The 51,355-nt window shown below is 44.1% G+C and overlaps 3 protein-coding genes and 3 pseudogenes across 19 annotated transcripts; 2 read left to right on the top strand and 4 right to left on the bottom strand.

Moving 5' to 3' along the window:
• Positions 1-242: 242 nt before the first annotated feature.
• Positions 243-10,731, bottom strand: KCNE3 (potassium voltage-gated channel subfamily E regulatory subunit 3). Of its 12 annotated transcripts, XM_023209420.1 has the most exons (6): positions 10,567-10,689; positions 9,167-9,255; positions 7,618-7,672; positions 7,442-7,505; positions 6,310-6,345; positions 5,176-5,317 (listed from the first exon to the last, which is right to left on the bottom strand). In XM_023209420.1, the coding sequence occupies exons 2-6, from the start codon at positions 9,206-9,208 to the stop codon at positions 5,284-5,286; spliced, it is 231 nt and encodes a 76-aa protein (XP_023065188.1). In that variant the 5' UTR covers positions 9,209-9,255; positions 10,567-10,689; the 3' UTR covers positions 5,176-5,283. The 12 variants fall into 12 exon arrangements, 9 of the variants coding, with proteins under 9 accessions (XP_023065184.1, XP_023065183.1, XP_023065187.1 ...); XM_023209416.1 differs by lacking the exons at positions 7,618-7,672; positions 9,167-9,255 and adding an exon at positions 243-864 and having other exon boundaries at positions 5,173-5,317; positions 10,567-10,707; XM_023209415.1 differs by lacking the exons at positions 7,618-7,672; positions 9,167-9,255 and adding an exon at positions 243-864 and having other exon boundaries at positions 5,173-6,046; positions 10,567-10,707.
• A 14,637-nt stretch (positions 10,732-25,368) lies between these two features.
• Positions 25,369-25,667, top strand: LOC111540849 (annotated as a pseudogene).
• A 2,171-nt stretch (positions 25,668-27,838) lies between these two features.
• Positions 27,839-30,477, bottom strand: LOC111540848 (annotated as a pseudogene). Its single transcript, XR_002731104.2, has 2 exons — positions 30,429-30,477; positions 27,839-29,271 (listed from the first exon to the last, which is right to left on the bottom strand). The product of XR_002731104.2 is annotated as a probable ribosome biogenesis protein RLP24 pseudogene (transcript).
• Positions 30,478-33,434: 2,957 nt separating this feature from the next.
• On the bottom strand, positions 33,435-36,408 carry LIPT2 (lipoyl(octanoyl) transferase 2). 2 transcript variants are annotated; one of them, XM_023209405.2, is made up of 2 exons: positions 35,919-36,408; positions 33,435-35,035 (listed from the first exon to the last, which is right to left on the bottom strand). In XM_023209405.2, the coding sequence occupies exons 1-2, from the start codon at positions 36,382-36,384 to the stop codon at positions 34,806-34,808; spliced, it is 696 nt and encodes a 231-aa protein (XP_023065173.1). In that variant the 5' UTR covers positions 36,385-36,408; the 3' UTR covers positions 33,435-34,805. The 2 variants fall into 2 exon arrangements, with proteins under 2 accessions (XP_023065173.1, XP_023065174.1); XM_023209406.1 differs by having other exon boundaries at positions 34,916-35,037; positions 35,883-36,408.
• On the top strand, positions 36,066-41,237 carry LOC111540845. 3 transcript variants are annotated; one of them, XM_023209403.2, is made up of 3 exons: positions 36,268-36,487; positions 36,595-36,651; positions 39,065-41,237. In XM_023209403.2, the coding sequence occupies exon 3, from the start codon at positions 39,449-39,451 to the stop codon at positions 40,502-40,504; it is 1,056 nt and encodes a 351-aa protein (XP_023065171.1). In that variant the 5' UTR covers positions 36,268-36,487; positions 36,595-36,651; positions 39,065-39,448; the 3' UTR covers positions 40,505-41,237. The 3 variants fall into 3 exon arrangements, with proteins under 3 accessions (XP_023065170.1, XP_023065171.1, XP_023065172.1); XM_023209402.1 differs by having other exon boundaries at positions 36,066-36,651; positions 39,065-40,938; XM_023209404.2 differs by lacking the exon at positions 36,595-36,651.
• Positions 41,238-44,467: 3,230 nt separating this feature from the next.
• On the bottom strand, positions 44,468-45,570 carry LOC111540844 (annotated as a pseudogene). The gene has a single exon (XR_002731103.3). The product of XR_002731103.3 is annotated as a protein arginine N-methyltransferase 1 pseudogene (transcript).
• Between the last annotated feature and the right edge of the window lie 5,785 nt (positions 45,571-51,355).

Genomic DNA, 51,355 nt, shown 5'->3' on the forward strand with positions numbered 1-51,355 from the left:
AATGGGCGGCACAGCACTTGCCCTGCTTTCTTTATGGGAGTGCGAGTGGGAGTGGGGGCGGGGTGGTGGTGATAAATCATATCTGTGATATGGGATAATCATCACTGCTTCTCATGGCTTTTGAAGATAACACATAAAAAATGTGTCCCCAGAGCATTTTCCTGTGCCGTTTCCCTCTGCTACAACTTCTTCTCCTTTCTCCAACCTTCAGGCCCCCAGTACTCCAGCCACTGAACCAGTTATTGGTCATTATCTGTTGCTACTTTTGTATGTTTGTACATGGACTCCCACTGTTTATAAAGTCTGTCTTTTCCTGGGAAAAAATCCTTATGCACAAGGCTTCGGTCTACCAGCCCCTCTTCTCCCACCCCAGTGACGACCTCCCTTAGCCCTGTTTCTTGTTGATCTTACAGATAGGGACACTGAGACCTGATGCAGTCCACAGCAGAGTTCTGGAGGCCCAGACGCAATCCCCAGGTGTCTTGGTCTTCCACCATCCCAGCCCTCTCGTGTTAGATCATAGACACACGGTTCTTGATATACACATGATAGGGGTCACTACGCTTGTCCACTTTGCGGGAGCGGGTGTATCCCAGGATGAGGCTGCCCACGGTGACAGCAAATAGAAACATGACAAAGAGAATGTACATGTAGGAGTTGTCATCACGGCCAGGTAGGCTGGCCCGTCGCTCTTCAGTCTGGTTGTCTGGCCCCAGCCCTGGCCCTGGCCGGCAGAGCAAATTGCTGTGAAGAGTGGCATTTAAAGCCTTCAGCACGGCATGTAGGCTCTCATACCAAGTCTCAGTTCCATTGGTAGTCTCCATAGCAACAGGGATTGAGGTGGGGGAAGACTCAGTAGAAGCTCTGGTGGCAAGAGAAAAGAGAGAAGGGATGACTCTGTCACCTGCAGCTCAAATGACCTCCTCCCTTCAGATCCCAGTAAAATCCTAGCATCATGGCTGATATGGTTTGGCTGTGTCCTCACCCAAATCTCATCTGGAATCATAGCTCCTATAATCCCCATGTGTCATGGGAGGGACCCAGTAGGAAGTAACTGAATCATGGGTGTAGGTTTTTCCCATGCTGTTCTCATGACAGTAAATAAGTCTCATGAGATCTGATGGTTTTATAAAGGGCAGTTCCCCTGCACCTGCTCTCTTGCCTGCCACTACGTAAGATGTGCCTTTGCTCCTCCTTTGCCTTCTGCCGTGATTGTGAGGCCTCCCCAGCCATGTGGAACTGTGAGTCCATTAAACCTCTTTTTCTTTATAAACTGCCCAGGCTCGGGTATTTCTTCATGGCAGTATGAAAATGGACTAATACATTAGCTTATTCTGGTTACTTGATTATATGTTTGTCTTTTCCACTAGACCACATACTAAATAATAAAGGCAGGGCCTATATTTGTTTTACTCACTGCTATATGCGATCACTTATGACAGCACTCAATAAGTACTCAATAAATAATTGTAGAATAAAGCCTTCCCCGACCATCAGAACCCATATTAATCTCTCCTTTCTTTGGATTCTATAAATCACTGAATTTTAGGTTAGAAGGACCTTAAGGATTATTTAATGTAACTCTTGCCATTTTATACACAGGGAAACTGAGGCCTTGAGAGAATGAGTGGCTTGTCCATGATCACAGAATATCGGAGGTAGAGCCAAGACAGAAAGCCCTGCTCCATGTGGCTAGCTTAGAGCTGCTTCTACTTCCAAGCTAGCTCTCAGCAGGACTGTGTGGCACCATAAGAAGACATTCATCACAACTCTCCTTCAGCACAGTTATCTTTATAGACTCTACAGACAGGTTGGGCACAGTGGCTCACGCCTGTAATCCCAGCACTTTGGGAGGCTGAGGCGGGTGGATCACTTGAGGTCAGGAGTTGGAGACCAGCCTTACCAACATGGTGAAACCCCGTCTGTACTAAAAATACAAAAATTAGCTGGGCGTGGTAGTGAGCACTTGTAATCCCAGCTACTTGGGAGGCTGAGGCAGGAGAATCGCTTGGACCCAGAAGGTGGAGGTTGCAGTGAGCCAAGATAGAGCTGCTGTATTCCAGCTTGGGCCACAGAATGTGACTTTGTCTCAAAAGAAAAAAAAAAAAAAAAAAAAAAGACACCTTTTTGGAAGGTGGACACCTTTTTGGAAGATGCCTGGAGATGGTTTAAATTTCATCCTACCTGGAGGCCAGAAGCTGGATCATTTGACCTCTCAAGCATCCTGTGTCCCAAAGACTAGATATTCCTAGCTATTTGCAGAAATTCTGTTGGAAAGGAGGTGGTCAGGGAAATGGGAACAGGTTGGTAATCACTGCAGGCATTGGAGAAGAGAAGAACAGCTTGGGCCTGAGGGCGGGAGAGTGAAAGGAGTTCTCAGTCTGGCTTGGGGTTTACCTGCCCACAAAAAGAAGACACAAGCACGCCAACTATCTTGTCTCCTGAAATAAAGTCATTATGTACCTAGCATATATAAGTGATTATAAATGTTCCTTTTCCTTCTTCTCAGAGATCCTTAGTCTATAATATAGAAATAACTTTTTTTTTTTTTTGAGACGGAGTCTCACTCGTCGCCCAGGCTGGAGTGCAGTAGCGCGATCTCAGCTCACTGCAAGCTCCGCCTCCTAGGTTCACACCATTCTCCTGCCTCAGCCTCCCGAGTAGCTGGGGCTACAGGCACCCGCCACCATGCCTGGCTAATTTTTTTTGTATTTTTAGTAGAGATGTGGTTTCACCGTGTTAGCCAGGATGGTCTTGATCTCCTGACCTCGTGATCTGCCCACCTCAGCTTCTCAAAGTGCTGGGATTACAGGCGTGAGCCACTGCGCCCAGTCAGAAAGAACATCTTAAAACAGACTTGCATCCTTGTCTCTGAAAAACCATGTGTCATTCCCTGTAAACAAGGCCCCACACTCACTTCCTTTAGGGAAGCCTCCATTCAGTGCTCCCCACCCCTCAGCCACACTACACCACCTTTATCATCACAGCCTTCCCTTCCCCCCAGCACTTAACATATAAGGCAATATGTGGCTATCCTCTTGTTTTTGATAAGGATATCATCAGGCCACATGCGCCTGGTCAGCAGGGCTATGTCTCTTCCTCCAATCTGGAGGACTACCCTGAGACTGGGTGTTCTCCTTTCCCAGGGCACTACCCTGCGACTGGCTGGGTATTCCCCTTTTCTAGGGGACTGCCCTAAGACTGAATGGGTGTTATCCTTCTCTCAATAGTTTCTAGTAAAGATGTCCACTTTAAGGAATTCTCTATGGGCCAAGCATTCAGTCCTCCATCATATGGGCAGAACTGTTAACAAACTAAAGTTAACTAATGTGACTATTAACCATAAGATCTCTTCCCTGGAAAAGATGATCATTCTGACCATGATAAATATTCATCAATGGCCCTATGAACGCAATTAGCCAGGACTGGGCAGCATTTTATGCAAGGCCTTTGGGGCCCTCTGCCATCTAGTACTTGTGCTGTCCTGTCTGGATGGAGGAGGGGAGAAGAACAAGAGCTCACTGAGTTAAGATCCAGGAGATATACATTCTCATCTACTACCCCATGTGTCAGGCAAAAGATCTGTGGCTGCTTCTTTCCTCATGTCTACCAATAGCAAGTAGGAGCAGCATGAGGAAATAAATAACTCAAAAAATCATCCAGATAGTTATCACCAATATGGGCCAGGCCCTGTGATGGGAGCTTGGGGTGGCTCAGATCCAGTGCCTTCACCCAGATCCAGAGGCTCTGATACAATGCAGGGGACAAGCCAGGAGCTACTAAGGCTGAAAGGAATAAGTAATGGATACTGATCAGGGCTCAGAGAGTGTCTACATTGATGGAGGCATTTGAGTTGGACCTTGAAGGGTTTTTAAGAGGCAGAGAAGACAAAGGAAGGCAACATGAGCAAAGGCGCAACAAAGTGTGTACATGTTTAGAAGAATGGAAAGTAGCATAAAGAGGTTGAAGTGTAAGATGTGTAGAAGAATAGCATAGGATGTGGGACAGGAGAGATAGGAGCCAGATCATGGGGAGCCTTGAGTGCCACACTGTAGAGTTGAAACTTTATTCTGTAGCTAGGGAAGATAAAATGGTCAGATCTGTGCCTGGAAAGGATACTCTGGCTGTCATGTGGACTGGAGGGAGCTGGAATTGAGGCAGTGAGCCCAGTTACAAGAGTCTTGAAATAGTTTAGTGCAACTGAGTCACGAGTTGGAGCAGAGAGGATAACAAAGTGGGGAAGTGGGGGTAGAGACAGATGTGAGACCTGAGGAGGAAATGGCTAAGTAAGTGTTGAAGGAGGAAGGGGCCTCAGGCAATTTCACAGGTAGACAACAAACAAACAGTGTAGGTGTCTGGAGGAGCCTACTCTGAAGGAAATAAGTTCCTTTCCCTGGTTGGGCTTCGGTTTCCTCATCTACCAAAAGAGATGACCATAGAGTTGTTGTATGGTAGGTATAGAGTTTCAGTTTTGCAAGCTGAAAAGGTTCTGGAGATGTGCTGCACAACAAGGTGAATCTAGTTAACTACTGAGTGTACACTCAAGAATGACTAAGATGGTACATTTTTATGTTTGTGTGTGTTTTAAGCACAATTTAAAAAAATAGGCCAGGTGTGGTGGCTCACTCCTTTAATCCCAGTACTTTGGGAGGCTGAGGCGGGTGGGTCACCTGAGGTCAGGAGTTCGAGACCAGCCTAGCCAACATGGAGAAACCCCATCTCTACTAAAAATACAAAAATTAGCCAGGAACACGCCTGTATTTCCAGCTGCTCAGGAGGCTGAGGCAGGAGAACCGCTTGAACTTGGGAGGCGGAGGTTGCAGTGAGCCAAGATCATGCCACTGCACTCCAGCTGGGGCAGCAGAGCAAGACCTCTGTCTCAAAAAAAGAAAAATGATCATCCTTGGCCTCCTCCTTCAAGGCTTGCTATGAGTATACACTTGTATGATACAGAAGAGGATTAAAACCTTTTTATTTTCAAGAAGCAAATATGTACACGTAGGTTTAAAAAAAAAGAATGGACGCAGCACATACTGTGAAGGTGAAGGCTCCTAGTCGTCCCGAGCTCCAATCTCAGGGCAGGGCAGTTACCATTCAGTTTTCTTAGGTATCATCGGAAAGAGGTTTTAACTGGCGGGGAAAAGGAGGGAAATATCAATCTGGAAGACTCACCAGCTGGCAAATCCGCTGGCTCTCAGTCAGTTTCAGGAGTCTCTTTGTGGACACACTAAGGCTCCTCAACCCCCAAGCCTCTTCAGGATGTCTCTGGACACATCTGAGATCTCAGTATTGACTTCGGAGCTGGGAAAGCCCAGAGCTAGAAAGCAGGAGAGAAGGCAGAAAAGGAAGGAACCAGGGTGGATTGCCCAAGGCCAGGCCCCAAGGATTGTGCAATAGTCCTGATGTGGGCTCTGACCCCCTCCCACGGCCCCTCCCCTTCCTGTAGCAGCTGGGTCAGGCCAGCCTAGGGTTGCAGTTAAAGGAACTGTGCAGTGACCAAAGAGCCTCTGATTGCTGTCCCCCAACTCCAGACTTAGTGTCTTCATTAGGTGACTTCATGAGAAACCTGTTTAACATGTGGACTCCCACTCAGGGACCAGCTGATGGTGCAGCCTAAAACATTCCCTTTCCTAAGGGTTACCTTAGCAAGGGCCTTTTAGAATCCCAAGGGAATAGACATGAGTGGGAGAATGCCAGCTGGCAGCTGCGTTGATATTTTACATAGGAACAAATGATGTGTTACCACCCAATCTATTCAGATAGACAGGATATGAACACGGTCACAGAATGGACACTATCTGTAGCAGAGCTTTGTTGTGAAAATTAAAGAACATCATGTAGTGCTTGGCACTAGACACTGCACAGATGGCGGTGGTTGTATTTTGTAGAGCAGAGGCTGGAAGGGCCTTCAAAGCCCATCTAGGCTATATGCCCTTACTTTACAGTGAAGGAAATGGAAACCCAGGGGGTTGTCCCGGCTCAGCTACTCCTTGTGTGACTTTGGACATAAGACTTCCCTTTTCTGTGCCTCAGCTTCTGTCTGCATCTGTAAAATGAACGGGTCCCAGTTGGTTCTAACGTCCTGTGATGATTTGAATCATGAAACCAAGCTGTGAAACCATGGGAAGTTAGGCTGATGGGAGAAGCATTTTGGGGGATTTCTAGAGCTTCTCAAATCCCAAGATAGAGAAGGCTGTGGACCTTTTCCTCACAAGTTAAGATGCTTCTGAGCCCTGGGACTGACTTACATCTAATATCTCAGCCGAGCCAAACTGAGGGATTTACTCATTTTTCCTCTTCACAGCTCACCTGCCAGGATGATCCAGCCTGAGGAGGAGATAGACTCTGCAGAAAGTGGGAGAAGGGGACAGTGTGGAGGTCAGCGGGGGCTTTGAGGCAGTGTTCCATGAGGGGAATAAAGATTCATGAGACCTTTCACACCTCAGGGCCTCTCTGGATAGACTAGGATGTTTGTGATTCTGACAGGAGGAGGAAAGAGGCCATAGTTCCATACCTCTAGGTGCTGGGTTTGTGTGGGAGGGAGGGCCTGGGTGCAAGGGCCTCCTGTCTGAATTAGGAGAGGCAGAAAGCTGATGAAGGCACAGGTTGGTTCTCTATGGGGCTCTGGGACTGCCTCTGGGGCTCAAGATGGGGACTGGCAGTCAGGAACAGGGGAGTTTTGCCACTGTTTCTGAGTTCCTTGGCTTCCCTGTCCAGGAGAGTCCCCGATTACCAAGATCCTTGGATGGGGAAGACAGAGCTCCTGCCCTGGAGAGGTCTTGCCTTGAAATAGAAGATAGGCCAGCGAGGAAAGAAGGTGAGCAGATGGCCAAGCTGACAGGGACTTTAAGGATCTTCTAGAATCTAGATTCCAGGCCAACCCTCCATTTCGTAGTTGAGGGAACTCAGGCTCAGAAGGGAGAAGTGACTAGTCCAAAATGACATGGCCCATAAATGGTAGCACTCAGACAAGAACCCAGGTCGTTTGGGGGTACTGTTCAGGTGCTCTTTCCACTACAAATGGCAGTGTTTCCTCACATCTAAGCTTCACATCACACCAGACACAGCCTCCTAGTGTCATGGGGCATCATCTCCTCTACCTTTGTTACTATGGCCTTTTCGTGCACCACAGATTCTCACCAATCTTAGTCAAGGACCCAGTGAGATGGAGCTTGGTAAGCTTCAGAGGAGGAGGTAGCCTTCCTTTATGCTCTCATCTCCCATGCACTCCGCTGCTCCAGACCTACTCCTGATTCCCTAGATGAGCCAGGTTCACTCTCTGTTCCTGCTATTTCCCACACATTAGCAGGTTCTCACAAAATGCACTTGCCTTGCACTTGTCCAACCCCTACTTGGGGAATAAAGCTGTGATCTGAGGGATGAACTGGGGATCTTAGCGGGGTTTTCGTTCAGGTTGCTCTGGGGAAAAGTGAAACTCTACCCTTGGGTCTTTCTTTCCCATTGCTCCATTTCAGCTCCTCTTTCCGAATGAGCGTCTTCAGTGTCTGGAAATGAAGTACAGAGAGGCAGGTAGAAAAAGTCACATAAAGCAGGTAGGTGATCCAAAGACAGCTCCTGGGGTGTACAGTTTTGCCACTGTCCCCTCAGTGGTCTTACCATTCCTGTGGGCTGGAGAGCTGGTGGAGTGGGAGAGGAGTTGAAGGAGTAGCCCCTAGCATCCAGTTGGAAGGACAAAGGAATAGAATCTGAGCTGGAAGAGATCTTCATGATCATGTTGTTGGTGCAACCCCCTCATTCAACCAGTGGGAAAATAGACCCTCCTCCCCAAGGCAGTCACCTGCTTAAAGTCTCACAGCCCAGTAGTGGCAGAGTTGGAGCCAGAAACCAAGTATCTTGACTTCCCCTCCACAGACCTTTCCACTATAAGTTCCCTTCTGCCAGTAGGGCAGACTTTAAACTCTTCTGATTACCACTGAAGCACCTTGAAATGTGACTCTGACACTGGCCTCACCTCCCCACAGCTCTTCTCGGTGACCTGCACCCATGACACTGAACTACAGGCCACTCTCCAAATACTCCTTGCACTTGCACATCTCTTGCCTTTGTTCATGCTGTTTTCTTAAACAAGAATGCCCTTCTTCTTTTTACCTGCCCAGCAAACTCCTACTCATCCTTCAAGACCCAGCTCCAATTAATCTCTGTAGACCTTCTCCTGGGACACCTCCTTCCTCACTCCCTAGCCAGTTAGTCTCTCCCTCTTGTTTTTTTTCCCAAAAGTGCTTTGCACAAAGCCTTATTAGAGCACTATGCTGTATTGAAATTGTGTGTGTGTGTGTGTGTGTGTGTGTGTGTGTGTGTGTAACTGTGCTTTGAGGTAAGAGGGCAGGGTCCTGTGCCTCATACATTTCTTTATTTCCCAGCCCTGATACCTAGCAGGCATTCAAGAATAAATGAATCAATGCCTCTTCTCTAAGAACATTCCTCTGTTCTGGCACACACATATACATTCATGAAAACAGCTTACAATATTTAAAAAGCAACCTCCAGGGAAGGGCAAAACAGATTTCATTTGGTCTGGGGAAGGGATGGCTCAAAGAAAAGAAGTCATCTCAGTCAGGTGGGGTGAGTCACAGGAGGAGGAATTCTAAGCTTTCTTGGGAAGCCCAGATGCTCCCTGCACCTGGACCCCATTTAATCCAAAGGGCAAACATTCTTGGCCTCAAAACACCAGCAATGGCTTTGCAACCCTCTTCCCTGTGTACCTACCCAGGGTGTGGCTACATACACCCACCCACTGCACACACACACACAGTCCAACTCCCTGGTCCTTCGGCCTGTGATCTTGCCGTTCAAGTGTTCCTTTCATGATTCTAATCTTGGCTGTATGCTTGGCTCTGTGTCCTTGAGCACTGCATTTACTTCCTCTGAACCTCATCTATAAGATGGGGATAATGATCCCTGCCCTGCCTAACTCACATGAGAACTGGAGGAGACAAGAGATGGGAAAGTTTTAGAAATTGCAAACATACAAGAAAATTATCAGGCAGCCTGGTCACATTGTTTCCTCTTCTGTCTCCATATCTTTCCTTTCCCCCCATATTATCAAGAACAGCCATCTCTATGTCTCCTTTCCCACCCCAGCTCTCCTAGTCTCAGAAGCAACCAGGAGGTTCTTATTATTCTTCTTGATTCCCAGGAAGCTCACCTTCTCCAGAAGCCTTCCTTGTTTCCCACCCTCTCTGATCATCCCTGCAGTCCTTTATCATTGAGGGGTACCATTCTGTAGTCCTGTAGCTGGTGAAGAACACATCAGAGGGGGAATCAGGAGACCTGGACTCCTGCCCCTACTATGCCAACACGTCTAGTCATGCATTTTGGTTGAGTATCACTCTAGGCCTCATTTTCCTCATCAATAAGATGGAGTTTCTTGTCTTTCTTCCCTCTCAGAAGGTATTTTGACCACTCGCACATTAAACTTATGGATGTGCTTTGAGAGGTATGGAGTGAGTGAGGGTTACTCCCTTTGAGAGGGATGGAGAAGATGATGGTTATCATCTCAAGGAGTCAAGAAAATCTGAAAGCAGTTTCCAGGCCCCCAGCATGGGTCCCCTCCATCAGGAACAGACAAAGTGGATGGATGCAAGGAAATAAGGAGGCGCTCACACGTTTACAATATGCCTTTGTTGGTGAAGTGGAGAGAGCCCTGGGCTAGGACTGAGGAAACTTCAGTTCTAATTCTGTTTGGTCTCTGTTGTAACCTTAGGTAAATCATCTCCCCTAGGGTATCAGTTTCCTTATATGCAAATTAGTGGGGAGTCCGGAGAGGATTTTAGGAGGGGATACTTCGGTGGGCTTTCATGCAAGGACTAAACTCACTTATTTTCGAGATAAGAGACTCCCAGGTCCAATCCCCCTTTCTCCTTCTGTCCCATGAGGTATGCAGGCAACAGGAGCAGGAGGCCCATTTTACAAATGGTGACCCAAGAAAAGCCAGCGCAAGGCGCAGAGCTGAGGGGTGACTGCTCGGGTTTACACAGCCTGTAAACTAGAACTCAAGTCTCCCGACTCCCAGCCTCGACCTATGTTACTGGCAGCAGAAGATGATTTGGGGAGTCCCCAGCGTTCCCGGGACTAGGTGAGACAGGGTGAGGGACACAGTGTGGTAGAGGGAATGGGCAAGTCAGCTCCGCAGAGCCAGTGGCCCCGGCCAGATAAGACTGTGCTGGGTCCTGAAGTGTCGTTTCTGCGCGTGCACTGGCTGCCAGCCGCAGGTGTTCGCTTGCACTCCTGTGGGTGTGGAGGAACTTTTCTTGCCGCCGTCTTGAGGGCTGGGAGTAACGGCGCAAGTCCCCACTGTTTCCAGACGGGGTGCGCAGAGCCCAGCTCCCTACTCCCACATGCTGCTCCGCGATCACTGGGCTCGGGAGGATCGGGGAGCACCCTGGAGGACTTGCTCGGTATTTGCAGCGCCCACCCCTGCCCCACTCCCCGTCGGTTCCACAGTCTCACGGAGAGCGAGCCGTGACCCTTGGAAGGGAGGCGGGAAGGCCCCTCACTTGCACCCCAGGCTGTAGCTCAGCCTTCCCAGCTCAGTGGGTGCCTTACCTGCCTCTCAGCAAGGCTCTGGGGCGCCCGTTTGCTCGCTGGCCTCTGACCGAGGGTGACCCAGGCACTGCGACCCTGTGCATTCCACCGGCCCCGTTCCACTCCGCGGGTGCCCGGCACCGCCCAGCGCGCTCTCTGGCTCTGGGCTCCCACCCGCGCTCCCGCGCTCCCTTTTCCCTCCCCTAGGCGTCCCCTCCCCCGGCCCCGCCCGGGCCCCAGCACACCCACTTCTCCCAGGGCTGGCCTTGAGTGCCTCCGCCCAGCTCCTTGGCCTCCCCCGGCTGTGGGCTACGACCCTTCCGTCCCCTGCAGCGCCTGCTTCCTGGACCAGAGACCGAAAGCCTCTCGCTCCGCTGGGCCTCAGCAAGCCCAACATGAGGCCGATCTCCAGGAGCCGACTTTGCTGCGGTGTGGCTGTGTGGTGGTGGGCGAGTCGCTGCCCCTCACCGGGACTTGGCCTCGCTGTAAAGTTGCTATAGTTCCACCATGCATTCTTCATAGGCTTATGGTTGGGGTCAGATGAGACCTTTGAGTCCAAAGTATTAAAACCAAAGGGTCAACAGCAAATTAATATGATTCTTACACAAACTTTTCTACATAGGATGCAGAGGCTCAGTTGGAGAAGGGATTTGCCCAGGTGGCAGAGCCCAGACCCAAAATCTGCTACACACCCCTCTCTCTCTGAGTAGCACCAGCAGGTGTTTCCTCCATCAAGCCTCAAAACTTCCTGACAGTGCCTGACCAACTTGTGTTCAGCCACACCTTACTCATCTCTGTCCCACAACAGTTTATTTTCCACCACCATGCCCTCACTCAAACTGTTGTTTCCTCGCTGGTGACATTGCAGGCTTCAGAGAACTGGGGCAGCCGGGGAATAAAAGCCAGGAGGCTAGTGGCAGAGGAAGGAACAGTTCCAGAGAATTTCTCCCAGGGACCCTGTGGAGCACCCTTTTACCAGCTCACTGCCTCAGAATAATTAATAACAGCCTCAGGCCAGCTCTCTCACTCCCTTGCAAAGGTCTGCTCCAGGATATCTGAGGCACATACTCTCAATTACAGAATCTCAGAATATATCGAAGGCATATTGTACCCACCTTGTTTTGACCCAACTATTCCTTTTTCTCAGTCTGGAGATCGCCTCTTAGAAAAGTCATCCTTATCACCTAAGCTTGCAATCTCATTTTTCCTTTTTCTTTCTATTGTTTTCTTTTCTTTTCTTTTTTCTTTTCTTTTCTTTTCTTTTTTGAGACAGGATCTCACTGTGTCACCCAGACTGGAGTACAGTGGAGTGATTATGGCTCACAGCAGCCTTGAACTCCTGGGCTCAGGTGATCCTCCTCCCTCAGCCTCCTGAGTAGCTGGGACACACCACCATGCCTGGCTAATTTTTGTATTTTAGAGAGACTGGGTTTTTTCATGTTGCCCAGGCTAATCTCGAACTCCTGGGCTCAAGTGACCTGCCCACCTCCACCTCCCAAAGTGCCAGGATTACAGGCATGAACCACTGTGCCTGTCCTGCAGCCTCAGTTTTCAATCTGCGTAAGAATCCCCATGGGAGTTTGTTTTACTGAGTAGACTTTTGGGCTTCACTCCAGAGGTTCTAATTCAGGAAATCTGGAGTGGAGCCCAGAAATCAGCATTTTTAAACAAGATTTCCAAATGACTCTGATGCAGATGGTTCTTGAGACTAGCCATGCAGTCCTGGCTTGGTCAGGGTTCCTTCTCAGATCCTGCCCATGGCCTTGCATTTACTCTGTAGGACTGTTTATGACAGTTATAGAAAGAAACCATTTGTCCACCTCATCTGCTAGGTTGTGAGTTCTTTGAAGATAGGGATTGTCTTTTCTTCTAATAAAATCTTAGAACCAAAGTCTTAGAATCATATCTTAGGATTCTAGAATGTAAATTGGAAGAATTCTCACAAGTTTCCTAGTCAAATCCCTCATGAGCCTAACAGATCCTCCCATTTCTTTATTTTTGGAAACATATCACCCAGGCTGGAGTGCAGTGTGCGATCTCGGCTCACTGCAACCTCTGCCTCCCAGGTTCAAGCAATTCTTGTGCCTCAGCCTCCTGAGTAGCTGGAATTATAGGTGTGCCAAAACACCCAGATAATATTTGTGCTTTTAGTAGAGATGGGGTTTTGCCATGTTAGCCAGGCTGGTCTCGAACTCTTGACCTCAAGTAATCTGCCTGTCTTGGCCTCCCAAAGTGTTGGGATTACAGGCGTGAGCCATCACACCCCACCTCTATTTCATTTTTGACATTAGGCTATCCAGCTTCTCTTGCACACCTCTAGGGAGCTCACTGCCTGCAAGCTCACTGCCAGACAGCTCGGATTGTTAGGATATTCTCACATTTTAACAAAAACTGCCTCTTGTTGACTTCTACCCTTTGGTCCTTGCACCCATTGGAGACATAAAATAGAAGTCTGATCTGTGTTCCCTTTTACAGGCCTTCAAGAATTTAAGGTCGGCCAGGAGCAGTGGCTCCTGCCTGTAATCCCAGCACTTTGGGAGGCCAAGGTGGGTGGATCACTTGAGCCTAGAAGTTCAAGACCAACCTGGGTAACATAGTGAGACCTCATTTCTACAAACAATACAAAAATTAGCTGGGCATGATGCCATGTGCCTATAGTACCAGCTACTTGAGAGGCTGAGGTGGGAGGATTGCTTGAGCCCAGAAGGTCGAGGCTGCAGTGAGCCGAGATTGTGCCACTGCACTCACTACAGCCTGGACAACAAAGTGAGACCCTATCTCAAGAAAAAAAAATTGTCGGGCTCATGTCTGTAATCCCAGCACTTTGGGAGGTGGGCGGATCATGAGGTTAGGAGTTCAAGACCAGCCTGGTAAATATGGTGAAACCCCACCTCTACTAAAGATACAAAAAAAATTAGCTGAGCGTGGTGGCATGCACCTATAATCCCAGCTACTCAGGAGGCTGAGGCAGAAGAATCGCCTGAACCCAGGAGGCAGAGGTTGCAGTGAGCCAAGATTGCACCACTGCACTCTAGCCTGGGTGACAGAGCGAGACTCCATCTCAAAGAAAAAAAAAAGTAGAATTTAAGGTCTATCCTTTACTCCCCCTTCTCTGGGGTGAGGATAAAGCAAGAACCATGTCAGGGAAAGCAGCTGGGCCTTGGAAAGGGGGCTGAGCTACCTCATGTTCCCCAGCTGTGCCCCGGAGCCTTGCCAGGAGGCTTAGATGAAGTGATGTGTATAATATGCCTAGAGCCGGGCCTAGCATGAGGCATAGGCTTAATAATGGCAGCTTCTATTGTCATTGGATGAGAAAGAGCAGGAGGAAACAGAGTTCCTGTCCCTGGGGATCTCTAGTCTGACAGGAACTTCAAGGAGCTCCCTAATCCAAAGACATTGGAGACATGGCCCTGACCCTGGGATGGGGAAGATGGGGGAGTGGGGTGGATGGTGTTTGAGGGTAGGATGAGCTGATTGAAGGGATAAGGGGAAGACTCACCTAGAGATATGCTGCAAACAAGTCTTGGCTTAAATGTCACCTTCTTGGTGAGGCCTTCCCTGAGCATCCAGTTTATAAATGCTAATTCCTCCTTTCTCCTGTCTCCCTACCTCCATCCCCTGCCTCACTTTTCAGTAACACCTTACCGGATGATTCTGATATATTTCACTTACTTAAAAAAACAAAGTCTTTTGTTGTTGTTCTTGCTGCATCTTCACCTGAGGCTCACAGCTCCCTCTGCCCTCAGCCCTCTCTTAGAGCTCTCCCTGAGTCTAGATTCCTGTAACCACCTCCTTCTCTTTCCTCTTCAGGCCTAGGGGTGGTAGTGATGCCCAAGTGCTTTCAGCTCCAGGCTATCTCACAACCCCTGTGGTTTCCCCACTCTCTGCACATCTCTGAATAGAGCCTTCTTGAATTATCCATATGAGATAGCCATCTTCTTCCTGCAGGACCTGACTGGCACAGAGGCCCACTTTCTCTGCTCCTACAGCCCCTTGGGCTTTCCTCTCACACAGCATTTACCATTCTGTGTTACAATTGTCTCCTCTATCGGTTGACTCCACACCTAGAATATAAATTCATCGAGGGCACCAAGCCATTCCCAGCACCAAGCCTAGCACAGAGGAGAATGAGTGAGTGAATAACGGTCATGAGAGTGAAGACCCCTAGGAATTATGTTATCAGAGAAAGCTTCCAAGAAGAGATAGAACCTGAGAGAGCCTCAAAGGTCAGTAGGAGACTTTTTCAACCTGTGGGCCAAAACTTTCCTCTGAGCATCAAACTCCCATATCCAACAACCTCCTTGATGTCTCTGTTTGGATAACGTGGGGACTGGAACTCTTGACTTCTTTCCCTTTCAATCTTCTATGTCTCAGTCAATGGCACCATCATCCACCCAGTTCCCTGTTTGTTTTCTTCATAGAACTCAACCCAATCTTCTGTTTGTCTGTTTGGGGCCTGCCTTTCCCATTGGACTGGAAGCACTATGAGAACAGAGACCAGTTGTGTCTTTTCCACCATGGTATCCCTTGAGTTACATCTTGACTTTTCAGTGCACCTAACCAGATGACTCTGATATATTTGAGGTTTCTAACTCAAGGTCTAGGAAGTGAGGGGAAAATGTTGAGAGGTAGAGTGAGTGGATGGTACCTGTCAACAGTTTCAGAAGCCTGGGTCACCGGGGGGAAATGCAATGTGACTCACAGAGGAAGTTTAACAGTCACATCAAGTTACTTTATTTCATTACTCACACGGAGCCCGTGTCTGTGCCTCCAGGGTCTTATCTCCTCCTGGCTTATCAGTTTGGTCCTTAATCCCTTGCATTCCCCAAATCTGAAATGCTACAGCCCAGAAATCAGCTCGTTTCCTCTTCTCTATCCCCTCTTCTTCTCTCTCTTCCAAATCCCTCTCTAAGGGGAGTGCTACGTCCTTCTCGCTGATGTGTTTATGAGGTGTCTGAACATGTGCATTCTGGATTCTCATTCTGATTCCAACAGCAAATATTCATCTTTGGCGGAACTACATGTCCTCTCTGGACCTGTTTCCCTCTCTGCACAGGATGGTGTGAGACTGTCTGATCTCTAGGGTTCCTACCAGATCTGACCTTCTTCAAGACTCAGCCTTGTGGGGAGGGACAGGCATCACACCACAGTTCTTAGCTCAGACAGGTATGGTGGCTCTTCATAGTCGCAAAAGCATCTTCACACTTGCTGTCTCATTTGGTCCTTTGGAGTCTAGGCTGGGTCCAAACAGTGGACTTGCCTCTAATTGACTTCATGAATTTGGGCAATTTCTTCTTCTGAAACTCAGTTTCCTCTTCTGAAAACAGGGTCAGTAATACATCCTTGTGGATTTGTTATTTGCTGCAAATACTGTGCTTAGAACAGCTCTGGACCCTCATGAGTTGGATTGGCGAGAGGCAAGTGAGGGGCCCAGCACAGTGGCTCATGCCTGTAATCCCGGCACTTTGGGAGGCTGAGGTGGGTGGATTACCTGAGGTCAGGAGTTCAGGACCAGTCTGGCCAACATGGTGAAACCTATCTCTATTAATAATACAAAAAATTAGCTAGGCGTGGTGGCGGGCACCTGTAATCCCAGCTACTTGGGAGGCTGAGGCAAAAAAATTGCTCAAACCCAGGAAGCAGAGGTAGCAGTGAGCTGAGGTCACGCCATTGCACTCCAGCCTAAGTGACAGAGCGAGGCTCTGTCTCGGAAAAAAAAAAAAAAGCATAGGCAAGTGAGGTGGAATTGAGCTGAATACCAATAACTCAATAACTCCTCCCAGGTTTCCAGCATTTTGCAGGGCTTAGCACACCCTGTCCATCCTCTAAACTGTGGATTAGGGCTGTGCGTCACCAGGGTCCAGGTAGGAAACAGATGGCACCCTGAAAATGGGTAATTTAGAGTGTGGTGAGGGTTTAGAAAATCAAGACGAAATAGTGCAGTATGTCTGGCTAGCAACAGTGAGGATGGAAACTACCTGGGCTGACAGGGCAAGGGGAGGAAGGGGTTATTACTGGAACTCAGAGAGGGCAGTGGAGGGGAGGGCATCAGGACTGGAGCTGTGGCCTTTGGTAGAGGCTAACCTCTCATAGGGAGAGAGCCAGGGGAACAAGCACATTTCCCTGTCTCCCCTCCCATCCTGCGGTCTTCTACCACTGCCTCCTGTTGGCTCAACCCAGACTGAAGCTCCAGAGTCAGGCAGCCTACTGTGGGTGGAGAAGAGTGGTGAGCCCGCGCAGGACAAGTGGAAGCATCCAGCACAGGCAGTGCATCTGTCAGATGGGTAGGGTCCTCCCCTGTTCCTTTTCAGCCTGCTCCAGGCAAGGGGTAGGAGGAAGGAGTAGGAGAACTAAGGAATGCGGGTGGAGGATGCAAGCTTGGGTTTTCACCCCAGAAAGGAGCAGGAGGGGACAATCTCAGTTCTTCAAATACTCACATGCTCTCTGTCATCTTCAGGCCTTTGCTTATGCTGCTCTCTCTGCCTGGAACACCCTTCCTCCTGGGGCAGGCTAACTCACCCTTAGATGCTACTTCCTCCTGGAAATCTCCCCTGCCCTAAATTAGATGCCTTTGTCTGTGTCCCCTGACTGCTCCCATCCCACGAGTCTCCCCTTTTTCATATGTATCATCCTTGTGTAAGTCCCTGTTCTTGGGAAGAATGGCCCTGACTGCATGGAAAACTGTCTCTCACTGGGAGAGCCCCTAGTCCAAGAGGGAGCAATAGGTGAAGCAGCCCCTGGGGGGATCAGAGTGCTGTTTGTTTTTTGGTGCTTCTAATCTTCTACCTCCAAAGTTATCAATGTTTAGAAAACAAGCAACAGATGTGGGTGTCTTTACTGGCGCTCTGGCTGAACCCACAGAGAAAGGAGGGATTCCCTAATTATTCTTAGTGATAAGAGACCACCTGGATGGTGCTGACACAGGCACAAGCCAAGAAAGGGGTCAGCCAGGGATCATCGGCTCTGGGACCCTGGGCCAAGTCACTGCCTCACTTTGAGCCTCTGTGTTCCTCACTTACACAAGAATCTTGGTCCTGCAAACCTTGCAGGTTTCCAAGGAGCAAATGGATTCGTGGCCGAGAAGGCACATGAAATGCTTATTATTGCCTTCCCCTCAGACCAGGAGATCCTGGAAGGAGGGGCTGTACCTCAGATGTTATGCATATTTGTTATCCCACCTAAGTAAATAGGACAGTGTGGCAGTAAAACAAAGCAAAAAAAGTGTTGACACTGACTTAAGCTTTATTTTTAGAAGAATGTGTTTGAGGCTATTTTGGATTCTCCCAGAAGCAGGCCCTGGGACACGGATTTGAGTACAAGTGGTTCATGTGTGACGTGATCCTGGGAAACACAATTAGGAGAGTAGGAAAGTAACACAGGAGTGAACGGAACCTTTAATAAGGTGTACCTTTAGCAAGCTTAGCCCTGCTAGGGAACCCTAGAGGCCTGGGTAGAACACATCCAGAGTTACCTCTCATTAGAGGCAAGGGGGTTAGGGGAGTCAGTCATTGGCCGAGGGCTGCTCGAGGGACATGAATTCTCCAGCATGTCTAGCCTGATACATGGGTTGATAGCCCTGTTCCCTCCAAAAGTCCTGAGACAAAATGTGCAGATGCTGGCAGGTAGAAATAGACACTGAAATGTCTATTTCTCTTCTTCTCCTTCTCCTTCTCCTTCTCCTCCTTCTCCTTCTCCTTCTCCTTCTCCTTCTCCTTCTCCTTCTTCTTCTTCTTCCTCTTTTTTTTTTTGTTTTTTGACAGGTGCTCACTCTGTCACCCTGGCTCCAGGCTGGAGTGCAGTGGTGATGATCTTGGCTCATTGCAGCCTTCACTTCCTGGACTCAAGCAATCTTTTCGCCTCAGCCTCCCAGGTAGCTGGGACTACAGGTGCATGCCACCATGCCTGGCTAATTTTTGCATTTTTTGTAAAGACAGGTTTTTGCCACATTGCCCAGGTTGGTCTTGAACTCCTGAGCTCAAGTGATCTTCCTGCCTTGGCCTCCCAAAGTGCTGGTATTACAGGAGTGTGCCACTGCACCCAGCCTGAAATGTCTATTTCCAACAGACATTTGAATTGGCACTGAAATGGAAGGGCCAGACAAATATACATGGGGCACCTAAAGCACCTGCTGTAGTCTGGAGCAAACAGGCACTTGAGTTCCCCAGAACAGCTTCACATCTCAGAGACTCTCATGCTTCTTATTCTGCCTGGAACACACCATGTCTTCTTATCTATCCAAAAAATTCTTTACTTATCTTCTGAGGCCATCGTGGACGTCTGATGTCTTTCTTGGCCTTCCCAGAATTCCTTCTTTTGGGAACGGAACCTCTCTCTTCCTTTTGGGGAGTCACCCTTCCCTCCCTTGCTCTCAGCCCATATAGTTGAGGTGGGGCTAAGCCCCATCTGTTGGTTCCAAGGGGGTCATGACCCTCCTTGGAGCAGTGATTTATCCAGAATCCTTCCTGGGCCTTAGGCTGAATGTATACGAAAGTAGGGGTAGCTAAGCTATAGAATCTAAGTGTGGTGTGACCAACAACCATCTTTGGCACCACACAGGACAGAGTGAAGCCAATTCTGAGGTCAGCAGAGCTAAGGGATAGAGGAAGAAAAACCAAGTCCTGATGCCATTGTTTGAGTCTCTGGATCAATCTGTGCCTGAAGTCTATCCACAGACTTTTCATTTATGAGATCTAAAATATTCTCTTTTCACTTGAGCTAGTTTGAGCTGGGTTTCCTGTTACCTACAACCTGAAGTCCTCACTAATTCAGTGTCACTTTGAGCCTTTCCTGTCCTCATCCTCCCTTTTAAGACTTAGTACTTCTTTTATGTCCCCACGGTTCCCTATGCAAGCTTCTCTCAGTGTGTGAAACACTTTACTGCATGTGTTTGTTTACAGGTGTATCTTCTCTACAAGGCGGTGAACTCCTTGAAGATGGACCAAGTTGGATCCATCTTTGTCCTCAGGGTCCAGCACAGGCTTGAACCTGGCCATTCCATACCATACATGTTGTCTTCAACTCCAAGCTGCATAGATTAAGGGCACATTGGCCAATTGGAGTCTATGGAGATGAGGGCAGTGGTGTGGGGTCTGGAAGCCATGAAGAACATAAGAAGAATAAGGAATGTTTAACTTGAAGAAGAGAGACCACTTCTGAGACAATCCATTCTCTGATTCCACAGACTGTTTCTGGGCATCTCCTCTGTGGAAGGCCCGGGACCAGGGGCTGAAAAGGCCACAGATGACACAGCTATAGTCCCTGCCTGGGGAGCCCACAGTCTGGATGGGATCAGGCACAGAAACAAGGAACTCTAATAGAGTGTGGTCAGTACCACTAGAAAGGGATGTAGCGTGTGGCCAGGGAAGTCCTCTTAGTGCAGGGGGGACAGAATTATGACAATGTTGGTGGCATTTTAGCTTTGAGGAGTAACTTTCTAACAATCAGAACTATCCAAGAATGGAAGGCTGCCTCAGGAGACAGTAAGTGCTCTGTGTCTGGGGAGATGTGTGAGCAGGGCTGGGACAACCACTTAACAGACTGGATATGTATTTTTTCTTTTTTATCACTTTATTTTCAAATTGTCTATGTCTTTTAATGTTAAAGTATGTTTTTTGATAATAACATAGAATTGCTTGCATTTATAAAAGGTCAACAAATGCTGCCTTTTAATGAGAGTATTTAATCCATTTACATTAAATTAGTATGTTTGGATTTGTCTATCATGGTGTTTGATTTCTATTTCTGTTTTCAGATTTTCATTTCTCTACCTTTAGTTGGAAAATTATTTTTATTCAATTTTATCTCCTATGTGAATTATCATTAATAATTTAATTTGTGTCACCACTATTGAATTTCTGCCTATGTCCATTTGTCTTATTTTTGGTGGTTGCTGTATAGATGCATATGCATCCTCTTTTTATCATTACTTGCCTGCCAAAAATACTCCAGTATTTAGGAATATAAGAATCTTGGTCGGGCGTGGTGGCTCACACCTGTAATCCCAGCACTTTGGGAGGCCGAGGAGGGCTGATCACAAGGTCAGGAGTTTGAGGCCAGCCTGGCCAATATGGTGATACCCGATCTCTACTAAAAATACAAAAATTAGCCGGGCGTGGTGGCAGGTGCCTGTAGTCCCAGCTACGTGGTAGGCTGAGACAGAAGAATGACTTGAACCAGGGAGGCAGAGGTCACAATGAGCCAAGATCGTACCACTGCACTTCAGCCTGGGTGACAGAGCAAGACTCCATCTCAAAAAAAAAGAAAAAAAGAATCTTAAAACAGTATACTTATAACTTCTTTTTTTTTTTTTTTTTTTTTTTTTTTTTTAATGAGACAGTTTTGCTCTGTCACCCAGGCTATAGTGCAGTGGCGCGATCTCGGCTCACTACAACCTCTACCTCCTGGGTTCAAGAGATTTTCCTGCCTCAGCCTCCCGAGTAGCTGGGACTACAGGCGCGTGCCACCACTCCCGGCTAATTTTTATATTTTTAGTAGAGACAGGGTTAGCCAGGCTATTCTCAAACTCCTGACCTCAAGTGATACACCCACCTCGGCCTCCCAAAGTGCTGGGATTACAGGCGTGAGCCACTGTGCCCTGCCTTAAAACAATATATGTCTGAATACCACCCTGCTATCTTCATGGTTATATACTTTACATTCATATCTGCTATAAATTCCACATTATGTAGTATTATTTTGACTTTATGGTAGTTATGTTCTATAAAGTTGTTGAAATCATGAACACTGAACCATGGCTCCTAGAGGAAATAAAGAGTTAGGTTCCTGTTTGTCTCTGGTCACAACATTTTCTTTTTTCTTTTTGAGATGGAGTCTTACTGTGTTGCCCAGGTTGGAGTGCAGTGGTGCCATCTCAGCTCACTGCAACCTCCGCCTCCCAGGTTCAAGCGATTCTCCCACCTCAGCCCACCGAGTAGTTGGGATTACAGGTGCACACCACCACACCCAACTAATTTTTGTATTTTTAGTAGAGATGAGGTTTCAACATATTGGCCAAGCTGGTCTCGAATTCCTGGCCTCAAATGATCCGCCTGCCTTAGCCTCCCAAAGTGCTGGGATTACAGGCATGAGCCACCATGCCTGGCCTATTTTCATTAATTGAAAAATGCATATCCTTGTTTTATGTGTGTTTCCATTTAGAAACATCTTATTTCAAATATATTGTTGATTCATTAACACTGAACTCACAGCCAACTGCATTATGAGTCGTGCCTGAACAAAGCTTATGTAACATGTGTATCTTTTCCATAAGGCCCATTATAGTTTTCTTGTGCTTAGAAATACCAGACAGCATTTCAGCACTACTATTGGGAGCCATGTTAAATAGTGAAATTGCCATTGAAAAGCACAATTTTTAACAGACTGGATGTTGATGTTTATCAACAAAGAGGACCAACGTGGAGGCTGCAGGGAATTCCTCACAATAAGGCAAGCCATTAAAGCTCTGCTTCCTTCTGTATGTCAGGTACTGGGATAGTAAGACAAAAACAAAAATAAAAAAGAAACAATCTCTGGCTCACAGTAGAAAAGCTCACGGTTTAGAGAAATTTTTTAAACGTAACACTATGGCCTGGTACCAGTGTCTCTTGAACTAGAATAATGTACAGACCACCCTTTGAAAGGAAAAAAAAAAATCATTGGGTTACTCAATGTTGACTTAATCTAAATATGTTAAAATTTAAACTCAATATAAACTCCAATGTATATAACTATAAAAGCAAATCTTTTATATAAGCAATTTTTATTCAGTACAAACTTACTGAATATGAACAAAACTAAAAAATGAATAAAATGCTAATAACAACACTGCTGCTGCTGCTGGTCATGATGAGTTCTTTTGAGCGCATCTTGTTGATCCTGTAGAACTATTCCGGCCAGGTGAGGTGACTCACGCCTGTGATCCCAGCACTTTGGGAGGCTGAAGTGGGTGGATCGTTTGAGCCCAGGAGTTTAAGACCAGCCTTGACATGGCAAGACCCTGTCTCTATAAAAAATACAAAAACTAGCTGGGCATAGCAGCGCATGCCTATAGTCCCAGCCACTTGGGAGGCTGAAGTGGGAGAATCACCTGAGCCCAGGAAGTCAAGGCTGCAGTGATACAGTGAGCCGTGATTGCGTCACTGCACTCCAGCCTGGGTGACAAAGTGAGACCCTATCTCTGAAAAAAAAGATTCCATCTGGTAAGTGAAGGAGGAATGATAGCATCTAATAAGATAATGCATCTAAGAAATGATCATTACAAAAAAGAGAGAAAAAAAGCCTGAGATTGCATCCCTCTTGCTGTAAGAACACACTACCATCTAGCAGCAGACACGCAAAAAAAAAAAAAATCATACCTGAATGAGACCAAGCCTCAGGAGCTACCTTTCAATGTTCAGGAAATAGAAGAGATAGAGAGACATGTGAAATGATACCAGGAGGACACAATGAACAAAATCCAGACTGTGGAAAACTTGACAGGACAAACATCTGTTTCCTCAAATAACAAGAGGGGCAAAGACAAAAAGATGGAGGGGAACTTACAGATAAACAAAGACTTAAGAGACATTTGCGAGACACATGAACCAAATACAGTGTCTAGATCTTGTTTGGATCCTGATTTGAATAAAACAACTAAAAGTAAAGAAAAAAGCAACTGGAGAAATGTGAACGTTAGCTGAATATTTGTTGATATTGAAGAAGTATTTTCTACATATGGTGATAATGTTATGGTTAAAGAGTTTAAAAAGAGTCAGGTTTTTTTTGTTTCTGAGACAGGGTCTGACTCTGTCGCCCAGGCTGGAGGGCAGCAGTGCAATCTCGGCTCACTGTAGCCTTGACCTCATGGGTTCAAGTGATCCTCCCACCTCAGCCTCCCAATTAGCTGGAGCTACAGGTGTGCACCACTATGCCTGGCTAATTTTTGTATTTTTTTGTACAGATGAGGTTTCACCATGTTGCCCAGTTTGGTGTCAAACTCCTAAGCTGAAGCGATCCACCCACCTTGGCCTCCCAAAGTGCTAGGATTACAGGCATGAGCCACCATGCCTAGCCAAGAGTATTTATCTTTTGGGAATACATACTGAAATATTTATGAATGAAATAGTATGATATTTGTTATTTGCTTCACAATAATCCAGGGGGAGACAGGAAAAGGGTACCAGTTTAGACAAACTTATCTGGCCATTATGAGTTGAGGATGGCTTTAGCTGCATGATGGTTCATTACTGTGTGTTTAAGATATTTTATAATAAAAAGCTTTAAGGCCAAACACAAAACCTGTAATCCCAGCGCTTTCGGAGGTGGAGGAAAGAGGATTGCTTTAGGCCAGGAGTTCAAGACCAGCCTGGGCAAAATAGCCAGATCTCATCTCTACTTTGGGGAAAAAAGAAAAAAATGAGCTAGGCGTGGTGGCACATGCCTAGCTAATCCTAGCTACTCAGGAGGCTGAGGTGGGAAGATCACTTTAACCCAGAAGGTCAAGGCTGCAGTGAGCCATTATCATACTGCTGCACTCCAGCTTGGGTAACAGAATGAGACCCTGTTTCAACAACAAAAAAAGGCTTTAAAAATAGAAAAAAGACACTTGTCTTTCAAGTCGTCCACTTGGCCCTCTTCCAAGTGTACTTTCCTTCCTTTCGTTCCTGCTCTAAAGCTTTTTAACTTTCACTCCTGCTCCAAAACTTGCCTTAAAAAAAAAGAAAAAGCATTCTACAGTGCTGGAAATTTAAAATTCAGGCATTACATCATTACATTGCTGACAGGAGTATAGATTGGTATAACTTTTATGGAAGGCAATTATGACAATGTCCACTAAATTTAAAATACACATATCCTGACTCAGAAAACCATTTCTAGAAATGCAGCTTCTGTACTCACCATGTGTGAAACACACACAGACATACACACACACGAATTCTCATTATAGCTTTGTTTGTAAAAGCCTAAGATTAGTAATAACCTAAATGTCCTCAATAGAGACTAAATAAGTCATGGTAAATCATTCAATGGAATACTACATAGTCACTAAAAAGAATGAGGATGCCTTTTATAAACTGGTCTGAAACAATCACCCAAGTGCAAGACTGTGCCTAGGGTATGCTACTATATAAAAAAGAATGAGTATAGTCATGTGTGCTTATATATGTATAAAATAACTCTGAAGTACATAAATAAGACACTTTTCATTATGTAGGCCTCCAGGGAAGGGATCTGGGTTTACAGGGGAGAAGGGGAGGAGCAAGACTTACATTTCAATGCCACTGTTCTGAACCTTTTACATTTTATTCCATATGTATGGATTATCTCTATTAAAAATTGATCAAAGTTAAAAAATAAAATTAAGGCATTCAAAAATACAGTTATGAAGACTAGCAGTGTGGGAAAATGTAGTATGATATTTGGTTTAAAAGAGTACACAGAGAGGGCCAGACGCGGTGGCTCACGCCTGCAACCCCAGCACTTTGGGAGGCCAAGGCGGGCGGATCATGAGGTCAGGAGATCAAGACCATCCTGGCTAACATTGTGAAACCCCGTCTCTACTTTTTGTATTTTGTAAAAATACAAAAAAATTAGCCGGACATGCTGGCGGGCGCCTGTAGTCCCAGGTAGTCCCAGCTACTCGGGAGGCTGAGGCAGGAGATTGGCGTGAACCCAGGAGGCGGAGCTTGCAGTGAGCCGAGATCGGGCCACTGAACTCCAGCCTGGTGACAGAAGACAGAGACTTCATCTCAAAAAAAAAAAAAAAAAAAAAGAGTATACAGAGCGGTACGTCCAGCTTCCGAATGGGAACGTTCCTAGCGCCAGCAACAAAAGAGAGAATTAAATATGGGTGATATTGAGAAAGGCAAGAGGATTTGTATTGAGAAGTGTGCCCAGTGCTACACCATGGAAAACAAAGGCAAGGACAAAACTGGGCCTAACCTCCACCTGTCCAGGCCACTGGATTCTCTTACATAGATGCCAATAAGAACAAAGGCATCACCTGGGGAGAGGATACCCTGATGGAGCATTTGGAGAATCCCTAGAAGTACATCCCTGGAACAAAAATGATCTTTGCCCACATTAAGAAGAAGGCAGAAAGGACAGACTTGATAGCTTATCTCAAAAAAGCTACCAATGAGTAATAATTGGCCACTGCCTTATTTATTACAAAACAGAAATGTCTCATGACTTTTTTATGTGTACCATAATTTGATAGCTCTCATACATCAGAATTCAGATCATGAATGACTGACAGAATATTTTGTTGGGCAGTCCTGATTTAAAACTAAACCCTGGGTTATAGTTAAATGAATATGTTTAGTTTTTTGAATTTTAATAGTAATTGTGATTCAGTAAATGCTATCACTGTTTACCCCTTTAAAGATATTAGACTTTGTTAGTAACGTTCAACTTTCCAAAGATGGTGAATGCTATCTTAAAACTTATTGGAGATTGGGCCAGGTGTGGTGGCTCACACCTGTAATTGCAGCACTTTGGGAGGCTGAGGTGGGCAGATCACTTGAGGTCAGGAGTTCAAGACCAGCCTGGCCAACATGGTGAAACCCCATCTCTACTAAAAATACAAAAATTAGCCAGGCATGTTGGCTCATGCCTGTAGTCCCAGCTACTCTACTCAGGAGGCTGAGGCAGAGGAATCCCTTGAACCCAGGAGGCAGAGGTTGCAGTGAGCTGAGATCACACCACTACACTCCAGCCTGGGCAACAGAGCAAGACTCCATCTCAAAAAAACAAAACAAAACTTATTGGAGATCGGTTTTATATTTAGATTAATATAACTGGATATGTGAATATATTTAAATACTGGGGAAATTCCTTCCCTGTCTCAGAACCAAGCAAGGTTTCACCTGTGTTTTGTGTTCGTCACTTCTTAAAGGCAAGGGTTGACGATAAGGTAGCAATGTACACTTTAAATTTTTGGCCTTAACTATGCCAATCTAATTTGAATTCCCTGTATCTAAAATGGTTCCTTTTATTTATTGAAAGGCATTTTAGTGTGGCTTATGTGTAATATCAAATAAGGATTAACACTTCTCACATTTTATAGATTATCTATAAGGTCAAATGCTTTAAAAATAGTAGCAAGTTAAACTTCACTCTTGAATTCTTTACAATCTAAGTCAGACTAAGTTGTAATTTAGGATTGTCTTTAAACAGCCATTCAAAAACATAAAACTGTAGAACTCCTGTGTATTTGTGATTGGGAATGGTGCTTTTGCCAACTTAAAAGGATTAAAGTAGAGGAGATATATACAAATTTAAAAATTATGTGTGATCATAAGACTGAATTAAAAACAAAATCAAAGATGACAAAAAAGTATACAAAATTTTGTTCACATATTAGAAGTATATAAAAATATGTCTGCTCATGATCAAATACTGAAAACACACGTAAGTGAAAAAGATTGTGTTAGGTGGGAGTACAAGTATTTTTTAACTTTACAGATATTATAAAGTGGTTTGATAATATGTACAGTAAGTGACAATTTGGTAAAAAAAAAAATCAGATTTAGATTACAAAAATCTGGTTTCCATGGGAGTTTTCAGAGAGATACTTTTTAAAAATCACTGAATAAATCATTTATTTGTAAATCAACACGTGTACTATAAAGAACCGAAGACTTTAGACAATTTTAATAACCCATAAGCATGTTGTTTCCATTTGCAGATTTAAATTTTGTATAAATAGCAGTCATTGCATATATACATCTTAAGTGTACTTTGTTTATAATCACATTTATGCTACCGATAATCTTCAGAAAAAAAACAGATTCTACTTGGTTCTAGCTGAAGTATTATCAACTCCAAATAATGCTTTGAGGACCTCCAAAGGTAAAGTACTAATCCCTTTGGCCATTTACTGAGAGAGAGAGAGAGAAAGAGAGAGAGAGAGTTTTGAAGCATCAATGTAACAATGTACCATTCGTAAAGGTGCTGTGCAAAATCACCCCTCAGTCCTATTCTAAGCTTACAGTTCAGTTGATTTTATTGTCCTCTAAGTATATACAATTCACATATGGGACAAAAACACTAAATCAAGATGGTTATTTTCACTATTTTGCTTAAGATTCATATTTAAATATAAATCAAGAAGTTAACCTACAGTTTGAGAGATACTTTTTACATTAGAAATGTTTTTTAAAAAGTTAAACTGAAATATAATTGTAAATATTTATGGCATATGTACTGTTTCACATACAATGTGTATCAATCAAATCAGTGTAATTAGCACACCCATCAACTCAAACATTTATCATTTATTTGTAGCAAGACTGTAATTAGCACACCCATCAACTTAAACATTTATCATTTATTTGTAGCAAGAACATTCAATACATTAACTATAGTCACCCTACTGTGCAATAGGACATCCGAACGTATTCCTCCTAATTTAACTTTGTACCCATTAGAAGTGGTTTTGCGTGCAAATAACAGATGTTCTACCCATACATTGTTTTCCAAAATTATTGTGTGGTTTTTTAAAAGAAAACCATACAACAAATTTTAAAAGGCGCTGAGATAACATCTGCTTCTAGAGCATTGCTAGGCTCAAAAAAAAAAAAGTCTGTTCTACCAGGAATCACAAGTCAGAACTGAGTATTGCCAAAGCAGAAATTATACAGTGTCAGTCATTTCAGGCAAATGCTATTCGGCTTTCATCCCCAACTATCTGTCAGAACAATTAAAACAGGTCAAAACAGTACAGCTTAACTAGGCTTCATTATATAAGGCCATTTTGTTCTAAGATGCTAATAAACCAAAATAGGAAATATTAAAATCAAAATAAAAGATACTATTTGAGCTATTTTCATACAAACTGTTGGTTCCTTATATCCTCCCTTCTATAACAATAAAGGGCATATTTTACTGCAAAGAAAATTTTACTTTATATATATCACTAGCCATAAATTTTTGAATGTCATTAATTACAGAAATGTTGCCTAGTACCATTAACCAAATAGCATAACCATTTTATGTCCACATTTCATTTCTGTATTTACAAACATATCTATCAGTAAAGACTTAACAATGAGATGCAATCTAACATCCATATTATCTGATGTTTTGTAGACAGCAACGTAGATGATTTTTAATCACCTTTCATTTGAGTGATCTTATATAAAAAATAAGTCAATAATTTAGAGGTTCTAAGTCTCCAAAGGAGATTTTCAAATGTAAATATAGAAATGGTTATAGACAATGAGATTTTTAGGAAGCCTCTTTCATGTCTGCATCCTGTTGTAACGGTTGTATCATCTTCTCTTCCAGCTGCTTTCCTTTGCCTGAAAGAGGTTCAAGATAAGATGAGTTTTGCCTGACTTCTTTGATGTCCTGAGCTTTCTATAGTCCTTTATTTTTCTTCAATTTATTCATTATAAATTTAGCTTGGCATTTGTTTGATCTTTCCAACTGTCTTCATTGCATCAGTAGTTTTATTCCATAGTTCTTGCTGGTATTTGACAGGCTCATTTCTGTATTTTTCAAATTCAAATGAATTATCCACTGTAAGCTCATTATTATCCGTTGCTTTACAGAATGCTTTAGTCCAATTTTCGAGAATTGCACTTCTTTTAAAGTTTTTATGCCATTTGTATTTACACAATCTGAACACCTTGCAACAGCTGCAGATGAACATCATGATGTGGTCAGGGTAGATGGGCCCCAAGTTTTGTCTTATGGGCAAATGGTGGCTATTTTCACAGATAACATCATTACTCCCATCCCTTACTACAATTTATACAAAAGAGGCTGGAGAATAAGTACATTTTTACAGCCGGGTGTGGTGGCTCACACCTGTAATCCTACTTAGCACTTCGGGAGGCTGAGACAGGAGGATCTCTTGAGCCCAGGAGTTCGAGACCAGCCTGGACAACATAAGGAGACACTGTCAGAGAGCGATTTTTACACAAAGCGAGGTGCCTGATACCTGGTCATGCTGCCAGAGCTGGCTCTGTTCAGTTTCCTGCCAGCCTCAGAGGGAAACAAGACACTGGACTAGTAACTGCAGTTGGTCACGTCCTCACCCTCAGCACTCATTCACCAGACTCTGGACAATCTGTTTATTTTGAGGAAAAGACTCTGAACAAACAAGAAGAGGCTTTTTCAAAGGAGGAAAGTCAGGGTGTTAAATATCCTCCTTCATATGCTCAGCTTCCTTCCTTAAGGAAGGGCCCTAGTGGGACACCGGAGGTAGGATCTGTCCAAGCAGGAAGGAGAGCCAGGAACCCGCAGCAGTAGCCTGACCTGATGCCATAGCTAGACCTCAGCCTAATTCTGGCCTCCTGTTCTATATCCTCCCGCTTTGCCTACCCACTGACCACCTGTTACTGGGGGCTCCTCCTGCAGGCCTGCCTCACTCACCCTTCAGAGCCCACACTGGAATCCCAGACTCACCTTGCCCTTATCAACAGCATGACCTCTCTCACAAGGCACTTGACCTCTCAGAGCCTTGGTTTTCTCATCCATAAAATAACCTTGCCTATCTTGCTGGGTTGCCTGAGGAAGAGACTGCCAGAGGATGAGACAGTCATGTTGTCCCATTCTGTGCCCCTGCACCACTTATTCTCTACTTCTCAGTCTACTTGGCCTACTCCTCCTTGCCAGCCCGTGCCTCACACAGCCTGTGTCTCACACTTATCAGTCCTCTGCTCTCCTCTCTTAGAGCTTCTACACCTAAACCTTCACTCATCCCACTCATTCTCCAGACCCAATTGCCTCTTGGCTCTCTCTGCTTGCCTCTCCCATGAGTATCTCAAACTTGATTTATCAAAAACTGAATTCATCATCTTCCTCTCCAAACTTGGTCCTTATCTGGTGTTCTCCATCCCAGCAGTATCTTTAGCATCCATCCACCCAGCTGCTCAAGCAAGAAACTTTGATTCTACCCCAACATTCATGGATAGCAGCCGCAGTGGCAGGAGCAGCAGCAGCCATGTTCCACCATGTGGCCTGGGAAATAGAGAAAGTGGAACTGAAGCAAGACAAAATGAAGCAAACACATGCCACAAAACATGACAGAGAGTGGGAGGGAAAAGACTACCTAAGTTCCTAAAGGGCTTCCCACTCTGGTTCTGTTCTCCAGCTGCTGCCTTACTCTTGGATTCTATGAGACTCTAGTACCTTTTCCAATAACCCCCACCCTTGTTATTTTTTTGGCTCATGTTAGAATCGGCTCTCTACACTTACAAATATAAGAGTTCTGATTGATACAAACAATTATGTTAGTTATAGCAGGCTAGGTTGTGCTGTGACATATACGTGGCTAAACTCCAATGCATGTCCATCATCAGCAGGGGGCTCTGATCATTGCAGTCCCTCAGGAAGCAGCCACCATCTTCAACGTTGTTGGTCACTGTTCCAGAGGGAAACTCTGAAGGGCCTGGCACCAGCTAGTCAATGCTCCAGCTCAGAAGTGACATGCCACCTCCATTCATAAATTAACCAGAAGAATTTGACCTTGTCCCTACTCACCCACGTGGGGGCCACAAAGCACAATCCTGCCATGTGTCCAGAAAGCAGAGAGGCAGAAATATTTGGTGAAGATTAAAAACTATCATACATTTTCTGCTGTCTATTCTGTGCCAGGCCCTGAGCCAGGGGCCAGGGACACAGGAATGAGTAAGTGATGGCCCTTTCTTAAAGGGTTCCCCATGACTATGGTGTAAAACCAATACTATGATGGGTCCACATATGTCTAGATTAGGGGTCACCAACTCAAATGCCTACAGGGGCCAGGAAGCTAATGTCAACAAGTGGAGAAGGGAGGAGAGGTGCTGCAGCCAACTGGAAATTGCAATTTTAAAAACATACCTGCTTCTGGCTGGGCATGGTGGCTCACATCTGTAATCCCAGCACTTTGGGAGGCTGAGGCGGGGGATCACTTGAGGCCAGGAGTTCAAGACCAGCCTGGCCAACATGGTGAAACCCCATCTCTACTAAAAATACAAAAATTAGCTGGGCATGGTGGCAGATGCCTGTAATCCCAGCTACTTGAGAGGCTGAGGCAGGAGAATCGCTTGAACCCAGGGCGACAGAGTGAGACTCCATCACACACACACACAAAACAACAACAAAAAAAACCATACGTGCTTCCAATTGTCAGGCAGATGGCCCAGTGTTTCCAGATCTCTCCAATTTTCATGAGAAGCCAGAAAACCAAATTTTTACATGACAATTTCCCATTTTTTAAATGTTGGCAATTGCTAAACTTAACCAGATACATACACACATATATAAAATCCCATAAGCCAAAAAGAACATGTCTGCAGGCCAGCACCATGAGGGCCAGTTTGTGTTCCCCAAGTCCAGCACAGGAAGCAACAGTTTCCTATACTCTGTGCTGGTCTGTCCACACCAAGACTGCTGTGCTCAGCCGTGAGTGCTGCACCTAATGGGACACACATGAGCTTGGGCTGGTGCACAGACAGATGGGCAGGCTGGGAGAAGAGTTTAAACAGTTCAATTCCCCTTAATCGATATGTTCAAATAGCCTTCTGTATGTCAAGCCCAGTACTACGTGCTGGAGATGCAGAAGGAAACAAGGCAGAAGCAGCTCTACTCCTGTGGAGCCTATTGCCTTGAGGGGAACTCAAAGGATCTGGGGATAATTTCCCTGGAGAAGGCTCATGGAGGACAGACGATGATAATAATAATGTTAAGATTTACTGAAGTTTTACTCTGGGTCAACATTACCCTCAATGCTTTACCTATAACTATGTCATCTAATTCTTACCACCATCCTTGTTTCATGTAATGAAACTGAGGTTCAGGAAGGTCAAGCAAATCAGCCACTACAACTGTGTACAGATTCTCTATGGTCCAGAAGAATGGAACAGGCTGTCAAATGAGAGCATGTACTTAAGAGGCTAACACAGTATGACTGTATGTGGCACTATACATAAGTGCTGAGTACATGTCTATTTCTTTTCCAGTCTCTGGAAGCATTCAAGAACAAGTTGTATGGTCATTTGTTAGGGCTGCTAGAGAGGGAGGCTGAGTATCAGATAGGTAGAAACAATGTGCATGGCCTTCCATCTATGAGAATCTAACTCCACTTTTCCTGGAATAATTATTTTCCTTTTTGGCAATAATAACTCAAAGTAATTATCAATGACTCCTCACTCCCACACCCCTGCAACAGCAGCAGTGGCCCTGTGGATGGGAAACTAAGGCCCAGGAAGAATATGGACCAAATTACAGGTGATAAACCATCAATCAACTAATATTGATGGAATGTCCATGACACTTAAACCTTATTGTTCCAAGCTGTAAATCAGTGTGCACAGCAGGAAAAGAGCATGAGAAAGGGGCTTATACCTAAGACTCAGTGCTGGCTTTGGCATTAATTTACTTTGACTTTGAGGTTTTTCCTCATTCTTGTTTTCATCTCTTTACAATGAGGAGGTAGGAATAAACCTCTAAAGTCCTTTTCAGCTTGAATAATTGATATAAATTATTTGCATTAAAAAAAATCAGACCTCAGATGCAGGAGGATTTACCTTTCTTCCTAGAAGCCAGTGAGACCACAGAACCTTGGGAACTCAAAGGGACTTTACATGTGAGAATGGTAGGTCTAAGGCACCATCCTCACGTGACCAATGAGCACTTTTAAAATGTGGCTAGTCCAAAATGAGGTGTGCTGTAAGTATAAAACACACACTATATTTTGAAGACTCAACATGAGAAAAGGAACGTGAAATATCTCAAGAAAACATTTATATTGCTTTATATTGATATTTTTGCATATTGGGTTAATTAAAATACTAAAATTAACATCATAGGCCAGGCATGGTGGCTCACACCTGTAATCCCAGCACTTTGTGAGGCTGAGGCAGAAGGATCCCTTGAGCCCAGGAGTTTGAGACCAGCTTGGGCAACACAGTGAGGCCTCATTTCTTAAAAAAAAAAAAAAAAAAAAATAACATCACCCATTTCTTTTACCTTTTTCATATGGATCCTATAAAATGTCAAATTACAATGTGGCTTGCATTATATCTCTGTTGAACAGCACTGGTTTAAGGAGAAACTGAAGACCAGAGAGTAAACGACTTTTCCACAGAGCCAGAACTGGAACCAGGGTCCCCTGACTTCTCATTCAAGGCTCTTTCCACTCTTAATAGGCTGCGGTAGGCATTCTTCAAGAGGCCCCTAATAATCCTCACCTCTTGTTGCCCTAGTGAAGTCCCTTCCACACTGAACAGGGCTCATCTGTTATAAGACTACAGAAATGGCTGTGTGATTTCTGAGGCTGAGTCATAAAAAACATTGTGTCTCTCTTTGGCATGACTTGCTCTAGGGGAAGCCAGTTGCCCTGTCATGAGAACTATCAAGCAGCCCTATAGAGAGGTCCACATGGTGGGGAACTGAGGCCTCTTGTCAACAAATAACCAACCAGGCAAGCAAGTGCACCATATGGGGCGCCAATCCTAGAGCCCAGCCAAGTCTTTGAATAACTGCAGTTCCAGCTGACATCATAACTGCAAGTTCGTGGGAGACCCCAACCTAGAAACACCCAGCTAAGCTTCCCCCAAATTCCTGACCCACAAACGATAATTAATGTTTACTGTTAAGTCACTAAGTTTTGATGATTTGTTACACAGCAACAGATAATACACAGCCTTACAAACTTACAGGTCTCATATAAAAAACTCACTTCTATCTTTGGCATTTGTACAGTGTGAGAAATTATTCTTGTTCTTCCTCCAGTCTTTGGCCTAGCTCAGGGTAACCCAACTAAAAACTGCGAAATTATCAAACTTGGGGAATCAAACCCAGGAAGGTAAGATTCCATTTTATTCTTTGAAGGTTCTTCCCTTTTCCCTTTATTGCAGAAAGAACCCAGGTCTCTTGAGAATAAAAAAGCACCACATCGTATGACCTTCACCTGTGCCATTCAGGGATTTGATTTCCACAAAATTGAGGGAACTAGAGCCCAGAATTGCTCAGTTAGACACAGTATTGAGGAAGTAACAATAGAGAAATGACAATCTATGACATCTGAATTTCTCTAAGCTGAGACACTGCTGTCAATAGTAGTGCTAATGTTTTATATAGCATGTGTTGCTTTTCAGTGTTGTCACATCTAGATATAAATAAAACAGGATACATATGAAAACAGTGGCTCAGAGCTCATGGTATGTCCTTAGTTTCATGATCAGTGAATGATACGCCAGGTCTAAAATCTGGGTTTCAGTAGGTGACTCAAGTCAGGCTTCGTGCTTCCCAAGGCAGGAGAATCCCCGCTGTTATAATACGAGTACCCTTCAGTTGGGGCTGTCCTCTGAGATTAGTGTGCACTTGTAGATCTCCTTAAAGGCCACAAGGAAAGGTGGCATTACTTCATCCACGGTGACGTGCCTCTGGAGCTCCTTACTCAAGGAAGTGACGCCTGTCCCAACCAGTCCACAGGGCACAATGTGCTCAAACCACGTGAGGTCCGTAGAGCAGTTGAGAGCCAGGCCGTGGGATGTGATGTGCCTTCCACAGCGGACTCCTGCAAGGCAAGTCAAAGCGTCTTAGAGTAGATACCCTCCACTCTCCGGGCTTCAGGGTCCCTCTCAGGGCGATGAGAGAACTGGACTAGATCACTGGTTTTCAAATTTTGTTTCTGGAGAAACAAGGGATTGTGCACAGATGGGAAAAGAAAACAAATGAAAGGAAGGGGTGCGTGGCTTCAAGGCAGCTGCACTCATCATGAGGATTCCAGGAAATGTCTTTTAACAGATTCCAATACTTAAAAAAAAAAAAAAAAGTTTGGGGACGGGCGCAGTGGCTAACGCCTGTAATCCCAGCACTTTGGGAGGCCGAGGCGCGCGGGTCACGAGGTCATGAGATCGAGACCATCCTGGCCAATACAGTGAAACCCCATCTCTACTAAAAATACAAAAAATTAGCCGGGCTGGTGGTGGGCGCCTGCAGTCCCAGTTACTCGGGAGACTGATGCAGGAGAATGGCGTGAACCCGGGAGGCGGAGCTTGCAGTGAGCCGAGGTTGCGTCACTGCACTCCAGCCTGGGAGACACAGCGAGACTCCGTCTTAAAAAAAAAAAAAGAGTTTGAAAATTAGCACCCTTATTGCCATGACATTGTGATTCGCAGGAAGTAAACTGGCAATCCACTTCTGTCTCTCCATTAACAGAAATGCATGTTGGACTGGATAATGTAACGTGCCTTCTGCTTCTGAATATATGGTATCCGGGAAAGGGCTTAAAAACTCAAACACAGCGGGTAGCTTTGATTCAAGGCCCGCGCTAGATACGCCCCCTCCCGACCCGAGTTCTACCCTCACTTCCATTGGTCCAGCCCAGTCAGACCCCGCCCCCAGGCCTCAAGCTCCGTCCCCGGCTCTCAGGTCCCGCCCTGTGCCACGGCGCTCACCGATCGCGCAGATCTTGCGATCGTCCAGCCAGACGCCGGTGTAGGGCGGGGACCGCGCGCGGGCCCCCTGCAGGCCCTGGAGCTCGCACAGGCGCACTGCGCACGCCTCCAGCGCCGCTACGTGCATGCGCAAGCGCAGACCGAGACGCCGCAGGTCGAGTACCGGGTGGCAAAGCAGCTGGCCCGGGCCGTGGAAGGTGGCCAGGCCACCGCGGCCTGTGACGCGCACCTCGGCGCCCAAGGCCCGTAGCCGCGCAGTTTCCTCGGGCGTCAGGCCGCCGCGCAGCCCGGCCGTGTACACGGGCCCCGCGGGCTCGCAGAGCAGGAGCGCGCCCGCCTCAGTCCCCGACGGGGCTTCAGTGCCTGGCTCGGCCTGCAGCCGCCGCAGCCAGCGGTCCTGCAGCCCCAGCAGCTCGGCGTACGGCACCCGACCCAGGCGCACGAGCCGAACGGCGGGTTGCCGCATCGTGCCCACCGCTGCGTCCGCGGGACCCCGCCCTCTCCCTGGGCCTGGGGGCGTGGTATGAGGGGCGGGGACTCAGGGGCACGCCCCAAGCCCCGGCTCCCAGGTGCGTGTTAAAAGCTGGAGGGGGGATGTGTGATACCAGGACCCAGCGCAGGCCGGCCTCCTTCGTTCATTCAACAACCAGTATTTAGTGCCTACTGTGTTCTGCAGGCTCTGCCCTAGGCGCTTGATACAGCGGTGCGTAGCGTATGAGAAAGCTCTGTCCTGGTAAGCTTACATTCTTACAGCAGACAATAAGTATTTAAGTATTAAGTAAATAAAGTTATTTCACGTATAAGGTGTTAAGTGCTATGAAAAGAAAAATAAAACAGGGTAACGTGGTGTGTCCTGGGTTGAGCCCCTGGGGGTCGCAAGAGGGAGATTAGCTTGCCTACAAGGTTGTTGGTGGGGATAGGGAGAACTTAAAAGATCAGCACCTGGAAGAAAGTGAAGGAAGGAGGAATTTGTAGGCAGAGCGAGAAGTTGGCCTGCAAAATGGTTTCAGCAGAGGCCTTTACCAATCTCAAGGGATGCTTGGAGCCTAGGATGACCCTTCAGAGTAGTTCCACGTTAAAGCAAGGGGGCCAGAAACTCATATCCTTGCATTGACCAGTCATGGATACAGGCTACACCTGGAGAGGTGCTGTGATTTTTTTTTTTTTTTTTGGCAAGACTGCTTCCCTTGATGGAGGGGGGCCCCCAGAGAAGGACTCAGTTGTGAATCATCAGCAACCAACTCCAGAAGCTGAGGGAATGACTGTCTAGGCCCTGAGGGGGTGTCTGGACCATAACATCAGCTATGTTGCAGTTAGAATATCATTTAAACAAGTCTGAATTCAATGAACTTTTACTAAAGACTTTTTCAGACACCATAGGTGTCTGAAAAACATTTCATAAACATAGACATAAAGATCCTAAGCAAATATTAGCAAATCAAATCCAGCAATTTATAAAAGGATTAATAGATCATGGTGAAGTAGGGTTTATCCCAGGAATGCAAGGTTGGTTTTGCATTCTGAAATCAAACAATGTAATTTACCTTAAAAGAGAAAAGGCTTCATTGGAAGAAATAATAAAACAAAAACTTTTTTAAATAAAAGCTATGATTATGTTCAATACATACAGATAAATCTGTTGGCAAAAATAAACACCTCTTCTGACCAAAATACTCAACAAACTAGGAATAGAAGAGAAATTTTCCAGTCTGATGAAGGGTTCAAATTATCAGGGTTTGGACAAGAGAAATCACTTATGTATTTTTTTAATCAAATGTTTTATTTGAGAAAATTGGAGACTCATATGCAGTTGTAAGCAATAATATGGACAGATTATGTGTATCCTTTACCCAGCTTCCCCCAATGGAAACACCTTGCAAAACTGTAGTACAATATCACAGCCAGGATACTGACATTGATACAGTCAAGATGCAGAATATTTTCATCACCACAAGGATCCCTCATGTTGCTCTTTGTAGTTACACTGCTTGTAATTCCTGGCAAACGTCTGTGTTGTATAGATGGATGGAATCATATAGTATGCAACCTTTTAGAATTTTTTTTTCACTCAGCATAATTCTCTGGAGACTTATCCAAGTTGTTGCATGTATCAATAGTTCATTTCTTTTTATTGATGAGTAGTAGTCCATAGTATGAATGTACCGCAGTTTAGCCATTCACTCACTGAAGAGCACCTGGGTTGTTTCCAGTTTTTAGACATTCTGAGTAAAGGTACTGTAGACATTTGTGTACAGGTTTTTGTGTGAATGTAAGTTTTCACTTCTCCAGAATAAATGTCCAGGAGTGCAGTTGCTGGGTTGCATGGTAGTTACATGTTTCCTTTTTAAAGAAATTATCAAAATGCTTTCCAGAGTGGCTATACCATTCTACATACCCACGACCAGTGTATGAATGATCCAGTTTCTCTGCATCCTCATGAGCATTAGCTTTTATTTTAGCCATTCTAATAGGTGTGTGGTGGTGTCTTGTGGTTTTAATTTGTATTTTCCTATTGACTAATGATGTAAGATATCTTTTCATGTGCTTATTTACCACGTGTGTATTCCCTTCAGTGAAATGTCTGTTCATGTCTTTTGCCCATTTTCTGATTAATTGTTTTTTGTACTGTTGAGTTTTTAGATATCTTTATACATTCTAAATATTAGCCCTTTGTCGAATATGTGCTTTGTAAATAGTTTCTCACAGTGTATGGCTTGTATTTTCATCCTCTTAACTGTATCCTTTGCAGAGCAAAAGTTTGTCATTGTGATAAGGTCCAATTTATCCACTTTTCCTTTTATTGATGCTTTTGGTTTAATAACTCTTTGCCCAGCCCTAGATCCTGAAGACCTTCTACTGTCTTATTTTTTTAAAGTTTTTTTATTTTACATTTAGGTCTATGATACATTTTGAGTTATTTTTGAAAATAGGTGTAAAACTTTGGTTGCTGTTGCTGTTGTTCTTCTTTTGTTTGTTTGCATATGCATGTTACATTACGCCAACACCATTTGTTCAAAAGGCTATGTTTCCTCCATTGAATTGCTTTTATGCCTTGTCAAAACCAGTGGCACATATTTGTGTAATCCTATTTCCAGTTGCTGTATTCTGTTCCATTGATCTATATGTTTATTCCTCTACCAATACAGGTTGAGCATCCATAATCTAAAAATCTGAAATCTGAAATGCTCCAAAATCCTAAACTTTTTGAGTACTGACATTACACCACCAGTGGAAAATTTCATACCTGAACTTACTTGAGTTGCAGTCAAAACACAGGTGCACAACACACAGTTCATGCAACATCCCCAAGGGGAAAAGACCCTCCCAGCTCTTTTCTGCTGCAATTTTTCTGCTCACACCTGGATTTCCCCATGCATTCCCACAAAGGGTAATTAAATGGCCTGTGTGCAGGCTGGACACACCAACAACATGTTTCCCAAAATGCCCCACATGGAGCCAAGATCTATGTGCATTGCTCACTGCATTTTTTTGCTTATTCTCTGCTGTGTGGTGTAAATATATTGTTGAAAATGTCAAAAAGATCTGAAGATACCCCTGTGAATATCAGTGATAAGAAAAAGAGGAAGCATTTATGTTTATCTATAGCACAGAAAGTCAAGTTGTTGGAGAAACTGGACAGTGGTGTAAGTGTGAAACATCTTACAGAAGAGTATGGTGTTGGAATGACCACCATATATGACCTGAAGAAACAGAAGGATAAACTATTGAAGTTTTATGCTGAAAGTGATGAGCAGATACTATTGAAAAATAGAAAAACACTTCATAAAGCTAAAAATGAAGATCTTGATCGTGTATTGAAAGAGTGGATCCGTCAGCGTCGCAGTGAACATATGCCACTTAATGGTGTGCTGATCATGAAACAAGCAAAGATCTATCACAATGAACTAAAAATTGAGGGGAACTGTGAATATTCAACAGGCTGGTTGCAGAAATTTAAGAAAAGACATGGCATTAAATTTTTAAAGATTTGTGGCAATAAAGCATCTGCTGGTCATGAAGCAGCAGAGAAGTTTACTGGCAAGTTCAGTAATGATGAACAAGATGGTAACTTGGAAGAATTCTGTATGTCAAGTGAGAAAAAAATAATGTCTGACCTCCTTACGTATACAAAAAATATACATCCAGAGACTGTCAGTAAGCTGGAAGAAGAGGATATCAAAGATGTTTTTAACAGTAATAATGAGGCTCCAGTTGTTCATTCATTGTCCAATGGTGAAGTAACAAAAATGGTTCTGAATCAAGGTGATCAAGATAATGATAATGATGATGATGTTAACACTGCAGAAAAAGTGCCTATAGATGACATGGTAAAAATGTGTGATGGGCTTATTAAAGGACTAGAGCAGCATGCATTCATAACAGAACAAGAAATCATGTCAGTTTATAAAATCAAGGAGAGACTTCTAAGACAAAAAGCATCATTAATGAGGCAGATGACTCTGAAAGAAACATTTAAAAAAGCCATCCAGAGGAATGCTTCTTCCTCTCTACAGAACCCACTTCTTGGTCCCTCAGCTGCTTCTGATGCTTCTTCTCACCTAAAAATAAAATACAGTGTACAGTAACCTTTTAGTCAAAACATAGCATCATACTTGGAAACTGAAAGCCTACTGTTATTTGTTATTGTTGCTTAACAACTGATATAGATATTCTCGTGACACTACTGTGCTGGCTCACTTAACCTGAATACACTATTTTTTTCATTGTATTACTGGTATGTCATATTTTTTACTGTTAAGTACTTATGTGTGAATAAGTGTTAGAAAATGATTGCTTATTGGTAGCGTATAAATTCAGAATCAGGAATGATGGTGATGCCAAACAATCACAGATCATCCACATGGGTGGTGGAGATGTTAACACCTTTGTTTTCTGATGGTTCAGTGTATCCACACTTTGTTTCATGCCAAAATTATTTAAATTATTGTATAAAATTACCTTCAGGCTATGTGTATAAAGTGTATATGAAACATAAATGAACTTTGTGTTTAAACTTGGATCTTGTCCTCAAGGTATCTCATTGTGCATGTATAAATATTTCAAACTAAAAAAAAAAAAGAAATCTAAAATCTGAAACACTTCTGGTCCCAAGCATTTCAGATAAGGGATATTCAACCTGCACTGCAGTCTTGATTGCTGTAACTATATAATAAATCTTGAAATCAGGTAGCATGATTGATTCCACTTTATTTTTTCCTCAAAATGGTTTTAGTTATTCTAGTTCCTTTGCCTTTCCATACAAATTTTGGAACGATATGTATGTCTAAAAAATACTGTTGGAGCCGGGCGCAGTGGCTCATGCCTGTAATCCCAGCACTTTAGGAGGCTGAGGCAGGTGAATCACAAGGTCAGGAGATCGAGACCATCCTGGCTAACATGGTGAAACCCCATCTCTACTAAAAATACAAAAACAAAGTTAGGCGGGCACCTGTAGTCCCAGCTACTTTGGAGGCTGAGGTGGGAGAATGGTGTGAACCCAGGAGGTGGAGCTTGCAGTGAGCCAAGATTGTGCCACTGCACTCCAGCCTGGGTGACAGAGTGAGACTCCATCTCAAAAAAAACAAAAACAAAAACAAAAAACTGTTGGTAGATCTGGATTGGTGGCCGCATAAAAATCTTTTTGGGATTTTTATAGGAATTGCATTAAACTTTATTATCAACTTGGGGAGAATTGACATATATGCTACATTGGGTCTTCCAGTCCATGAACACAGTATCTCTCACCATTTGTCTAGATCTTCTTTGACTTGTTTCATCAACACTTTGTAGCTTTCAGCATACAAATCCTATGTGTGTTTTGTTAGATTTATACCTAAGTATTTCACTCTTTTTTGAGTGATTGTAAATGGTATTTAAAATTTTTGTTTCCACTGCGAGTATGTAGAAATGCAGTTGATTCTTGTATATTTATCTTGGGTCCTACTTCTTTACTAAACTCACTTACTAGTCCTATGAGTTTTTTGTAGATTCTTTAGGATTTTCTATGGAGACCATCGTGTCGTCTGCAAATTGGGACAGTTCTATTTTCTTCCTTTCTGATATGTATGCCTGTAATCCCCCTTTTTTTGCCTTATAGCACTGACTAAAACTTCAGTACTGTGTTGAATAAGAGTAGTAATAGCAGACATCCTTGCTTTGTTTCCAGTCTTGGAGGGAAAACATTAAGTCTTTCACCATTAAATATAATGTTTGCTATAGGTTTTTGGTAGATGCTTTTTATCAAGCTGAGGAAGTTCTCCCTTTACTGCAATTTTTCTCAGAGTTTTTATCATGAATGGTGTTGAAATTTGAGAAAACTTTTTCTGTACTGATTGATAGAATCATGTGATTTTTCTTTAGCCCATTAATATGTACATTACATTGACTGTTTTTTGAATGTTGACTAGCCTTGCATAGCTGGAATAAACCCCAGCTGTATAAATTTTTTACTACTTTCTTGCATTTGATTTGCAAATATTTCATTGAAGATTTTTTGCATCTAAGTTTATGAGGGTTATTGCCTGTAGTTTTCTTTCTTTTGTACTTCTTTGCCTGATTTGAGTAGAAGGGAAATACTAGCTTCATAAGATGAATTTTTAAATCTTCAACTTTTAAGTTCAGGGGTACATGTGCAAGATGTGCAGGTTTGTTACATAGGTAAACTTGTGCCATGGTGGTTTGCTGCACAGATCATTCCATAACCTAGGTATTAAGCCCAGCATCCATTAGCTCTTCTTCCTTATGCTCTCTGTCTCCCCACCCCACCCCAATAGGCCCTGGTGTGTGTTGTTCCCCCACCCCATGTGTCCATGTGTTCTCATCATTCAACTCCCACTTGTAAGTGAACATGGGGTGTATGGTTTTCTATTCCTGCATTAGTTTGCTGAGGATAATGACTTCCAGCTCCATCCATGTCCCTGCAAAGGGCATGATCTTTTTCCTTTTTATTGCTGCATAGTATTCCATAATGTATATGTACCACATTTTCTTTATCGAGTCTATCATTGATGGGCATTTGGATTGATTCCATGTCTTTGCTATTGTGAATAGTGCAAATGAACATACATGTGCGTGTATCTTTATAATAGAATGATTCATACTCCTTTAGGTACATACCCAGTAATGGGATTGCTCGGTCAAATGGTTATTTCTGCCTCTAGGTCTTTGAAGAATCACCATACTTGTCTTCCACAATGATTGAAGTAATTATCACTCCCACCAACAGTATAAAAGCATTCCTTTTTCTCTGCAACCTCACCAGCATCTGTTGTTTTTTGACCTTTTAATAATCACCATTCTGACTGGCATGAGATGGTGTCTCATGGTGGTTTTGATTTGCATTTCTCTGATGATTAGTGATGTTGAGCTTCCCCCCACCCCCATTTGTTTATTTATTTATGTAAGAGACAGGTTCTCACTATGTTGCCCAGGCTGGTCTTAAAACACCTGACCTCAAGCTATGGGCACTTTAAAGGATCTGTATTCTGTTGTTGTTGGATGCAGTGTTCTATAAATGTTAATTAGAATCAATGGTTAATGATATTGGGTGAGTTGTTCTATATCCTTGCTGATTTTCTGTCTCATTGTTCTACTGATTGTTGAGAGAGAGGTGTTGAAAGCTCCAACTGTTGTGGATTTATGTATTTTTCACCTTTGGATTCTGTAAGTTTTTGCTTCACGTATTTTGTGTCTCTGTTGTTTGATACATACACATTTATGATTGCTATGTCTTCCTGGTGAATTGACCCTTTTATTATTATATAGTGTTCTTCTCTGTCTCTAATAATTTTCTTTCCCCTGAAGCTTACTTTATATGATATTATTGTAGTCACTCTGCTTTCCTTTGGTTAGTTTTACATGATATATCCCTTTTCACCCTCTTACTTTCTTCTTTTTTTTTTTTTTAATTATACTTTAAGTTCTAGGGTACATTTGCATAACATGCAGGTTTGTTACATATGTATCCTTGTGCCATGTTGGTGTGCTGCACCCATCAACTCGTCAGCACCCATCAATTCGTCATTTATATCAGGTATAACTCCCAATGCAATCCCTCCCTCCTCCCCCCTCCCCATGATAGGCCCCGATGTGTGATGTTCCCCTTCCCGAGTCCAAGTGATCTCATTGTTCAGTTCCCACCTATGAGTGAGAACATGCCACCCTCTTACTTTCAACCTGCCTTTAGTGTTATACAGTCACATACCACATAACGATGTTTTGGTTAACAACAGACCACATATATGATGGTAGTCTCATAAGATTATAATGGAGCTGAAAAATTTCTGTTGCCTAGTGACAACCTAATGATTCTGATGCTACTATGTGTATGTCTTAGTTTTTTTTTTCCCCCAGCTGAGGATTTATTGGCATAAATGCAACCATATAAAAACATAAGTTATGAAAAACACAGTCACGATGTGCCCTCCCCATCCCCCCAGCCCAGGCCCCTAAAACCCCCTTCTGTGGGAAGGAGGGAGAGGAAGGGGGAGCCCTGAAACCGCCTAGGAATGCTCAGCCCCTGGGCCCGTGCAGGGCGGGAGAGCCGGGCCTCAGCACATCCGGTAGTCAGTGAAGCAGGACAGCTTGCAGAGCTAGCCCTTGAAGTCCAGGTCGATGGTGAAGTCCAGGTCGATGGTGAAGTCCAGGTCCCGGTTGTTCTTGGCGTTGAGCCGCGTGCCGATGGTGCCGAAGATCTCCTCGCCCATCTTCACGGTCAGGTAGTCCTCCATGTAGAACACTGTCTGCTTCCAGTGTGTGTACGGGGACTCAGGGCTGGTGGAGAAGCCGGTCCTCTTGTGGCAGCACGTGAACTCGATGTTGAAGTAGGCCACCAGCGCGTGCACCTAGTCATTTTGCTTCACTTGCAGGCAGAATGGGGAGGTGAAGGTCAGGTCTTCCACCTTGACGGTGTAGATGTCCACCTCCTTTATGAGGCAGGCGTTGGTGACCAGCTGTTTGGGGTCCACCACATCCACTAGGGGCTCCTTGATGGCCACATCTTTGATGCAAGACATGTTGAAGCCATACACGTTCTCCTACCAGTGGATCTTGTAGTCTTTGTACTGCTGGTCCTCGATGGCCGTCACATACAGCGTGGCCCGGTCTGGGAAGATGAGGCCATCGGGCACCAGCCACTTGTCCCGGGCGTAGAGCACGGTGTTGAGCATGGACTCGTAGAAGAGGCAGTAGCCCATCCACTCGCTGATGATGATGTCCACCTTCTCCACTGGGAGCTCCACCTCCTCCACCTTCCCCTTGATGATGGTCACCACGTGGTCTCACTTGTTGGCTTTGACGATCTTCACCGCATAATCAGAGATACTGGAACACTCGATCCCAATGACCTTGCGGGCCCGGCCTTGGCGGCAAACATGCAGAGGATGCCGGTGCCCGAGCCGACGTCCAACACCACCTTGTCCTTGAAGAGGTGCCGGTTATGAAACATGGAATTGCAGTACGTGAGGGTACGCACCTAGTCCTTCAACATCTCCTCGTGGATGCCAAAGTGGGCGTAGGAGTCAAAGTAGTAATCTTTGGATGTCATGTCCTCAGCATTGGACTTCTCACTGCTTTCCGCCTGGCCACAGGACACCTCCATGATGCAGTTCACGGCCTCAGCTGCCGCCATCTTCACCCGCAACTACTCCTCCTCCAGCCGCCAAGACTCCCCACCGTGTATGTCTTAGTTTTAACTAAAAAAATTAAAAAGTTTTAGAAAAGAAAAAATTTAAAAATAGAAAAAAGCGTATGAAATAATGATATAAAGAAAATATTTTTATACAGGTATACAATGTGTGCTGTAGGCCATTATTATAGAAAGAGTCAAAAAGTTTAAACATTTAAATGTTTATAAAATAAAAGTGTTACAGTAAGTTAAGGTTAACTTGTTTTTGAAGAAAGAAAAATATTTTAAAATAAAGGTAGTGTAACCTAAGTGTGCAATGTTTACACCTACAGTAGTGTACAATAATGTTTTAGGCCTTCACATTCACTCACTGTTCACACACAGACTCACCCAGGACAACTTCCAGCCCTGCAAGCTTCATTCATGGTAAGTGCCCTATATACCACATTTTTACTTTCCTTTTACTACGTTTTGATATGTTTAGATACACCGATACTTACCATTGTTTTACAGTTGCCTACATTATTCAGTACAATAATGTGCTGTACAAGTTTGTAGCCTAGGAGCAGTAGGCTATAGCATATAGCCTAGGTGTATAGTAGGCTTATACCATCCATGTTTGTTTGTAAGTGTGCTCTGTGATGTTCACACAATGACATAATTACCTAACAACTCATTCTCAGAGTATGTCCCTGTTGTTAAGCCATGCATAATTGTATTTAAAGTGAGTTTTTTGGGAGCCCCAGGTTGGAGGATTGCTTGAGGCTGGGAGTTTGAGAGTAGTCTGGACGACAGAGTGAGACCTTGTCTCTACAAAAAAAAAAATTCGCTAGGTGTGGTGATATTCACCTGCAGTACTAGCCACTTGGGAGGCAGAGGCAGGGAGGATTGCTTGAGCCCAGGAATTTGAGATTACAGTGAGCTGCGATCATACCACTACACTGCAGCCTGGGAAACAGAGCAAGACCCTGTCTCTTCATTATTATTATTGTTATTATTTTGAGAAAGGGTCTCACTCCATTGCCCAGGCTGGAGTGCAGAGGCATGATCTCAGCTCCCAGCAACCTCTGCCTCCCAGGTTCAAGTGATTCTCGTGCCTCAGCCACCCGAGTAGCTGGAATTACAGGTGTATGCCCCCATGCCCAGCTAATTTTTGTAGCTGTAATAGAGATGGGTTTTCGCCATGTTGGCCAGGCTGGCCTTGAACTCCTGGCCTCATGTGATCCACCCATCTTGACCTCCCAAAGTGCTGGGATTACAGGTGTGAGCCACTGTGTGAGCCAAGACCATATCTCTTTGAAAATAATAAATAAATAAAATAGTATTTTATAGACAGCATGTAGTTAGGTCATTCTTTTTTCCACTCTGCCAATCTGTCTTTTAATTGATATATTCTGACCATTTAGATTTAAGGTAATGTTGATATATTAAAGCTTAAGTCTTACCTTTTATTTTTCGTTACCTCTTTGTTCTGCTGTGTATTCTCTGTTTTCTTTTTCTGATTTTCTGTGCTCAGCATCACTAATCATCAAGGAAATATAAATTAAAACCACAATGAAATTCCATTACATTCTTACCTGAATGGTTAAAATGTAAAAGACTGACAACATCAAATGTTGGCAAGGTTGTACTACAACCAGAACTCTCATATATTTTTGATGGTAGTGTAAAATGGCGCAGACACTTTCAGAAATGGTCTGGCATTTCTTATAAAACTAAATATACACTGACCCTATAATTTAGTTTTAATCCTAGGAATTTACTCACAATAAAGGAAAACACCTATACCACAAAAACGCTTATATGACAATGTTCACTGAAAATTTATTACTAATACCCTAAACTGGAAACTGCTGAAGTATCTATCAATAAAATAATGGATATTCCGTGGTATCTTCATGAAATGGAATATTAATCAGCAATTAAAATGGGCAAATTATGAGTTCCATAGTGTGTGGCTCACAGCAATCTCAAGTACTATGACTAAGCTAAGCACTTCGTGAATTTGATCTTACTGAATCCTTCTAGCCTTATGAGATAGTCACTATTATTGCCAAGTGCTTTGTGTTTATTTTCTTAACTTTTACTACTCTCTGAGGTAGCATCCTCACACAAACTGGTGTACAGAAATACAATTTAATTCTGATGCTAACCACCCAGTGTTGGCAGTGGACTCCACAGGTTTAATGGCACAATCCCCAGTAAAACTATTTTCACTTCAGATGTCAGCTGCATTTTGGGGGGTCCCTAAGCCACCTGTGCTTCTGACCAACTGGCTGTAAATTCAAAGTTTCACATGACCCCCAAAGGTACAATAATTTTCTAGAATGACTCACAGAACTCAGGAAGGCACTAATGATACAAGTCAGGACCAGTTAAATGAAGATCCACGTGGGTGGAGTCTGGGAGGGTTCTGAATGGAGAGCATTCATGACCTCTCCCCCATGGCATCACCTTCCTAGCACATCACTGTGTTCACCAACTGGGAAGCTCTACTGAGCTTTGGTGTTCAGAGTTTTTATTGCGGTCTCATTACATAGGCATGATTGCTTGGATCATTGGTCACATGACTGGACTCAATCTTTCACAGTCCTCCTCCTCTCATAGGAGATTGACCCAACCCTCTAATTACATTGTTGGTCTTTCTGGTGACCATCCTCACCCTGTGTCATCTCATTAGTTAGCATAAACTCAGGTGTAATCTAAGGAGCTCATAAATAACAGAGACACTCCTGCTACTTAGGAAGTTCTAAGGGTTTAAAGTCTCTTTACCAGAAACCAGGGACAAAGGCCAGTCAAGTTATTTATTACACAATAGGTAGGCATTATTATTATTATTATTTTATTTAATAGAGACGGGGCCGAGCACAGTGGCTCACACCTGTAATCCCAGCACTTTGGGAGGCCGAGGTGGGTGGGGATCACTTGAGGGCAGGAGTTCGAGACCAGCCTGGCCAACATGGTAAAACCCCATCTCTACCAAAAATATAAAAAAGTAGCTGGTTGTGGTGGCACATGCCTGTAATCCCAGCTACTCAGGAGGCTGAGGCAAGAAAATCGCTTGAATCTGGGAGGTGGAGGTTACAGTGAATCAAAATTGGGCCACTGCCCTCCATCCTGGGGTGACAGAGTGAGACTCTATCTCAAAAAAAAAAAAAAAATAGAGACAGGGTCTCACTATATTGGCCAGGCTGGCCTGAAACTCCTGACCTCAACCATTTCTCTTACTGCAGCCTCCCTAAATGTTGGGAATACAAGTGTGAGCCATCATGCCTGGCCAATAAAATTATTGTCGTCATTTTAGAGGTAAGTAGGGACCTATATTGATTGCTCAAAGTTACACAGTAAGTAGCAGAATTAGGACGGGAACCTAGATATGTCTGAATACAATCTTGCTATTGTCTACTATATATATTGTCTGAAAGTTATTGCCACATGCTATTTGTTGAATGGATAAATTAACAGGAAAAGATCACAGGTGATTCTGAAATTTCTTCCTTGTGTGAACTGAGAATGATCAAGGCCTTTTTCAGAATTTTATTGATGCTAGATACATTGATATTTGTAGGTCCTATCCCATATTAAAGTGTGTCTGTATCCCACATCAAGTATTATTTTTTTTGCTGAAAAAAATATTGAAAGGATTTTTAAAAATTTCTTTAGAAATCATTTGGCTACATGCACTCAAGTTATTATAGGATTTGATTTCATGGCAGTCGCAGTGCATGGGTGCAGTGTTTCCAAAGTGAGAAACTTGAACTTAACGAATTATTTTCAAATGTAATAAAATATTTATAAATAGTTCAGTACAGCCTAAGCTGCTATAACAAAGAGACTTCTTAGTACAGTGAGAGTACAGGGCTAGTAGGCAGGATTCTACCTCAGCATCCACTCCAGTTCTTGCCTTAAGGTCTGCATCACAGCCAGGGACAAGGCAGCCACATTCACAATGACAGCATCATTTGCACAGACTGCACTGCTCATGTTCCCCTGGAGTTGTCCATAGTAGTAACTCTCACAAGTGTGTAGGGAGAAAGATGAAGAAGAGCTCATCCCCTACTGCACAACCAAAAGTGGCAGGTATCACTTATACTCACTTCCCATGGTCAGAACTTAGTCACATGACCACATCTAGCTTCAAAAGAGGCAGGAAGTGTAGTCTTTTACTGAGTGACCCTTGCACCTACCTAAAACCTAGTTCTACTTATAAAGGAAGAAGGGGATATATGGTAGTCACTATCATAATTAAATTGCATACACAAATAATGAAGTTGGTATAAATTTATGTTGACATTTAATTAAAAGTTTATTGTTTTTGACTTTATAGTTTTTTGTATTTTGGTTGTTAAAAAAAAAGTGGGAGGGTTGTTCTTAAACATTTTTTTTTAGGCCCTTGAAAAGTTCGTCAGCTCCAAGTGCTGTGCCTAATGGATACACAATCTCTGTGGATCATGAGGCCACTAACAAGGGAAGGAATGCAGGGTGGCTGTGATTGCTCTCTGCTTGGTCCCCCTTCTAGGTAGGAAGGCAGCCCCTATGAACTGGGTAGGCTAGATTCAGTATGCAATTTGTGGGGCTAAGGGAGTGTAGACACTCAAACAAATATTAACTAATCCTTACGTAGCTGGGGTTATAGTCCATGAGGCTGAGGGTGGGACAGGAAGCAGGGAGAGGCAGGGAGAAGGGAATAACAACTAGAATGAGACTCGGGGCCAAGAAATTGGTAAGGAAGACAAAATAACATGAACAAACATGCACAATGATAGGTTTCAGAGCAGATTATGAAAGTTATTGTGAGTCATCGGTGGTAGTGGTGGTGTTTAAAAAGAAACAGTGTCTAGATAACGCTGGGCTCTGAAGGAAAAAGAGGTTGGATTACACAAGGTCCTGCCTCAGGACATCTACAGTTTATAAATAAATATGCCCAAAGTGGGGAAAGTAACTCTAATGACCTGTTTCCTGTAGAAGATGCTCCAGGCCGAGAACTGTCCTGATATAAAGTAGGAGCTATTAGTAGGCAGGCCGGGAATCTAGGTTCATGTTTGGCCTCTATCACTATTTATTTGAGAATGTGAGCTCCTTTGGAGTAGGTAATGCATAGTTTCATCTGTGGATCCTCACCTAGCCTAGTGCCTGGCACTTACTAAGTTCTTAGTAAATTCTTGCAGAATCAATGAACAATTTGTTAAATAACTTGCTGCGTATCCTTGAACTGAGACCTTTTACCAGGGGTCTTAAACCTAAAAGGAAGCAGTGGGTCAGGGTGGCCTCCAGGTCCCTAGTGACCTCAAATTTTCAGGATATGAGGACTGATATTTGGCTACTGTCACACTAAGAAATGCACCTCATAGCATGCAAAATCAAATCTGAACTCAACCCACACATCTCAGCTCAAAGACTGCTTCCTCCACAATGCCTCCCCTACCCCTTTCCTCAACAAATTGTGCCTCTGCTGACACTCTTCTACCTTGGTTATTCTCAGTTGAGTTCATTACCTTTCCTTACCCGTCAGGCCTGTGACCTGAGAACACAGAGTAAAAGCTAACACTTAGGTAAAATTTACCGTGTGTCAGGTGCTCTAAAGGGTTTAAAATCATCAGTGCATTTAATATCTTGATGACCCAGAAAGTAGGTGCTATGATTATCCTCATTTCAGAGATGAGAAAACTGAGGTACAGAGTAAGTAACTTTCTTACTGTTAGGCTGCTAGTGAGTGGCAGGGACAAGATTCAAATCTGGGTAGCAGTCTCCAGAGTCCGTAACCAGTTCCCTGTCTTGTTAATCTTTAAATACCCCATAATAAACATCCCAT

The sequence above is a fragment of the Piliocolobus tephrosceles genome, chromosome 13 (genome assembly GCF_002776525.5).
Source record: "Piliocolobus tephrosceles isolate RC106 chromosome 13, ASM277652v3, whole genome shotgun sequence".
Classification (NCBI taxonomy): domain Eukaryota; kingdom Metazoa; phylum Chordata; class Mammalia; order Primates; family Cercopithecidae; genus Piliocolobus; species Piliocolobus tephrosceles.

Bases quoted from the DNA above. Each gene is read 5' to 3' on its own strand.
- KCNE3 (XM_023209412.3), bottom strand. From the start codon at position 10,649: ATGCACAGGGTCGCAGTGCCTGGGTCACCCTCGGTCAGAGGCCAGCGA. The intron at 865-10,566 runs GTAAGGCACCCA...TCTTGCCACCAG, and splicing joins AGAGCCTTGCTGAGAGGCAG to AGCTTCTACTGAGTCTTCCC.
- LIPT2 (XM_023209405.2), bottom strand. From the start codon at position 36,384: ATGCGGCAACCCGCCGTTCGGCTCGTGCGCCTGGGTCGGGTGCCGTAC. The intron at 35,036-35,918 runs GTGAGCGCCGTG...CTTGCCTTGCAG, and splicing joins TCGCAAGATCTGCGCGATCG to GAGTCCGCTGTGGAAGGCAC.
- LOC111540845 (XM_023209402.1), top strand. From the start codon at position 39,449: ATGTCAAAAAGATCTGAAGATACCCCTGTGAATATCAGTGATAAGAAA.